The sequence below is a fragment of the Ipomoea nil genome, unplaced genomic scaffold, assembly GCF_001879475.1.
Source record: "Ipomoea nil cultivar Tokyo-kokei standard unplaced genomic scaffold, Asagao_1.1 scaffold2014, whole genome shotgun sequence".
NCBI classification, from domain to species: domain Eukaryota; kingdom Viridiplantae; phylum Streptophyta; class Magnoliopsida; order Solanales; family Convolvulaceae; genus Ipomoea; species Ipomoea nil.
In genome coordinates this window covers 53136-125224 of record NW_017618442.1, presented here as the reverse complement: position 1 = coordinate 125224, position 72089 = coordinate 53136, and the positions used below count along the sequence as shown (strand labels likewise).

The window sequence follows — 72089 nt, the reverse complement described above, 5'->3', positions numbered from 1 at the left end:
CTCATTAATATTACTGGTGAGCCGATTTTCAAATTCAGTGTATGATTTGGTAGACCCGACACACGAATGCTGTTTAGAAATTCCGGTGTGTGTACATCTCCAAGTATACCATTATCACCGTCGGCTTTGCATAATGCGTCTGAACTATAGTATGACCTGCTTTCGGCATTATGCAACTCAGTCATATATTCATTAACCCAAGAGAATGGTCAATATTTCTCATTAATATTACTGGTGAGCCGATTTTCAAATTCAGTGTATGATTTGGTAGACCCGACACACGAATGCTGTTTAGAAATTCCGGTGTGTGTACATCTCCAAGTATACCATTATCACCGTCGGCTTTGCATAATGCGTCTGAACTATAGTATGACCTGCTTTCGGCATTATGCAACTCAGTCATATATTCATTAACTGCGTTGACCACGTCGAGCGTTGGTGCTAGTATAGCACGACCTATCAGATGCTCGGGGTCAGTGTTTCCATTTGCAAACATTGGAAATCTACTTTCCACAATTGCTTTAATGTCGTCCCCCCCCCCCCCCCCCCCCCCCGGATGATACTAACATGTGATTAGGTATTTGAACCTCTGCGAATCCGTCATTCCGCCCACCAAGCTTTCCATCGCCGATATTGGCAATCCAGTTAGCAAACTCTTGTAATGCCTGCCGGTTCACACCGTTGTGTACCGAACTTAGCCTGAGGTTTTTAGTCAATCTTAAAACTTTGCAACTATCCCATAAATATGATGAATTTATGGCGGACGAAACAATGTCTTGCCGTGTACCTTTTGGAACTACTGGAAGAATTTGGCGGAAATCTCAACCTAGAACAACTGTTTTACCACCAAACGTCTTCATTTCACTATTAGGGTCCACAAAATGCAACAAATCCCACATGGTTCGATCTAACGCTTCAAAGCAATGTTTGTGCATCATGGGAGCTTCATCCCAAATTATCAAGCTCGTCTTTATCAACAATTCAGCCAAGTCGCTACCTTGTTTAATGTTACAGGTAGAGTCCTCATTTATTGCAATAGGTATTGCAAATCTCGAGTGTGCAGTTCGACCACCTGGTAACAACAAAGAAGCTATGCCACTTGATGCGACATTTAAAACGATCTGGCCTTTGCATCAGACTGCAGAGGATAACGCTCTCCATAAGAAAGTCTTTCCTGTTCCACCGTATCCATACACAAAAAATAATCCACCTTTATTGGTTGCAATATCTTGGATAACAGTATCAAAAATGAGACCCTGTTCTTCTGTTAGTTTGGCACACATCAGTTCAGAATCTGTCTTCAATTGTTCCGAATTGTAACTCAACTCTTCAAAAACCAATCGATTTTGAAACAACCTTGTATTATCAGTACTTGGTGTGGGCATCGGAGGATAGTCTTTTAAAGACTTGTTCTGTTGCCCCAACAGGTTTTCCAATTCCAATAATCCAAAGTTCTTTTTCTCTTCCTCTGTTAAGACCAAATTTGTTACAATAGCAACATCCAAATTGTTATATGTATAACCTAAGAAAATTGTTGAAAAGTTTATTGTATAATAAAAAAGTTACATTACCTTGTTGTTTTAATATTCTTCTTTGATAGTGTTGAGCATCTTCACACAGATGTTGCCAAACTTGATTCCAAACATTTTCGGGTCTAATAATTGAGGATGATGTTAGTAAAACAACAAATAGCTTCCTCAATGAATGTGCAGTTGACCAGTAGCTTGCCTCATTTATAGCATCAATGTACTCTTTATCGTCGTCTAGCAATCCATGAGCATAACACGCATCTCTAAAGGTCAAGTACTCAACACCGTTAACTGTCCTAATATCTTTGAAACTTTTTGGACCACGGACTATGTTCAATAGACATCTCAAATAATATATTTCACCTGAAGCTGGAGGTACATAGAATATTCGACCAATTGAGGTTCTATTGGTCTTTCTTGGATGCCATTCACGGATGTCCTTTTTCCACACAAATTTGGTAGGGCATCTCAATGTAAGTCAGCAAACTCGCTTCTTTGAAATTCTGGTTGGCTACAAACCATGCATTAAACGTATTTTGACCAACGGTTTCTCTATTGAGTACATTATCAATAGTATCATCGTCTTGGAAAACAACTGATTGGCAATCCGGCAAGTGGAAGCTTAATCGCTCAACCGGGGGAGTTCTATACTGGACTTCAAAACTAAACAATCTCCAAGCTGCTTCGCATGCAGATACAATCATAGTACATGTTTATCTCATCCACAATCTCATTACCAGCTTCATCCATCGTAGTCTTATAAAACTCAGCAGTTACACGGTCGTTGCCCTTGTTTACATACTTGAAGAGGTACTTGATTGACCTAGATTGGTTACACCACTCTACATTAATGTGAGATTTGTATTTCAAAAGCAAGTACCTATTATGTGGTACAATATATCTATTATTCAACTCTATTCCATTCTTTTTTTATTGTCCTCTTATCATCCCTTCTTCGATACAACGGGTAACCATCTTGGTCAAAATGTGATGCATCAATGTATCTCTTTGGAAAATGCTTTGAACACTTGCCATTTGCCATGCACGTGGATTTACTCCTTGCAGCACCACAGGGGCCGTGCAGCATGAATTCTTTGACAGCTTTGTAATACTCAATGTCTGACAGCTTGTCGGGAATCTCGGCTGAAATGATCGTGTCCATAAAAGCCGGGTTCGCAAAGTCGTTGGTCGCTTGTAGGAACAGTAATATGTGAGCATGCGGAAGACCACGTTTTTGAAACTCAATTGTGTATATAACTGTCAAAAATGCATTCATATTGTTAGATAGAAGCTTCGTATAATAATAATTAGTATATAAAAAATGACACTTATAAGGAACTGCAGTACGCACCTGCCTTTACGCGACCAAATAGTTTTCCATTTTTTATTTCTTTAATTAAACAGTCTAGCTTCAGTTTGAAAACACGGCAGACAATGTCGGGACGATCTTCAGCTTTCAAATTTCTTTTCTCCAAGAAGCGTTGTATCTCCGGCCATTTAGGATTACATGTAAAAGTAATAAACAGATTTGGATAACCTATAAATCTGCAAATTGCCATGGCGTCTTGGTAGTTTTGTATCATGTATCTTGCTCCTCCCGTGAAACTTGATGGTAATATTATTCTTTTACCTTGAGAGCTGGGTTGAACTTCACCGCGCGTCAACGCATCAGACAGACCTTTGTACGCCTCACACCTCAAAGCTTTTTGATTTGACCTAATATAGAGCAACCTCGAAGATTCAACCATAGTATACGCATCAACTAAGAATTGTTGGAGCATACATTATTGTTGAGATCTCATTTGATCTTTCGTGGATACAGAACGCGAAGTACTCTCTTTGTGAAACAGTCTTTCTTGCAAAATCTTGTTTTGTACCAAGTGTTGCAAAATGTATATCTTCTCTAAAACCATCCTCTCCGTATGGAAATAAGATTGGGTATTGCAATGGTAAATAGGCCGGATTTAATTCATTTATTCGTTTCAGGACTCCAGACCTACACTCGACAACAATATCCCGTTGCCCCATGTAAGGGTCTATATCTCCAACAATGAGTGCAGCAACCTCGGAAGTAGTTGGTAACGCATAAGTCCTGGCATCTTTAGTCATCTTTCCTATTAATCTCATTCTAATTTGACTTTTAGGATTAGACTCCATAAATGACTTGGCCATTCGGAATGACTTAACCAACACATTGTGTTCATCTAGCACCTGCTTAATGTCATGTACTACCTCACTATGCAATGCAGAACCATTGTTTTCGGCCCTAAAAGAGGAAGAATATATAATATAAGATTCTCTGTATTAACGCATGATATACCAAAAATATTTCAGTAACACAAAATAGTATACCTCAAAGAGTTGAAGCGATTTTCTATCTCATTCTCTGTATCGTGAATGTATAATTGGGCAAATTTCGGTTGAATGCCATGTGCAGGTAATAAGCTTCCAATCCGATGAAAATTTTGACCATTTATACGGAATATAGGTGGCGATGTTCCGTTGTTAATAGTTCTATCAATTTTTCCACCCATCGACGTAAAGCAAAACATGCTGTTATATGACCTTATATTCTTTAAAAAACATTTGTTTTTATCGCTTGATGTAAAGAATAGCTCATACAGCTTTTGAGGAGGCTTTGTCATGAATGACAACTTTATTTTACCATGACACAACACGCAGAGTATTTTGGACTTTCAAATGACCTTGAATTGCTTGACCGTTCATTGTACCAAAAAAATGAATTACAATGCTCACAATCATACTCTGGATCACCAAGATCAAAATAATAATCTTAATATATATATATATATATATATATATATATATATATATATATATATATATATATATATATATATATTTGGGCATGGTAAAATATATTAGTTCATATCTAACATGACAATGTATTTTAGTGTAGTCCAAAGATAATACGTTTTTGTCCTAACACATTTCATATGAACTCACCATTAATTGAGGGCATATTGTCATGTAACGGTTCAACAACTTCCTGAAAATCTGACATCAAATTTCGGTAATGCTCGATGGTTTCACTCTCCGGCTCTACCAGGACCATTTGCATATTATTGTCATTTGTAATGCAACAATTACTTTCGATCCCTAAAATAACAATATCCCATTATAAATAATTTGGTTAAATATTAATTTAAGCATTATAACTGACTATCCCCTAAAAAACTCTTCTTGAATATATATTTATACCTATCTGCGACTCTGGTGATAGATTTAAGTCGAAGAAATAATTTTGACGGTCAGATGTAGGTGGATTGCCGCGGTCCCCATTGACTTTACCGCAATTTGCTTTAATAAAAAAGATATTTTAATAAGATTTGTTAGACTAATAACTATTCAATTTGACTATATATATATATATATATATATATATATATATATATATATATATATATATATATATATATATATATATATATATATATATAATTTTTTAGTAATCTTATTACAATATATTTGTTGAACTTCATACCATTTGATATGTTGCTAAATGGCATTCTGCTACTCAATTCTTGCGTTGGTGTAGTATGTATTGTCATTCGTAACGGAGAAGAAACTGTGCATTGCAACAACAACGATTATTATTAACCAATAGAAAATATAAATGACTACAGGATTCGTAATTAGACTGTGTAGTTTAATATAAGGAATAAATACATCGATGGATTCTAGATTTATACCTAGTTGTGAATCTGGTGTTCTATTTAAGTCGAACGAATGATTATGGCGCTTGGTAATCGGTGCTTTTTCACGATCCCCGTCAACTCGAGCGCAATTTTCTTTAATTATATAAGAGCCGTACAAAACACTTGTTAGAATGTTAAGTATCACATTTTTAAAAATATGGGAAGTTAAAAATGTTTTTTTCTGTTCGTACTATTGGATATGTTACTTAATGGTATTCTGCTACCCAAATCTTGCAAAGGGGAATTCCGAATTGTCGTCCGAATTGCGGTTGAAGCTGTGAATTACAACATCAACTTATATTAACAACAATTAATTATGTAATTGCACTGTCATATAGACCACACTTACCATTTGTCACAATACTTAAAGGCGTACTTAGCGAACTTTGGAAAACACCACGTAGGGGTGTACGATTGTGTGTATTGTTGCTGCATTCAATGGACGACATGTACGATGCATCAATGACAGTACGATTTTCATTCTCTGTAAAGAAAAAACAATGATATCACTATACATGATATGTTTGGTACCTCAATTTTTTGGACTCATACCGAATCATACTTTAATTATTGCATGATAGTGTGTAAATGATGGGTTTACTTTAATTATAATAATAGAGGTAATTTTAAACTAATATTAATAATTTACTATTTCACAATAATACCATTTTATTATATCAATATAATATATCGTAATATTATATAATATAATATCGTTATCTGTATATACTAATAATTTCATAATACTTTTATTATTACTAATAACCTTTAAATGTGTAATGATACAAACATTTGATGGTAACAAATCGCAATACTAACAGTAGTATAAGAATATTAATGGTGAAGATTAATGTTAGTCTACCAATTATAAGAATTATAATAATAATAATAAACATAAAATGTTAATAATAATAATAATAATAATAATAATAATAATAATATTAATAGTAATAATAATATTTTGAAAGTTAACAATGTATGGGCTGTTTTACCTCTATTTAATAATAATAATAATAATAATAATAATAATAATAATAATAATAATAATAATAATAATAATAATAATAATAATAATATTAATAATAATAATAATAATAATAATAATAATAATAATAATAATAATAATAATATTAAGAGTAATAATATTAATAATAATAAATATAATAATAATATTAAGAGTAATAATAATAATAATAATAATAATAATAATAATAATAATAATAATAATAATAATTATTATTATTATTATTATTATTATTATTATTATTGTAATAATCAGTTTTGGCAATTACACCGTGATGTAGGCAGAAGGCGTCGCTTTCCTAATCTCCTAGAAGGCTCCATTGTGAGCTCAAGTCGCCGGTCAATCACGGTGGTTTCATTCACTAAAAATGGACATGATAAAGGGTTTAGGGTTCGATTGTGAGTCTCGATTAAGGGGTTAATCGTTTCTCTCGCCGGTCATTTCTGGTCAATTGGCTATGGATTGACGATGAAGATGAAGGTACTGTGAAGCATTCACTGACCCATAGCTTTCACAAATACTACCACTCTGAGTGTTCATAGTACTGTCAAAGCAGTAAATCGGAGTTTTCCTAGTGTCGATCTTGGCATAGAGTTGAATCCGGTGAACAATAGACTCGCTGGAGTGCATGGGTAGCTAGAGATCGAAGATTGGTGAACAGAAATGTGTGCGATGATATACGGTCAACCATTTTGGAGAATCGTATGTTCAAACACACAATCGTCCTAGTGGGTATGGATTTCTAGCCCTAACTGTTCTAAGTTTTCAGATCTAAGTCTCGTTTATATACTATATTTGTAAAACTCAACTTAATATGGTACACATGCATATGGATTTTGCTAACCTGGAAATCTATCTGATGAGTTTTCTTTTGTGCCATTAATTTTGTGTTTCGAGAACAGATACACTCCGTTAATATGGGTTGAGATCGTTTTTAATCTTTTTAGTAGAGTTAAAAAAAATCATATAATAGTTGTATAATCTAAGATAGAATAGTATAATAAAGATAGAAGTCAATAGATTTACCTTGGTTGTTGCTGGGATGCTTGCGCTTCGAACCAATGGTGGTTGAAGATGTAAGTTTCCTCATGTATTCTAGGGGAGATGAATTGCCCAGTTTAGGATTTGTTTAGGTGGTGCTTAACAGAGGTTAATAATATTTCTGTGTTGAATATATAGGTGTAAAGTAGTCAATTAATATTTGGAGACAACATTGGAAAATGGCAATTATAATTGCTTTTGGAATACTAAAAGGTTTTGATGAGCTACTTAATGCAATGTGCCATCAATATATTAGCTCATTGATATTATTGCTACTTGCTTTTTCATACTAAACTGGAATTCTCAACTTTGTTTGGATTCTAATAATGTTTCTTATTTATCTAATATATGTTGTTTTCCAGGTAACAATCAGTTGGCTAATCTAATTTAAGGGAGTTAAATTTGGATGCCCATAAGTTGCTTTGCTGTTTGTATTAACTGGATGCCCCTAGTTGAATCGAGCACAGACTTAATAGATGTTGTCATATGTTTTAAGCACATAATCGGTATTGTACTACAGAGGTTGCTTCGCTGGGGTCAAAGATAAGTTTTAAGTCAATAAAATTGGTTTAATATAATGTGCTTTACGTTGAGAAAAATATTCTTTCAGTGTTCCTACATTAGATGATGTTTATAAGCATTTAATCCAGTTAATTGAAATTCTCCAATTGCAGGGAAGCTGCCAACAATCTGTACTCCTCTAAAATTATTTGAGTAGTCTTCCTAATAAGAAAGAGGCTGTCAAGACTATTGTACTTACAGTTACTACGCACGGCTCAAAGATAAGTTTTAATAGACTTACAAATGTTCAATCTAATGTGATTACCAACAATAATATCCTTTCATTGTTCCTAATTAGATGGTGTTTATAATGAGTTACCCAGTTAATTCCAAATTCTGCAACTGCAGGTAAGCTGCTACACCAACGGTCCTCATCTAACATTAATTTAGGAGGCTTCCTAATAACAAAGTTGGTGAAATCAAATGGTAATTCACTAATCATCACTAAGTCCATAATTATCTTTGTGATCCTAATCCATGTGTTAAAATTGACTATGATGTGGCTGCCGGTACTATTTTTAATCAATCACTTGTTGGTTAAACTGCAGTTAGGATGCTATCCAGCAAATGTTGCATAAAAGGACTTGGAAGGGAGCTTTAAGATGACAGAGGCTGGTAAGTACCTAATCAGGTCTAATCATGCCTACTTGGACTAAAATTTCTACTTTCATTAACAAACTAAGTTTTAAGCCCTTAATTTTAATCATATTTTAATGACTTTAACTTTATCAAACTTCTAAGGGTTTTGAGTAGTCAGCAAGGGTTGCAACTGTATTGTTTTAATCCTACATTCAAATTTTCAAGTTAGAGTACACTATTACTTTTGATAGTTTATATACACTATTAAATTTGATATTCTGTTTACATTATTTAGGGGAGTTAAATTTGGATGTCAATGAGTTGCTTTGCTGTTAGTATTTAATGTAGGGGATTTTTTATTTATCCAACAAAATGGAGGATTAGAGTCCTTATTTGGAGCTTAGAAAAGATAGAATAATATTTAACCATTAAAAATGCCATTACATTAATCTACCATAATGTTCTGCCTCTACAAAGTACTCCTACAACTGTGTAGTACATGCTAACATATACAATTTGATGGTCTGTTTGCTAGATGTTATCTGCATCTTCAACTGATTTATGTGCCATCACTTTCCATTTTTAGGGATATCTCTGCCATCTTCTTCATTTTGTTCTGCCATGTCTGCCATCTATTGACATCTTTTACCATCACGTCTGCAATCTTTTTCCATCATTGTGGCACCACTCTCTGAAAAAAAAAACAATTCTGCAAAAGGAATATAACAAATCCAGTACCAATAACAGGTTCTAGGAACAAATTGTGAGCATTCATAAAAAAAACAATCATTTAGGAATCTAATCCTAAATGATTGAAAGGTTCAGTCTAGCTGTTTGAGGGACACATCAAAAATGTCAACATAAAAACCATTCTTAAAAAAACAGTCCAATAGAGCACATTGTCAATCATTAAAGTCATTACACATCTGCTTCTTTCTCAATCTTGACCACACATTCCTTGCTTTTTTTTGAACTTTGTGTGCTTGAAAATTCATCGATTAGTGATCTCTTGACTGTTCCATTCTCAATACTATTCTCTGCATTCAGTCTCTGTGCAACAACTTGGAGTGGACTTTCAGCCTCATTTGCTTGGTCTGCTCCCTACAAAATCAGAAGTTCAAATTATATAAGTCACCAATAATCTTAAAGTATAAACTAATTGGTACAACATGTTACTCGGTAACCCCAAGTATACCTCTAGATCCCATAGGTCCTCATCTGTAAGCTCCAACTCCAACTTTGAACTGAGATCCCTGTCTCTAACTCCTATTAGTTCTGGTGCATGCTTTTCTACAATCTTTTCATCAGTGATGATCCTCATAACAGGGAAAGCATTAGATAATTCTGGAACTGTTCTTTGCGAACGGCAATTCGAAATAGGAGATTCAGTCCAATGAGAGTCTCGAGCTCCTTAGGTAGACCCTTCCTTCCCTACATAAGAAAGTTAGTATAGATTTTAAGTCTTCCTATATACCATATGATGTTGATCTTCACTGACAATGTGGCACAGAAATTAAAACCACAACTTTTCTGCATTACTGCCTTAGTATGGTTGAAGTATTACTAAGTTAATAATCTATCTAAGAATGAAATATAGTTTTGTACCTTAGTATGGGTATCCTTCAAATCATCTGCGCTAATTCCAAGTAGATCGAGGCACTCCCTGTCCCATAGAAGGAAAGGAGCATTGCCATCCAAGTCCACAACTCTAACCTTAACTCTGTACCTGAGTGTCCCGTCACCCCAATTCCTGTCACATGTACTACACCATAGCCACTTCCCTTTCAGTTTGAGTTTTTTGTTGCAACCCTTTGTTCGAAACGAAGCATAGTACCACTCTGGATCATCAATGAATACAATCCTTGCTGCCACCCAAAAATCCCCAAACTTCATAATATATTAGACCATTAGCAGAGTTTATTACAACCCCCCCCCCCCCCCCCCCAACACTCCAACACTATATGTGTGATTATATAGTCCAAATCTTCCCATCTATTTTTAGCTAACAGTAATTAAACCATCAATATCTCTCTGGGGTTAACAGGGAGTATTTGGTAGAAAAACAATTAACACCAGAACTGAAAGAGATAAGTACACACTGGTAGACTGATTAATCTGAATAAGTTATATAGGACACCACATTTGTGTTACTATTTTTCTATCTCATGCTTATTATTAAATACAGGTTAAACAGATCACAAATTGGCTCTATTGTGTAGCTTTGAGCTGAACTCAAAGCATGGATTGCAATCAAATAATATCATAGAGGTATATTTTTAATTTACTGAATGAGATAATCACACACTGGTAGACTATAGAAGGCTGCAGAGTTGTGATCTTATTTATGTACCTCATGCTTAATATTAAATGCAGGTTAAACATGCCAGAAGTTGGTACTAACGTGGATTGCAACAAAGTAAAGACATGGATTGCAACAAAGTAAAGACATAGAGGTATATTCTTAATTGGTACCATTCCATCTATAAAATCTAATAATTTTATAGATGTTGGGTCTAATGTTTAGGTTAATATAATTTTAACATGTTTTAAAGTATGATATACCTATACTTCATGATTTAATTTGACTCTAATTGTAAATGCAGACTACATAATCCAGCAGTTAGCATTGTTGTTCAACAAATGTCAGTCAGTTCACAATTGTATACAGTATTACCATGCAAGTAAGTTCACTAATGACTTAACAGTCTTACCTCCTTGTCTCTGTAGATTTCACTGATAGTACGAACTTCCATATCACCAGATAGGGAAACTGAATAGGAGCTACATTCCTTAAAACTTGACTGGGAAATTATACTGCGCATTGGAGTCTGTTCATGGCTGATACTGTAAAATGATAACATAAAATCATATTTAATAGTAAATGTAAATTTGCAGCTGCAAAAATAAGAATGGAAGTACCTTTTCCTGAACTCCTCAAATGGGGGAGATTCTTGGTTGAAAAACAGCTGTGTTACATCATAGGAGCTACAAATCTTGACATCACCACCTGTAGGAAATCAAGTTTTAGTACACATTAGACAGGCTAATTGGTGAATAAGTTAGGCACAGTTCTAGGATTTAATCTACTTACTTTTTAAACACACCCTAGCCCTACAAAACTGTATCAACACCAATAATGGCTCTTGTGAAGTAGAATTGTAGAATGCCTCAATCTTGCTTACGTGTTCATCCCACAAAGTACACATTAGTTGTATTCCACTAAAAAAATTTAGATAATATATTAGAAGAACAGAAATCTCTAAAATGGAAAATAAACCATAGGCACTGAAATTCAAGAGTACTCAGTATCTTCAATGGTGAAGTCAATCAGCCTGGAGTTCTTGCCATTGATTAATTTCTCTTCTGGGCAGTGTATTTCAATCACTCGACCAATAACATCTACAAAATAATGCATTAGAGTATAGAATAGTAGACAAAATATCAAATAATTAGAAACCATAGATTGAATGAGAGCACTGATTACCAAATAAGATTTTCTCATCAAGGCCTTCATTAGACTTGATCTCTCTAAAGGTCTTTAGCCGATACATTTTCATAGGAAATTTCACATGCTTTAAATCCTTAACCATAGTCTGATAGTTAAATTTTATCATGTACTTCTGTGGGCTGGTTTTGTATGAGTAAAAATTGGTGATCACACAAAAATTCTTTATAGCATATACTGAACCTTCAGCAAAACAGCTAAGGTACTTTTCCACGTACTCTTTGGGTATATGAGCATGCAAGAAGGACCCCTGTGTATGTGTAAATAACAAAAATAGGGACTGTAAAATATATATAATCTCTGTTTGTCTATCGGAAAAAAATAGGAATTGTAAAAGTAAAAAGACTGTCTATCTATTTTTAAATAGTCCTTACCTCTTCATCATGAAAAACAATTTCTTTTGATCTAAACTTCGATGGATCACTTCTCTCAGGAATCTGATATGCTCGCACCACCCATAGTCTAAGAGCCTGCCTGGTATTCATTGGAGATATCTAGCTAGCAAGGACAAACATTTTGTGATAGGGAAGAAGAATCAGAGAGGCTGTTGTAGAGGGAGTTTGTGAATGTATTCAGTAGTTGTATATATAAGGTCTGATGACCTTTCGTTATTGATCATCCTCAATAAATACCTAGAGAATAGGTATGGGTTCGTGGGCTTAATGTCTCATATGGAAAACTGATTGCCTTAAATACATTCTCTAATCCCATTGGCTGGGAGAATGATCTGTCGTAGATATATTTTAAAAAGTAGGTTTTCTATATACTTTAGGTATTATACTGCGTAGACCTTTGGTTTTCCGAAGCAAAACCAATAAATTTCCCGGCTTTGTCAAAACGTCGACGTTCGGTTTGGGCGGGATTTTTTTGCTCCTATTGTTTTGCTTTAATATATATAGAGATGAAGGGTTATATGGATGTATATATATATATATATATATATATATATATATATATATATATATATATATATATATATATATATATATATATATATATATATATATATATATATATATATATATATGTTCAAGGCATAATGAAGGGATGAACTTGTGTTCTTGAATTCTACCTCTTTTGTTCTTACTTTTTCTCTACTCTTACATTTTATTTTGCAATCGTTTTCATACGTACAATTGACACGTTACCATACAACTATCACGCAGAAATTGAGCTAATTAGAATGTTAAATTACAACACGTTATCATCACGATAATCTCCAGTGAACGGTATGCTTGGCATCTTGTCTTGTGCATTTTATTATCAAATCTATGACTTTGTTTGTGCATAGTGATCATTTTATATAGATGCCTTCGAGTATGAATTAGAACCTCCAATCCTTATTTCTGCAAAATGAGTACGTATTCACCCTTTTGATTTGATTTTATTATATGTATATATATGTGTTTATGATAAATAGGGTGATACTACTTCATGTTCGTTAACTAACTGTGAGTATATGAATCTCTCATCAAGCTAGGGTTAAGAATTTGGGTAAATACATGAGTTTGTAAATACAAATTCTCTTTATTTATCCTCCCAATTTATGTATATGAGTTATGCTCTATATGTGCCAGGATGCTTTGAAATGGTAAATACAGGTTGTTATATGCCAAATCATATGCATATGTATCCATGTATGTTATGTGACTTTGGATATCGAATGCATGGTTGATTCTTATTATGTTTGCATCGGATTGTTATGTTTGAATCAGAATGCTATAAGAAACACAAATGCATATTTATGTAAAAGGTGTTTCTTCATCCATTGTTTGAACATGTATTCAAACTAGTGGTTTTTTTTTTCAATGTTGTCACACAATGCTTCTTAAAGTTGCATGAAAATGATGATCTTGTAGATCATGTCTTCCATTGCCAAAAGCGAATTTATTGAGCTCGCTTATGAAGGAAACAATTATTTAACTTGGGTTCTAGATTTTGAAATATATTTGGCATCCAAAGAATTGAGTCAAGCCTTTGTTGCTAAGTCACAGAGCACCGATGCTCAGAAGACACAAGCTCTCATTTTTATACGTCACCACCAGGGTTGGTTTTTAGATTTTGTGGTCTTGTTCTGATAAATAAAAGTGGTAAAATGTTACTGTGCGCAAAGAAAAAGCCAAAAGACATATTATGGAATATAAATTACAATAATAATAATAATAATAATAATAATAATAATAATAATAATAATAATAGTGTGCGCAAACTCGCAATGCAAAAGGATTAAAAAATAAAGAGATATCCAAAGTTAAAGCAACACACAAGTCTCAAACCTTTGACCTTCAAGTTGAAATACAATATACGCACATTCTTACCATTTCTTCATGGAACCTTTTAAGTTTAATTGAAAACTTATAATTTTTATTTCTAAACTAGCTAGGTAAAATTAAATATTGGACAAAAAATATTTTGGGGCCCCTCTAAAATTTGGGGCCCTATGCTGTAGCCCAACTTGCACAGCCCAAAATCCGGCCATGGTCACCACTTGAACAACGATCTTAAAAATGAGTATTTGATTGAAAAAGTCTCCATTACATTATGGAAGTCCCTGAAGGACGATTTCGACTCGTAGTCATCTATTGTCTTACCTCAAGCACAATTTGATTAGCTTAATCTCAAATTGTAAGATAAAAGTCAGTAACTGACTATAAATTAGCTCTGCATAAAATAGTCTTGCAATTAAAACCCTGCAAACAAGAAGTTTCAGAAAAATACTTATTTGAAAATGCATTGTCTACTTTTCATGCGAGTAACGTTGTACTCCAACAGAAGTACATGGCAACAAATTATGAGAAACCTTCTATGATGGTTTTAGCACTCCTTGTGACTAAGAAGCACAATGCATATCTGGTTTGTTTTGCACTGGCGCCTGAAGCACATAATGTTGTCCAGTTGAGCAACTTTATAAGGGGTTGCGTTCGAGGTTATAACTGAGGTGGTATGAGTTTCGAGCTCAAAATAAGAAGTAAAGTGGTCAAAACAAACAAGGACGACCAAACTCATCGAGGCAAAATTCTAACTAGAAGCATGTTTGTTATCAATGTGGGTGTGAAGGGCATTGGTTCTTACGTGCCGCACACCAAAGCATTTGGTCGTCGAAGAATGAACCTCAGCTTAATGATTCAAGCTAATTTGCCTGAAGCAAATATTGCAATAAATTATGATAATGAAATGATGAGGCATTGATGAAGAAACGGTCAATGTCATGATAGTGTTTTGAACAATGCATGAAAATAAATTCATGGCCAAAAAAAGTTAGCTCATGCCTAAAGCATGAAGCATCCGAGAAGTTAATTTATGCCTGAAGCAACCGAAAAATTTAATTCATGACCGCAATATTCAAAAAGTTATTGCATGGCCGAGAAGTATATATACTCCAAAAGTGTTTTTAAGCGCAAAGTTATTTTTGGATACAAATTATTATGAGGGCAAAGTGATTTTATTTTGCTGATTTTACTACTCAGATTAACTATTCAAAATTTACTATTCGAGAAGTTTACTTCTCAGAGTTACTTCTATTAATTTGCTATATTAGTTTGTTAATATAAATTTCTAACAGAAGTGGATTCTCATCGCACGGTAAGTCATTAGGCTCCCTCTTAAAATTGATATCTAATTTTTGTTGTGTTGCTCTAAACATAGCCGACCAAACCATATGATTGTTTTCATTTTCATTTTTATTTATGATTGTTTTCAGTGCTCTAAATATTTTATAATATTTTTTTAATTTTTCAATTACATAACACGTCGGTTTTTTACAAAAATCGACGCGTTATGTTAATTTTTTAAAAATTTAAATACATACAACGTCAGTTATTAATAAATAACCGACGTCGTATGTATTTAGAATATTTGTTAATATACATACAACGTCAGCTATTTGTTAATAGCCGACGTTGTATGTTTTAATAATTAAAAAATATATATACGAAGTCGGTTATTTATTTAGCCGATGTTGTATGTTTTCAATACAACGCCGCTTTTTAGCCGACGTTAAAAGCCCAATTTAGCCGACGTTAAAAGTGTTCTGTGTAGTAGTGCTGGAAATTGTTGGTAGGTCGTGATGTTTTTCCCCGTTGGTTGTTTCCCCGTGTCCCGTTGTACCCTGTTTGTCGTGTATGAGTCTCGTTTGGTGTTTTGAGTACCGTTCTAGGAATTTATGTGTAGTACGCGTCGTTGTGGTTATGTCTTGATTGTTATTGATTGATTATGTGTTGATTGATTGAATGATGATGAGTATCGTGTTCATTGCGCAATGGCCGGTGTGACTGATGATGATGATGAGATTGTGATTGGTGGAAATGAATTGTTGGCGGTTGGCACCACTTGTGCCCGGTCATTGTACTAAAGATACAGGCCTAGCGGTTACTGTGCTAAAGGCACAAACCCACCTTTGACCTGCTTTCCGTTGAGCATGGGCCAGGTTATAAGTGCTGCGGTGTCATGTCAGGGCTATATGCACTGACCCCTTGATATTGGCACTAGAGGTGCGGATCATGCGAATGGAACTGCGGCGCAATCTTAATATGTTGGTGGTTGAAAGGTGGTTGAAAGGTGGGGGCATGTAGTTGCCCGGAGGAATAAGGGAGGCGATATAAGGGTGGCCTGGAGGTATAGGTTGGAACTGATATAAGGACGGAGGGGAGCTACAAGGTTGGAACTTGGTATAAGGTTGGAAGATGGATTGTGTGCCTTGATGATTACTTGCTAATTGATTGTCTTGAATGCCTTTGTTGTCTCTATTTGTTATTTATATGCTTATCTGTCCGTCATGTCTTGCAACGTGTTCATAGGATGCATGTTAGTCTTTATGATTATTCTATATTGTCGGGTCTATTGTTGTGTCTTGAGTCTTGATCTTGGATTTAAATTAGTGTCTCGTAAGTATATATGTATTCCAGTTTCAAAATGATTTCTTATATCTACCTATATTGTACTTAACGCGTTGGAGTGAGTTACTAGCATTATTCGCTGACGGTTGTTACACCGAATGTTTTTCAGGACCAACTGAGTAGCTTCGGAGCGCGTTAGTCAGATTCGTAGACTTAGTTTAGATAGCTCTAGCCTTGATGAGGTGGCCTGCGTGCCTTGATTTACATTTGGATATTCGTGATGATTTATGCTTTGTAGGATAATGTAGCCTGTGCATCTGGGTTCTCTAGCTCAGATGTGGCATAGCACCCCGACTACTATGTTTCGTCTATGCTCTGTTTGGGATTTAAATATTAGATTCACCTTTATTTTATAGGCTTTAAATATCTTAAAATTTAGGGGTGTTACACATCATTAGTGTACAGAGATTTAGCTTGATTCCACACCTCGACACATGTCTTAAAGGGTCGGAATAGAGGCAACAAATGTGGAGAAAGAGACTGCCAAAGGAGACTACAAAGTTGATCGAGCATCTAACATTTGCCAAACTGTCTTGTCTTTTTCCGGTATCTTATCCACTCCCTTTTGTAAGTGGTCAACAAAACCTTGGCCCATAAACCATAACTCTACAACATCAGACCACGAGTGGTAATTTTGAGAACCACATAATTTTTCAGAAGTGATCACCGGGCTTCTAGACAAATTAGGCACATAAATAGAGCTTGAAAAAGTTGGTAGATTACTAGCAGGTAAAACAGTACCCGAATTATCAGAATTTTCGTCGGAAGACATCGCGACCAAAAATAAATCCGATTGCATGGAAGGAAAGGAGGAGAGCCGACGAGACGAACTGGAGAGCATCACCGGAAAAATCTGCCGGAGGACTCACGCGCCGGCGCGTGATGTCGGAGCGCCGACGACGTGGTGGCACATGGAGGCGCGTGGAGGAGATTCTGGCGACCGGAATTGATAGGTAAGGGTCGCCGGAGGATGGGTAAGGGAGTTGTAGTACTAATTTGATAAACGAACTTACCAATAGCAAGTAATCTGAAAAACTAGTTTCGAATGAACAGTAACTTTTACTGTTCACCCAAAAAAAAAAATCAAATTTTGGTTTTGGCTCTTGATACCATGTTGAGAAAGATGTAGAAGAAGTTGTATTACTTGCTTGTCTCAATGGGGAGACAACAGATAAATATATACAGACTAAGAGACACAATCCTACAGACACAACCCTACACAACCTCAACAGCTATATTTCTACAGACACAACTTTTGTGTTTCAACAAACACAACTCCTTAGAATCAAAGATTGAAAGAACCGAAAACCGCTTGAAAGGAGACATCACTGAAGGATTACTTGAAGTAATTCGAGCATTGAAGAAAGAAAAAGAAGCAGCTAAGAAGATTAATCATGAACTTCATATGAGGAAACTTAAGGCAATTCAAGATCAGGAACGAAGAATCAGTCAACTTGAAGTTGAGTTATCTTCCATGACTCAAAAGCTAGTGGTTTTGCAGGATACTTCTGAGAAGACTAACGATGGAGTTGAACTCATGAAAGCAAACCAAGAACGAGATACCCATGTGCTTGATTTCCTGGCTACTAATGCCAAAAGGGGGGAAGAGTTCCTGAGTCATATGGCTTAACAGTAACAGGAATTCTTTATTGCGCAACAACAGATTACACCACCACCAAGCGGCCGAGGCTGAGGCCGTGGACGCAATAGCGGTCAATCATCTCCGAGTAATTTTGCTCAATTTGCAAGTTCTGGTTTAGGTGCAGGTTCATCCAAAGGAAAACTTGGTGATTGGTTTGAGTGTTCCAAATCTTCAACCCCATATAAGATATGGACCATAGAAAATGCACTGGCCATGATTAGAAAACAACCTCTTCCAGAACAAGCTCATTGGGTAACGGAAAAGAATAAGGAAGAAGAAAGGAAGAGAAAGAAAACTGAAATGTGGTTCTAGTTGAAGGATTTTACAGGGAGTACAGGAGATTCCTTAGGTCATGGTAGTTCATGCCTAAAGTATGAAGCATCCGAGAAGTTAATTTATACCTGAAGCAACCGAAAAATTTAATTCATGACCGCAATATTCAAAAAGTTATTTCATGGCCGAGAAGTATATATACTCCAAAAGTGTTTTTAAGCGCAAAGTTATTTTTGGACACAAATTATTATGAGGGCAAAGTGATTTTATTTTGCTGATTTTACTACTCAGATTAACTATTCAAAATTTACTATTCGAGAAGTTTACTTCTCAGAGTTACTTCTATTAATTTGCATGCTTATTTATTCAAATTTGTTATCATGCATGCAATCATGGCACTCGTATACAATTGACTGTGTGCTAATTTAAAGTTGAATTATTATTTGTTCCATAAATCTTATATCAATCCCGGAAGGATTGCTATTATCAACAAATTATGATAATCTTCTTTTGATTAAATTTAAGATGCCAAAATGTCGAATCTATCTCCGAATATGGCTTAGTGAAATTCTGTGTTATTTAAGGAGCCGTATATTATGCCCCTTTATAAGAATGATCCTTGACTTATGTCATACATGATATGATTGATTTAGATGTTATTAGTTTGAAAAATAGAAGCAAATGATATCATATTAGTTTGCTTGAAGCAAACGAGGGAATGAATTATTTCATATCAGTTTGCCCGAAGCAAATGGTGGAGTGAATTATATCATGTGAATTTGTACGAAGCAATTCTCAAACCTATGAGTGAAACTAATGGAAAGTTGAGGATAAGGATTTTTGGGAGATCATGAAGATCTATCTATTTTATTTGACAAACTTCTCAGCTTCCCTACGATTGTTGTGTACTCTTATAATATCATTTGATATGTATGCTTTCATGTCTGATTATATATGTTACACTTAGATGATTGCATATATGTTTTTGGGTACTTCATATGTTGCGATACATTTTAAAGGCTTTAAAGACCCAAATGAAATTATAGTATCGGATGTTCTAGTGGGTCGCCTTGGGAAATTTTTATTTTTATTTTAGTGAGTCAGATTTCATCAAATGCATATTATATAAAGCATATTTTGTTGAAGAAAATTCTTAAATTATATATTTTCTTTTTGGGGACATTAGTTTTATATGTTATTGTTGTTATCACAATCTGACCTACTGCATATCATAATTATTCCCCCTAACACCTAGTATGCGGTATAAAATCAAACATTTTCTATCTGCGTTTTATTCACAATGTGCAATCTTTTTCTATATCACCACCATAGCGTACCTTTGTGGGCATGTATATCTTAATTATAAACTTCCATCTGTTATTTAAATCCTTAGAGCCCATGATAAGGGATCAATATATAATTAGGTACGCTAACTACACACTTTACGAAGATCATTTCACGGCATTAGGAGGAGATAAGAGCTCAAATTTAATAGAATACCGAGAAATTCTATGGATGATTGATGAAAAAGATCTTCAATATTTAAGTTCACGTACTAGGTAAACTGAAGTAGAAGTTCAGAAGATGTAAACTGAACTAGAAGTTCAGAAGATAGCTAATATATATGTCAATATATATACTGATAAAAAGAGTGACTAGGTCCCATATATCTTCCCCAACTAAGACCGTATGTATCTACCAATGCACCTTGACGCCAGAAGCATGGAGACATGCATGTTGATATAAAAGACAAGAATCCGTGGAAAGCTAAATCTAGTAGAATTTTTTTTGTCACTCTTGAAATCGCTTAAAGAAGTATGTCCTGAAGACATTCGTCTAGAAAACGAAAAATCCTAGTAAAATTATAGGTGCACCCAAAATCATAATACTGGGATGCGGAACGACCAAATAAAAATATCTTTGGGAAATGGCTAGAGTCTGGTTGAATTAGAAATCGTCATTATTTTATGGGAGAAATTTATGAAAAATGTTATAGTTGTCGGCAGCATAATTGCCTTATAAATTGCTCTCAATATATGAGAATCTGGATCCAGTGCTAGGCACCAGTAGTGCCCTGATTTTTTTAATGTACAAAAGAGCAATTAAGGCATGTATAGCTTAGCTCGTTAAAACTGTAATCTCTTTATAACACGTACACCATTTAATGTTAACCTTGTAGCTTACATATGAGTGTTTGTACGAAAGATAAAAACAAACAATATGGTGGTATGATATAAAGCGAGACTAGCAGTTTAAGGGTTTAGGCAGAGACCCTGAATTGATCTTAATCAAATGTACTCTCCCACAACATATGACATTACGTTTCGCTAATTAACATCATTGGTAGTGTATTGTAAATCTAAATATGCAGTTGATGAACGTCATGACCGCAACTTACTGGTCATTAGACGCTAATATTTATTTGTAAATCCCTGATGGATTCAACACTTTTTTGAAATGAGGAAAGTGAAAATCACAACGTGTATCATTAAATTACAAATAGTCTTTGTATGACTTGAATATTATTGACTGAGTGTTTTTCCTCCTGAAGAAGGAATGCATATTGAATGATTGAGTTGACTGCATTTTTCCTCCTGAAGAAGGAATATGCAAATATGTACCATTATGTGTTCGTTAAAGAATTGCTGATGGAGTTATTTATTTAGTATCTCAGTCGGTATTGATGGTTTAAATGTTATTGAAACACAGAGAGTTTGGTGATATTAGCTCATGCAGAAAGTTGGAGTTTTGAAATAAAAGACTTGAGAAACCCAAGTATTGTCTCGACCTGAAGATCGAGCTTCTCCTTGAAGAAGTTTTATACACCAGTTAACCTACTTGAAAAATGTCTTGAAGATGTTTTATATGGATAAGTATTATTTACTTATCACACTAACGGTTGTCCAATAATCTCTTGGAGTAGATAAAGGACCATTTAGACTCAAATGATAATGAGGATATTTTGGGACTGGAACTCCATTACTTCATTGTTATTGGAGCACTATTATTGAACTAGAAGTTCCATATTCGCATCAGGCCTAATATTGAATTTGTGATGAAATTGCTAGCAACATTTAGTACTTCCCCCTATAATGAAAATTGAAATGGTATCTAAAATATCCTCTAGCACCTTCGAGGTACAAAGATTTTGACGTTTATGTGAGAAACCAATATGTGATTTTGATAGGCTACTTGGGCACTAGCTCTTTTATTTAATCCCTATGATGTCAAGTCCCAAACTGGTTATGTTATATTTTTACCCCTAATGTCCCATATGAGGACAAATAAGATTGTGTTGCACAAGCAAGTAATAAGTTTCTTAAGAGGATCCTTACAAAACATATTGCACCTATGTCCTTCTACACCCATGAACTCCAGAAGAGTGGTAAAATTCTTGTTGAGAAAGTTTGCCCCAGTAAACAATCTTGCAGATATGTTTACTAAGTCTCTGCCTACTTCCACTTATGACTAATATGTTCATAAAATTGGGATGCGTAGGCTTAGAAGATTACTATCTTCAAGGGGAGCGACAATCCCTAGTTGCACTAGAATGGACAAAATTCATTATGATCCACAAGCAATGATTGTACTCTTTTTCCCTTAGCTAAGCTTTTTTCACAAGATTTTCTTAGGCTAAGATTTTTAATGAGGCAATCGATATAGGTGCACTTGAATGGGTGATCCTGAAGACTCTTGAAATCCTGAAGATTATGCCCGGAATGCTTATGGTTGTACTCTTTTTCTTTAGCTAAGTTTTTTCCCATTGAGTTTTCTTAGGCTAAGGTTTTTAATGAGGCAACCGTTGCAACACACTACTGGAAATTATGAAATTTCCGACCACCTGAAAATGATCTTAAATCAAGTCGAAAATCTTGTTCCGACCACTTTTGGTATCCGGAAAAGTCTTTGTTGCTATTTCCGACCACTTTGTACTTTCGACTTGATATAAGATCACTTTCGATCAGGTGGGTCGGAAATTCCATAATTTCCAGCAGTGACATGATTTGACATACTTCATGTATTCTTTTCATCGTCTATATTTTTCCCACTGAATTTTTCTAGGAAGGTTTTAACAAGGCATGAATATAGTTTGATATTGGCAAATAGGGAGTGTTGTAAATATTATTATATTATTATTATGGCCATCATCACAAGACCTTTCATTTGCCTTATATTTATTCCATTATTTATGCATGTTATAGAAAATGAAGGGTTATATGGATGTATATACTTGTGTTCTTGAATTTTACATCTTGTGTTCTTACTTTTCTCCCTACTCTTCTATTTTGTAATTTTATTCATACGTACAATTGACACGTTACCATACAACTATCACGCAAAAACTGAACTAATTAATTAGAAAGTCAAATTAGAACAATATCAAATTTGATCTTTGACTATTAATATTTTTAAATTAAAAACACGATTATATATATAATTTGTATCACATTTGGTCCTAGAGCCAAACTCGAGGTTCAATAATATTTTGAAACAAGCCAAGCTTTACTCGAGCTTTGACTACTCGGGCTCATACCCTACTAGTGAAACACAATCCATTTACTTCAAGTTACACAATAATCTTCATTCAATATTGATGGGATCATCATTAGTGTTAGTTGCCATAAGATCTTGATTTAAAGAAGCTACAATCCTATAGTATAGTTTCATAACAATAACATAAAAAGGAGCTGTCTTTTTCCAGTTTCTGCTAGTTTGTGTTGTCTTATTTGTGTCAACTATACAGACAGGCCTTCATCACTGACCCAGCATTTCCTTTGCAGAAAATCCAAAGTACTTATCGAAGAAGTTTGGTGGCTCGAAGATGAAGCAGGAGATGACATCTCTTAGCGTAATTACACCAACAACTTCATTGTCTGTGCCTTTTACCACATAAATCCTGTGAACTTGCTTACAAGCCAGCACGTCAATCACACTAGCAAGAGTTGAATCTGGGGTGCACGTAATTGGCGTGTTAATCTTCCCAACTTCATTCGTTGCCGAAGCAGCAGTGTTCATGAAGTCGTTCACGGTTAGCTGCCTGCATTAGGGAGGAGGGATCATGACTTTTACTAAATATAGCTCGAAATAGTTGCATAGTTTTCATACACCTATAGTATAATTGTTGGGCAGAGACCGGGGGATGAAAGCCAAGTTCAGCACCATGTGGCTAGGAGGATTGTGCTAGTAAAGGGCCAAGTCCAGCACCTTGGCTCTCGAAAATGTGTGGTGGTATAAGAAAATAAAATTGCTCATTCACTACGAGTTATAGTTTTTGGCATACTGGTAAGCGCTTGATCCTAACAAGTGGTATCGGAACCCGGTTACGGATCTAGCTGGTGCTGGGAGGGGGGTAAATTTGTCTGATGTTGGGAGAGGTTTTGTTGGTTGGAGGCCGGTAAATGGCCAAGTCCAACACCCTGGCTCTCAAAAATGTGTGGCGGTATAAGGAAATAAAGTTGCGCCTTCGCTACAAACTATAGCGTTTGGCCTAGTGGTAAGCGTTTGATCTAACACAATAACCAACCAAAGAAATACGTGGTTGGGGGGGGGGGGGGGGGGGAGGGGGGGTTTGCAATCTTGTACGAAGTAAGGTAAAACCGGACGATGGTACATACTCAATTTGGTGTTACCTGAAATTGGCAAAAAGGTCTGGCTTGAGTAACAAAAATCTGATGTCTCTTATGCTTACGTTGCCAAGGATCTTTTTCTTTGTCACGCAGCCTTCAACAACAGGGAGACCTCCAATTTGGTTTTCTTTCATTTTCTTGAACGCTTCCAAAATCAATTCATTGCTTTGCACACTAATAATCTAATCGATAACAACAACAGGGAGATATGAGAGCAATAAACTCGATCTATATCATTCAGAAGAACATACAGAAAAAATGCTTCTGACCTCGTTGGACTCCATGAATGGTAGGCCAAGCTCAGATATTGTATTTCCCGCAATGCTGTCAAACCAATCTCTCCCTTTACATCCCTTCAGACCTTGTATGATAGCAGACTGAGTTATGTAGTTCTTCAGACATGGGTTTCCTGCTTCAATTACTGGTACATTTCGCAGCCTATATTTTGATAGCAGAAGTAAGACAGTCAACATAGAATTGTCTTCTCCAACTGGAACAAATGGCGCCCAGCGGTACGATTTTACAATGGATCCAACCTGTAAAGATATATAGTGTTAGGATCAAAAGTTTACCACTTACGCCAAAAGTTATAACTAGTAGTGAAAACGCAACTTTATTTCCTTATAGACCGCCATCACATTTTCGAGATGATGGGTGCTGGACTTGGCCCTTTATCAGCCTCCACCCAACAATCCCCCACCACCGGGTGCTAGACTATTGGTCTTTACTGGCTTCCGCCCAACAATCCCTCAGCCACCGGGTGCTAGACTTGGCCTTTACTGGCCACCGCCCAACAGATAGTGATATATATTTTCACTTTCCTAAGTCACAACTAACCGTCAATGTGATTCTCAAGGGTGGGAAATCACAAATCAGGAACATAACATATTAAAATTAATGAATTGGACGAACCGGAGTTACCTTGGTTGACCTAAAGGGCTCCTCTTGGAGGAGAACCTTGTAGAAGTCCTGACCCAAGTTACCGGCTGCAGTGGCAGCATCTTTTCCAATTCCTTTTTCGGCTGCCACACCACCAGCAACAGCCGCTCCAACCGCTGCAACCGTTAAGCCAGCGATGGCTGCTGGGCCCGTGGCTCCCAATGCTAGTGCCCCGAGGACACCAGCGGCCCCCGCACCTACTCCAGCGGCCGCTGCTGAAGTTGCTGAGAGCGCAGCTGCTGCAACATCCGCACTCTCTAGCACCCAAAGAACAATAGCCGAGTAATCTATTATTCCCAAGTACCTTTCTCTCCAATCCCCGCTATCTTCACCATCAGGGTTCCTTACAGGAGCTGACATAATGTGCGACTCCGATAGGATTTTGACCGCATCACCAACAGATATGTCTGCTTCTATTTCAATGACTACACAAGATTTTGCCAACATATATAAATGCATTTAAAACATGATAAGAGTTCGAATAGTTCCTATTATATATAATACAGTTCCTCCTAAAATTAAATACCAAGTAGTAAATATTACCCCCTTGTCCTCCAGGGACTTCTGGAAATGACGAAACAGGAATTTTAGCAAATGCATTTGTGAGAGACTCTTGCAATGATTGTGGCAGTTTCTTTCTGCTTTGGACCATCTCAAAATAAGCATCATAGCCTTTAAGTTTTGTGCTCTCCTCTTCTACTTCTTCCAGTGCCATCTTATATTAATTAATATACCTACTCGACCAAAACTCTATAAAACCCAATTATTCAGATTCTGAACAAAAACATTCTAGTACGTGCTGTAAAAAACATCATATCAATCATTTGTGTTATTCATTAATCTTAACAACTACTTTTACATATTAGGCAAACATTAAAACTTGTGAATTCAACATAACCCTTTTTTTGTTTAGTACTATTGACTCTGTTACAATGTGTATCTGTTCATACATACTTTCTCAACATAACTCATTTTAATTTAACTTATCTAACTCATTAATCCATAATCATAAATTTTGCCAAGAATATCAGTATGCATGTACTATTAACATACATGAAATTTTACTATACAATTAATAACAACAAATAAAATCTGAAATTTAAAAAAAAAAAACTAAAAAAAAAAAAAAACTTGGAATCTAAGAAACCTACCTGTATCTCTAAATAGTAAATATATAAGAAATCTCAGATGTAATTTGACTGTTCCTCAACCCAAAAAATAAATATTAATTTATATATATTACATTATATTCATGGTGTAGGTGCAGTTGAATTGAAGATCTTTTCATTAATTAAAACACATAATTTCAGAATTTGTTTCTGTTCTTGATTGTCCCATCCATGCACACAAACGGACATGCATATATATCCCAGATCTCAATATGCTAATTTTGATAATGTATTAACACGATTATACATACAATATGCATACATCGAGATATATATATATAGAGAGAGAGAAGAAATGAAACATAAGTATGTAGTTGTTTGAAGAGGAAAACTTCACCTTGTTTGTCTGAAAAATCTGATGTTGAGAAGATGTAATCTGAAATTCTGAATATTGTTTGGGTTGATGAGAAAAACCAGTTATTGTTTATTGTGCATGGTGGTGACAGGTGGTGCAATTCTCCCTCCACGTGGCTAAGGACTAATATATGTGAGATGCAATTTTTTTAATTAAAAAGGAAATAGCAATTTGTTAATTAATTTCAACAAAATATTTTAAAATTAAATGTATATGGAGAGACACATGCAGAGGGAAATCTTAGCCATTGGAATCCGCTAATTCTGCTGGATTAGGTCTTAAGTTCTTTAACCTCCTTTCCAGGCAGGCATTTACAATAATCTTATTCCTCTTTCTTTTTTTTCTTTTTTCTTTTTTTTTTTTAAAAAAAAAAACAATACATATCGAAACATGTGCGACATGACATGCTCAATTGTAGAAAGTATTTGTAAAAATTAAATATTAAATAATTTTAGCACCTACTTCATCACACTTTCTAAGTGAGTTAAATCTACTTTTGATCCTACATTTATTGTGCATTGGACACAATTTGTCCAATTTTATTAATTTAGTCACATTTTGTCCAACCTTTTTAAAAGGTAGACACTTTTTGGTCAACCGTTACATTTGCTTTCAAATTTCTACGAAGTAGAAGAGCAATTATGTCTTTTCATGTGAAATTATTCATTAGTTGTAAGTACACCAACTTTTTCACCGTTTGCAGACCCAAGCTTTCACCATTAGTGAGCGTGTGCTCCCCATGTCCTTGCGGGAAATAGTAGACCTTCGAGTTCACCAGAGGCATTTGCACCATCCCTCCGGGCTCCGGCAGAGGCATGCCACACCTATGGGTCCAAACACTTGACACCCAACTCCTTCGTATTTTACAATTGTTCTGCTAATACCACAACTGCGGAAGACAAGTCTCTGTTCCGCTCCACTTCATAATACTGCCAATCACAAAAACAAATTTTTCAACAACTTCAAGGCAAAAATAAAGCCAAAAGCGTTAAAAATAAAATAAAAAACTAAGTTAAAATAAGGATCCACATAAAATACCAAAATTCTAGTAAGAAACAATCCCAAAACACACACAGCAAACATTTACATTACAATTCTCTACACACCACGCATATGCATTTGCGAATGTCAGTATCTCCGCGCACAATAAACACGAGAATCCAATTCTCTCTGTGTTGGCACTAAAACAAAGCGAAAACAGAGTCCTTGGATCAGTCCACTCCATCAGAACAACAACAACACAACAACACCACATTCAATCTAACTATATTGTCTTAATTTAAACAATGATGTTTAAATCAATGAATGAAGCGACTTCACGGAGACAGAGCTTATTAGACATGGGCATTTGCTCGATTGTGAACTGAGTGTAGGCGAAGAGTGAATCGAGGACAGGTTTGAGAGTGCTCTTCTTGGGGACAAAGATGAACTCGTCCACATCAAAGAAGAACATCCATTTCGCCTGGAATTTGTACCTATGCAAGCAATCGTTGACAATGAGGAATTGATTATGATAGTAGCCGTCGAACTTTTCTTGATCCCTAATGCCCTGTAGTGTAACGAAGCCTTTCTCCATCCACAGCCGCAGAACCTCCATCACGGCCGGGTGGACGCCGTCGGCATTCGAATCATGAAATGCGACTTCTCGCCCAAATTTCCGTATAGAGATGACTCACAGTACAGGTAATCGTACTTGGCCTGAGATTGGAATGATTTAGTGAAGTTGGAGAATCTCGTGGCGTTTCCACGACGGCCTCGAAGGTGTCGGTTGTGTTGAAGTTAGTGTCGCCACCGCCACGGGTGGTGGCGTGGATCAGGAGCTTGGCGTCGCTGTCGGCGACGCCGACTGAAAAACGTGACCTTGCAGTTCTTCACCACCACCGTAGTATACGTTCAGTCGTACCCGCAGTTCGGGGAGGATCTTTTAGGCGCCTTCTACTTTGACAAGGGATACCAAGAATATTCTAGAATAAGAAATGAAGAAACTAGATCAAATATTAATCTTGCCCATATTTCCGTACAAGGGAGACCACGAAATGAAGAATAACACGTGAAAGGATACAATTGCCCTCTCACTTCACGGCTCATTAATAGTAAATGGAGAAAATTTCAATTTTGGTCCACTGACTATTGGAGTTGTGTTAATTACAACACTTGACTTTCAAAAATGTTAATTGTACTTTGACTATGCAATTTCTATCAATTTTGGTCACGCCGGCCAAATCTCACCGGAGAAATTTAATAGGTCAAATAATGAGGATAATTTAGTCATTTCACTCATTTTCTCTTTCTTCTCAGGTTCTCCATTACCGGCGACGATGAGTAAATTAAAGATGAGCTTTGGAGAAAGAAAATATGAGTAAATTAAATTGGTTTAGTAACAACATATCCTGTCATTGCTCGTCTAGCAGAAATCTTGACGAAAATGAAGAGAACTCTCGCTTTTTCCTTATTCTTCCTTTTATTGATTTTCACCTCCGAATCGCAGCGATCTCCGCCGGCAATATGCATACTAGGCAGTGGGATCGGCTACTCCTCCGTCGCGCATTTCCTTCGCTCCTATTCCAATCCATCCCAACCCAAAAATCGACTCCATAAGAATCTTTGAGCGCCATGTTGTCGGCGGCGGCCGCATGGCCACGGTCACCATCGCCGGGATACCTTCGAGACCGACGGCTCAATTCATCACCCGAAGAACTACCACGCTAGCAACTTCACTAACTTCCTGAATCTCAACGTCAAAACCTCATCATCCGAATCCGATTCCTCGTTTGGCATCTGGGACGGCAATAAATTCATCTTCAAAATCCTGTCTTCGAACTCCAAGCTTCCAATTCGAGAAAATGCTTAAGTGGTGGGGGCTCTATAATTTGACTAGACGGACTCAATATACTTTAATTTTCTAATGACAGTGCTGTGGGTATGAAAAGATGAGTAAATGAAGAGAAGCTCATTGGAGAATTGAAGAAATCGTCGCCTGGAGAGTAGCTCATCGGAGAAGAAAGGGGTGGTGAGTAAAATGACTAAAATACCCTTATTATTTAACCTCTTAAATTTTTTCGGTGAGATTTGACCGGCAATTTGACCGGTGTGACCAAAATTGATAAAAATTGCATACTCAAGGTACTAAATTAACATTTTTGAAAGTCAAGTGTTGAAATTAACACAACTCCAATAGTCCATGGACCAAAATTGAAATTTTCTCATAGTAAATGTAACGGTGGATCAAAAGTGTCCACCTTTTAAAAAGGCTGGGTAAAATGTGGCTAAATTAATAAAATCGGTCAAAATGTGTTCACCGCGCAATAAATGTAGGACCAAATGTGGATTTAACTCCTTTCTAAGTTATTACAATTAAGTTACTGTGATGGATATATTATGATTGGAGCAAACCAACCTAGGAAAGCGGAGCAATGAAGTATGGAGTGGACCTGTGGCTCCGAGAGTGAGCCCCGTGCTCGGCACAAGGTACCTCGGCCATACGAGCTCGACCATGGTGGACTTGGCCATGTGAGGTCGCCCGTAGTGAGCTCGGCCATGTGAGCTCGGAACGGCCGACCCCCGAACCCGGTCCTAAGCAGAGACGCGGTCAACGCGGAGATGCAACCGCCCCCCAGTTTAGGTGGGGCGGTTGGGGGTTTATTTCATATAAATGTCCCATATTTTGTCCCATGGGACACACTACACATTTTCCTACAAACTCTATCTATTTTGTCCTAATCTACAGCTGTAATAGCGTTACATTCACCTTGTAATAGCTCGTTTATGGTTATCTAATACAATATACGGTCCCTATGACCTTACGACATCATTTTATCCATTTTACATATCTATTTCCTATATACATTCTTTATCGGGTTTAGTGATTCGGGCTACCCCTGTTAATTAAATCCATCAACCTGTTATTTGCTCCTCGATTTTCACCCGCTTATGATTAACTAATATAATATTAAAAGTTACATCCATTTTTGGTCCTAGATTTATAGGTGGCAATCCTTTTAGTCCTTTTTAATTAGAACTTCCCTTTTTGGTCCTAGTATTATTGTGAAATGACCAATTTTAATCCTTCATCAAAAAAATCATTGAAATTGCATTAAATACAAGAGCATTTCGCTCTTCACTTATAATTTTTTTTCAAAAAAATAAACATAAAATATATAACGGGTCAACGCACTTTGTATTAAAAAGATCAAAATGTCCTTCTATTTAACGAAATTTCAACGATTTTGTTGATAAAAGACCAAAATTGGTCATGTCACAATAATACTATGACCAAAAGCAGATATTTTAATAAAAAAAGACTAAAAGTGAACTGTCATTTATAAATCTAGGACTGGAATTAACTCTAATATTAAATTCAACCATCATCGTAGATATATTTGCAAATATTCTTTCTTAATGTGCATTAATATTAATTATTTCATAATAATTAAAGTATTACACTAATAAATAAAAGTAGTGCAGCAAATCACTAATAAATAATTAAATAGAAAATTCTAATTTCCACAAAATCAATTTAAAGTAAAAATGCAATGTCTCACCTCCAAAATATTTGTACACTCAAACAATTAAACATTCTAATCATTTATGTTTTCATTAACATCTTCATTAAAAAAATTACAAACTTTGGATTATGCTCATTTAAAAGTAAGTTCATAAACTAAATTCATATTCACACTAGTACAAAAAATATCAATAAGATCGTATAAATCGCGTCCAAAGTTACAACTTTGGACGCCGAATGTGTAGTGCGGTGGCAATTTTGTAATTAAATTGCCAATATATATATATATATATATATATATATATATATATATATATATATATATATATATATATATATATATATATTTAAATAAATCGCGTCCAAAGTTTCGAACTTTGGACGCGAATAATTTAATGAGACTAAAGTTCGCGTCCAAAGTTGCCAACTTTGGACGTGAATGACTTAATGCGGATATAATTCGCGTCCAAAATTGGCAACTTTGGACGCGAATTAATTTTCTAATCTACCCCCAAATCCAATTCAGCCCGCTCTCCGCCCTAACCCCCCAAATCAGACCTCTCCGCCGTCTCCTTCCTCCGTCCTTCAATTCGCTCGCCGTTCATCGTCCGCCGTTCAGACCTCACACCTGCCGTTCATCGTCCGCCGGTCGTCGCTGCTGCTCGCACGCCAAGCACCGCCGGTCTCCGCTGCTGCTACCACGCCAACCACCACCGGTCACCGCTGCTACATCGCACGCCACCACCGCCGCTGCTACGAACGCCGGACGCCGGTCGCCGCTGCTACATCCCCCGCCACCACCGTCGCTGCTACGAACGCCGGCAGAGGTACGGTGAGTTTGTTTAATTTTTTTTTTTCAAAAATCATTAATTATTTTAATTTTTTTTTTGTTATTTGTTATTGTTGTTTATTGTGTATTATTGTATATTTGTTATTGTTGTTTATTGTGTATTATTTGTTATTGTGTATTATTTGTTATTGTTGTATATACAAATTTGTTGTGTTATTTGTATTATTTGTTTATAGAGATTGCACCTTTACCGTATAATTTTATAAATGTTTTAATTTGGATAATGTTGTTACTTGGTTAAAATATTAAAAGTTATTTTAGTAGTTGTGGATCAATGGTTATTGTAGCATTGGTGGAAGAAAATTACCTACATTGCATTTGATGTATTCGTAAATCATTAATTATTGTATTATTTGTTTATTGTATATACAAATTTGTTGTGTATTATTGTATAAGTTAGACATTGTTGACAAATTCGTTGTGTATTATTGTATATGTTAGGTATTGTTGATAAATTTATTTAAAGCTTTAATTTGAACCTTTAAGTTATAACTTAAGAAACTAACTCATTTATCATTTCTTAAATGTTGTGTGACAATATATAGGAGATATGGATCGGAGTTGGATGTATAAAAAACGCAATACACTTGAATATGTTCATGGGGTTCAAGAGTTTGTTAAAATTGCCGAGGAATATGCAAGTAAAATTGGTGAAAATTATATAGTGTGTCCTTGTTATGATTGTAGAAATCTAAAAAAGTTTATATAGTATTTTTATAATGTTTTTATATTTAAAAACTTGTCTTTAGTCGTTCATTTTTATTAATTATCTATATATATGTTGTAGATGTCTTAGTCGGTTGTGCTCCAAAATTGGAGTTCATACAATTGGATTCCTCTGCCCAAGGACTATTTGTACTGACTCTGTACGTGCGGATATTGATAAGGTCTCAAAATATCTTGTGAATGCCATGGTTGAACAGACGAATCGACACTTCATTTTAGCTCCATACCATGAAAAGTAAGAAAACTATATTTATATTTTTAATTATTTGTTTAACTTAATTGCATTATTTGTGAATAACACTTAACATATTCATTTAAATGCCTTAGAAATCATTGGATGCTTCTAGTTATTTCTGTTCCATTAAGAAAAGTCTATGTATTAGACTCCATTGCAACAAGTGATCGCGAGTTTGAGATTAAGGCCATATTGAATGTGTAAGTACACACACACACACACACACACACACACATATATATATATATATATATATATATATATATATATATTTATATATATTATATTTTGAGAATTATTATTAACCATTATTGTTTATAAATTATTTATGATTGTATATTATAGGGCATTTCGATCGGTTGAAACTTTAGGAGGGAGAAGATCTAAAAACAACGTTGATTGGGTTCACATTGAGGTATATATATCTTTCATATTTCATATTAATATTTTTATTGTTTAAAATATTAATATATAAACATATTTTCTAGTGTCCTCAACAACCGGGTGGTGTGGAGTGCGGGTATTATGTGATGAGATTCATGTATGAAATATGCACTCAATGTTGGGATTCTGATGATTTGGATATGGTATGTAAAATTTATTAAAAGTAAATAGTTTTAAATTACACTTTAGTAATGTTAAAACTAACAGGGCGTTTGGTTGGAGGGGGGGAATTATGTGGGAATGGAATTGTAATTCCATGGGAGTTGAATTACTGGGAATAAAGTGGTAATTTAAATTCCAGTGTTTGGTTGACAGGAATAGAATTACTGGGAATTTCAATTCCAATGTTTGGTATACATGAGAATTGAAAGGGAATAAGTAGTATAAAATCAAAAATGTCCACTATTGTTGTTAGACATTAATTTTAGGTTAAAAAAGGAAGGGGTAATTTTGACTCATCACTATCTTTTTTTCCCAGGAATTAAAATACCAGGGGGGACATGAGATTTTAATTCCATGAAAATAGGGGAATTGCAATTCCATGGAATTGCAATTCCCTCCAACCAAACTACGAAATTTAATGGCCTTTGGAATTAGGTGGGAATTAAGTGGGAAGGGAATTTAAAATCCCTCCAACCAAACGCCCTGTAATTATTTGATTATTTTAAATTTTTGTAGGAATTATTCTTTAATAGAAAGCCTTATTCAGAAGCGCAAATTGATGAGGTTCGTGAGATTTGGTCTAAATATTTTACTCAAGAATGTATATAAATTTTTGAAGTGTGATTTAATTATATTAGTTAGTTGAATTGTAATGATGTATTGTTGGTACTTATCTAGCTTATTACATATGTGTTGAAGTAGTGTACTTATCTAGCTTATTATTTAGTGTTAAAGTGTTGGCGTATTGATGATGTACTGAACTTAGTTGAAGTAGTGTACTTATCTAGCTTATTACACATGTGTTGAAGTAGTGTAGTTTAATTATTTAGTGTTAAAGTGTTGGCAAATTGATGATGTATTGAACTTTAGTTGAAAGCTTTGAAGTGGTAGTGGTTGTGACTGCATGTACAGGATGAAAAATATAATTTTTTGTACAGGAAAAAAACTGGATTTATTAATAAGTTAAAATAAAATAAAATAAAAAACAATAATTCGCGTCCAAAGTTCTTCAACTTTGGACGCGAATTATCATTTTATTAAAACAAAATGATAAATCACGTCCAAAGTCGAAGAACTTTGGACGCGATTTACTGACATTTCGCGTCCAAAGTTGACCAACTTTGGACGCGAAAAGTCAGTAGTCAACAGTCAGATCGGATAAATCGCGTCCAAAGTTCTTCAACTTTGGACGCGATTAATCATTTTTCGCGTCCAAAGTAGCTTTGGACGCGAATTGTATATACAATTCGCGTCCCCGACATCTGCGTCCCAGCTACTTTGGACGCGAATGAGGCTTTACTTTGGACGCGAATGAGGCTTTACTTTGGACGCAAATGACTGTTTCTGTACTAGTGTTACCAATAAGTCAAATTAGGACTCAATTGTATTTTTTTTAATTAGGGACTCAATTACACTATTTTGTGGATTTAAGGGTTTATTCGATACTTTTTCAAATAAAAGTAAGTTTATGAACATATTATAATAAAATACTTTTTCAAAATTATTCAATAATACATTAATTTTCTTAATTATTAATGGAAGAGTTTATTACCGAAATAGTCCTCCGACTATTGTGAAATTACCAATTTGGTCCTCGACAATTTTTCTTACCTAATTAAGTCCTCGACTTTAAAAATGTTAACCATTTTGGTCCTCCGTTAAAATTCCATCCATGAACTGTTAGATTTAAGGACAAAAAAGTAATTTCACCTATTTTATTTATTAACGCTGTCTTCTTCCTTGTCTTCCCGTAAAGCTCTGGGAACCACTGCACGCTCTCCAGCCGGGAATTTGGAGCCACTGGGTGCAGTCGGACTCCGACCAGAGGCTCGTCGCCACTACGCTCTGGGCGAACACCGGCGGGAAGATGGGGCCCACCGTGAAAAACGGCTTCTTTTCTAGCCGCCACGGTTTCGTGCTCGAGCTCTTGGACGGTGTTGCACAACACGAAATCTGCGTTTCTTGCGCCTTGGAACGAGTTGTAAATTATCTGGTGGCATATCGTCTCCGTTTCCGTTTCTTGAATGTACGACATCAAATCCTTCACCTCAATTGATCGCACTCCAGGCACGTACTTGATCAGGTCCTCACGCACGTCAATGCAGCCAAAGTGGCCGTTGAGGCGCAAGAGATGGAGGTGATAATAAAGGGTAAAAACCAAAGCTGGTTCCGTCCAGAAAGAAATATACAGAAGCTTATATTTCTTGGCCAGTTTTCCGGGAAAGACAAGAAAGTATCGGCGATCAAGCAGTTAACGGGAGGACCGCCAGAATTCGCAGACGACGTCAAGATGGATTTTCTTGAGAGCCTCCTCGACTTGGGCGGAATAGACATGCAGGAGCGAGGCCATGAACTGGTCGTGGTTCACTGCCTAATCCCACTCCGGCGGGAGGCCGTCTGAGATGGTGACGTAGCGGATGTTGAGGCCGGGCTTGCGAATGCCGGAGAAGATGTCGTCGTCCTGGCGGTTGAGCTTGGTGAGGTGGTAATGCACGGAATGGGTGTTGATGAAGGTGACGACGAAGCTTTTCTCCAGGTTGACGAGGAAGAAGAATTTGTTTTTTTTTTTTTTTTTTTTTTTTGAGATAAGAAAGAAGAAAAATTTTAATAAATAAAATATATGAAATTACTTTTTTATCCTTAAATTTAACAGCTTTATGGATGGAATTTTAACCGAGGACCAAAATGGTTAACATTTTCAAAGTCGAGGACTTAATTGGGTAAGAAAAATTGTCGAGAACCAAATTGGTAATTTCACAATAGTCGAGGGACCATTTTGGTAATAAACTCTTAATGGAATAACGACACAACTTTATTACACTGGTAATTTCTTAAAAAAAAAAAATTGAACTTTGATAGGTCATAGTAGTACACAAATTTAACAATATGTGTTTCTAAGCATATATGACTAGCAATTAAGCTAGTTGAGGCTAGTTGTGGGTGGTGGAGATCCATTGATAAATGATTTGAAAAGTATAAGAGATTGAGAAGGAGATGTAAATGGCACCATATGAGCTCCCCCCTTCACTGTTGCAAACGTCAAGTATGTCACGTTTTTCCCTTTCCTCAATTTACCAAAAGCTTGACTCCATCCTCCCACCTACAAAATAACAGCCAACAAGCAATGAAGAATTTAAACTCTTTGACCTATGCTAGCTTAAAGTGAAAAACCTGAACAAGTACTAAATTATTTTAAAATGAAAAAATGGTCAAATAGATCCTAAAAAACTAGTTAATGACTTCTATCACAGGTTATTAGGATTCTAATAACCCTTCAGCCAAGTAACAAAGTGAACAGTCGCCCGGTCATGGAGAAGGAGACACTGGGTCGCCTTCTCCGGCGAGAAGACTACCCAAATCTGGGTCGCCTTCTCTGGTTGAGGAGGCGACCAACTACGTTGCCTTCTCTCCTAGTGGTCGGCTTCTCTTTCTTTGTGACTCCAGTTGCCGGTCACTTTGTTGCCTGAAATTCTGTCGGAATTTCACCGGAGGGTTGTCGGAATTCCTTCCAAAATTAATTTTTGCAGAAGGGAATTTGAATTTAATGTGGTTTCTTCAATTCATTTTAGCAAAGTGATGTACCTGATAGCCATTATACCATGGACCATTCTCCTGCAAAGTGGTGAGCTTCACATGTCTAGCAAGCATATTTGCAATTTTCCTTGTTTGTGTGACCGGAACTTTTACATCTTGATCTCCACTATTTGAAAATAAAAAATAAAAATACTTAAAATTAAAAAAAAGTAGAATTGGGATATGCTCCTTCTTCAGAAATGGGATATAAAAAAGGATTAGAAATTACTGATTATCAAAACTTAATCAACTAACCTGTAAAGCAGAATTGGGATATGGTCCTTCTTCAGAAATGCTGACAATGTAGGCATGATGTTAATAGCTAAATTGTCCATCTGATACTTAATAGGCCTGCACGCATTTTTTAGTTATACACGTTAGTTTATATTAGCAGACACTTTTTTGGTGCTTTGAAACATGATGAGAGAATCATAGATTAATTGAAGTAGATATATATATATAATATACCCTGAACAGAGATCCCACAGGTATGGCAGGCCAGTTGTATTGGCATGTAAAGCTTTCTGAACTTCTGGCTTGTTTATGTATTCAATTATCCTGTCAGCAAGGCATGGATCCCCAATGCCTGTTGTTTCACTACCAAGCTAAAACAATAAAGTGTTAGGATAAAGTGCTATAGTTAGTTAGAGCATCCACACTTGTGCATATTATGGAGAGATTTCAGAATGAATTCTTCCCTACAAGAGATAATAGCTAATGTGGAGGGGAGATTATTGAAAAAGATTTGTCCTGCAAATGAAGGGATATTGTCAGAAAATTTTAAAAAAAAAAAAAAAAAAAGAAGAAGAAGAAGTAAGGCTGTGCGCGTTTCGCGCACAGCCTGGTCAAAAGTCGGGCGCGTCAGGCGCGCCAGTGACGCGTCTGATTACTTTATTTTTTTTATTTTAAAATTTTGTTTTGTTTTGTTTTGTTTTTTTTTTTTTTTTTCTCTCCCCTCCCACATTCTCTTTCCTAATCACTCTTACATTATCTCCCCATTCTCCCCAACCAATGTGGATGCTCTTAGTAGCTGGCCTCCACCTAACACTCTTTTAATAACGGAGTGTTAGACTTGGCCTTTACCGACCTTTATCCAATAATTCTACCTCCCAACATTACTGCATATGAACTTGGCTCAGCCTTCGCCAACATGTTATTGTTAGGATTTGAATCCATAGGTGACCTAGCGAATGCGTAACTTTATTTCTTTATACCGCAACACATTTTCGAGATCCTGAATGCCGGACTTGGCTCGGCATCCGCCCATAAATCCCTAGCCACAAGGTGCTAGACTCAGGGCTGGTTCTATCATTTTATAGGCTCAGGGCATAGCAACAAAAATGAGCCCTATATTAAATTAATATATATTCTTATAACTAAAATTCAAATTAAATAAGAGAAAAAATATTAATGTCAAATAATTTGAAATAAGATTCACAACTTTTTAACAATTATACATACACATAAAAACAATTCTAGATGCATTCCTAAATCCAAAATAATCAATAACCGCATCAATGCTTTCATAAATAAAGAATTATAGTTTATAAAAACAAATAAATAATTTAAAACCAAATGAGCTTATAGAGTATCACATTATTATTATAAAAAGAGAAAAGGGTTAAATAGGCCCGTAAACTTTATCCAAAGGTCAATTAGCTCCCTAAACTTTACAAAAGTGCAATTAAACCCTCAAACATGTCAAATTGGGTTAATGAAGCCCAAAAACCGGTAAATGACCTGTTATTACAGGTCATTTCAATTCCGTCGATCGGCAAAAAAATCCGGTCACCAGCGACAAAATATGGCCGTCCAGTCGTCTTCCACTGGAGAAGACAACCGGACGGCCGCCTTCTCCATTGGAGAAGAACGACCAGATCTGGTCGTGGAGAAGAACGGCGAGATCTGGCTGTCTTCTCCATTAACAAACATGGCTTATTTTGAAAAACAGTTAGGAAACTACTAGCTTATTTTGAAACGCTACCTAAAGTAGCGTTCCAAAATAAGCTCTTATTTTAAGCTACGAGCTTATTTTGGGATCATTAACGAAATGGTTTATAGCTTATTAGTAGCTTAAAATAAGCTATAAGCTCCTAAATAAGATTTGCCAAACAGACTCACTGAGTGTTGAATTTGACCCGGCCTCTGTTCAACAATCCCCAACCAACTAATGCTAGAGTTAATCTTTACCGCCTCCGCCCAACATAAAAGAAACAAGCTAAGAGTTATATATTGGGTGCATGGTGGAAAATGAATAACATCAAGGTCGGGGAGAGCGACTCTTGTATATGTATGCACCATATATATGTTTTACTTACGTCTTGTTGTCCAGATACACATCTGGGCAAGAGCATATCTCCGGTATCGAAATCGACGCCCAACTCCTCGTCCATTTTAGCCATCATTTTCTTACAATCTTCAGATGGTTTATCTTGTGAGTACTCAAGGAAGAATCTTGTTCCGTTACATAGTTTCTTCTTCATAGTGCGCAGTTCTGCAGAAATGGCTCCATGGTACCACAGATAATCAGCTGAATCAACACTGATCACAATATCTAGAAGTGGGTTCCCAAGCTGGCCGGTGATCCAAAAGATTAACCCAAAAACAAATTAAATGAATTCTGAAATAATGTAAATAACTTTAAAAAAAAAAAAAAAAAAAAAAAAAATATATATATATATATATATATATATATATATATATATATATATATATATATATATATATATATATATATATATATATATATATATATATATATATAATGTGTAGAATTGAATTGAAGGAACTCACAGCAATGCCTTTGAGCTTGATTGGGTTGACATTTGGTTTCCTGTTGTATTCAAGTACTACTGCAGCAAGTTGAGGTACAAAGTGACCTGATACCATTCCATGCACACCACTCATACATTTTCAAAGATGATGATGCTTCTATTATATGGCACTAATTAAAGTTTGGACAAAATTAATTAAGAGTATAGATTCAGATAACACTTCCTTAGGTAAGAACGTGCGAATTGTAGAAATGTACCGCAAATACTACATGAATACACTGTAAAGCTTTGTCAAAGTTCTCCGCTCATCCTCCATGCATGTTTGGAGTAGGTACATTTATTGAGTATGTAGTTGCAGTGCATTCATTCAGTAGTTCACACGTTTTCACCTAAGACATGATTATCTGTGATGTCTGGACCCTATATATATAATCATTAATTAATGTTTACCTGCATAACTATCCCCGGCTAAATACAAATCTAGATTTCTGTATTCGGGGAATTTCTCGAACCACTTGAGGAGGAACTTCAAATTTTCATCAGCTGTCAGAGAGTAAAGTAAACAAAACAGCCAAATTAAATCTATCAACTTAGAGTAACCACACCAAAGATTTTTTTTTATTATTTTTGTCAGATTAAAAACTTAAAAAATAATTTTTTGTTGATATCGGTAATGGTTTTTTGACTGATTTTTACTCTTCCAATTTTAAGTACTTTGTGGGTCCCAAATGAGAGAAGACAGAAAGTACTCAATTTGTACGCGTTGGGTGCACATATAGCGCCTAGGGCGCGTCTTCAGCATATATATATATATATATATATATATATATATATATATATATATATATAATTGCGTCAGAATAGTCAGATCTTTTTTTTTTTTTTTTTCCTTCTTCTCTTTGTTGGCACATAAAAATTTGTGAAAAATTTGAAGTTGATGTGATTGCTCTTAGTTAAAATTGGTCATTCAAGGTAAAAAATTAGTACCTACCTGTCATGGTATCGTTCCAATTGTTGTAGTCTGAGGTGGTATTAGAGTATGAAAATCCAACTCCAACAGGGGAGTCAACATATAACATGTTCGACACTGATCATTTCATTACATTTTCGATCAACTTAGTCAATATATATATCCAACATTCAAATAAGAAAAAAAAAAAAAAAGATTAATTAGATTCTTGAAAAAACAAACGAAGTCAACATTACCTAAATTCCAAGAAAATTCATTCTTTATGAGGTTCCCATCTTTCCCTGGCCTAAATGGACCATTTTCCATGAACAAACCAAGGCCAACAGAAGAACATCCCGGGCCTGCCTAATATTAACAAAATTGTTAGCATCAAGCATTTACCATCCGTCCCACAATTATTATACGATGGACCAAGATTTATATTACATTGTGAATCTTAATACAAAAATTTTGTACTTTCAGTTAACATATATTGTACTTACAGTTAACAGTTTATGTATTTATAATTGCTGACACATAATATGATAGCTACAGATACATTATCAAATGCAGGTACATAATATGTCCACTATAAATACAAAATCTGAAGGTTACCTAATATGATAGCACTATCAATACAATGCCAATCGTTATGCCATAGAACCGTGTTCACCATCCATGGTGAACACGGTCCCAACGGTGTTAGTGCACCGTTATCTTTTTTTTTTTTTTTTTCTTAATTAATCGCGTGACTTTTCTTCTTCATTTTCACATTTCGCGGTTTCACTTTAATTTGAGGTGAGCAATGATTCCGGACATTCATAAATTATGAATCCATGCCTGCACATTCACTTTGGACCCGTGCCTACACATTCCCGTCTGAAACCATGATTGCTCCTCTGTAGCGCAAGCTTCTTCAACATTCATAAATTATGAATTTTCTGTTATGAGATTATGAATTTTCTGTTATGAGATTATGAATTTACAGTAAATTCATAATCTCATAACAGAAAATTCATAATTTAATAAATGTTTTTCTTTTATGCGATTATGAATTTTCTGTTATGAGATTATGAATTTACAGTACATTCATAATCTCATAACAGAAAATTCATAATCTGACCAAACGCGCGCCGTTAACACCACATCCGCGAATTTTTATTTTTATTTTTTTAACGTAAAAACGGCGCCGTTTGGACCCGTGTTCACCATTCATGGTGAACACGTTTCTAGGGCATAATTTGCGATACAATGCAAGGTAGACCATGGTCCATGATATAATTTGCTTCCCTCCCACACTATTCAGACTTAATTGTTCCAACTAGTTATTGACTATAATACAACGCTTACCACTATGTCAATGCCTAACTTTATTTTTTTATACCGCCACACATTTTCTAGAGGCGAACTTGACCCTTTACAGACTTCTGTTCAACAATCTCACTAGCCACACGGTGTTGGACTTGGCCTTACCGGCCTCCGCCCAACAAAAATACATCAAGAAAGATGATGATATTACCTCCATTAAGCCACAATGTAAGAGGGAGTGACAGTGCGTCTTTTGAGTGTGCTTCCACAAAATAGTAGAACAGAGCTCTGCCATGGCGATCATCTGTGACAATATAGTCAGAATACTGCTTGAAGGTGACATTCTGAGGCTGCCCGGGCAGAGAACTTATAAGCTCTGCATTTGTACAGAAGAAGGAAGCAAGGAAGATGAATAGCCATAAGAAAGCCATTTTTGGAAGAAGAAAAGTGAGCTTCAAAGTGTTTAGATCCATGCTTTTATACTATCCAGCGTCAAATGTATGATAAAATTTGAAGTTTATCCAAATTGCGATGCGATGGCTATCCAAGCAATAACCATTGGCTCTTCTGAATATTATATATATTCCTGATGGCTTAATTTAGCTCACTGAATCGGACCAAATTTACTAGATTTTATAATATACAAACAAACAAGGTGTTCTGTTACAAAACTGTGGGATGTATCACAAAAGAAACTAAGAAACACTTTAGTTGTTTACGGCTAGCAACTCTTTCAAAGTTGAAAGAGCTGAGCTAATTGAGTTGTTTATATTTAGCCATTTTAAGGTTTTGTTAGAGAGAGTGGTAAATGTCTAATTATTTTTATGCCACTTCTTTTTAATCATGGGGTGATCCACACATACAGAGGGTATCTCTAAGGCAGTTGTATATACATGCCGGCCCAGAGGAGTGGGCAACATGAGCACTCGCCCAGGGCCCAATATTGAAAGGGGCCCCTAGCTTGGATTTTTATTTTCTGATAAAGTTAAGAGAAAAAAATTTTCTTGAATGAGCAGAGATTTGAACCCACAACTTCAAAATTATTATTTAACATTAAATCTACTTAACAATAACAATCATTTAATATAATAATTCAATTAATAGAGACTTTGTATTTATTAGAGAATAATAAATTAATTTATAACTAAACTTCATATAGAGGCCCAAAGTTTAAATGAATACTATTTCGGGATTAGTCCAACTGATTTTTTTTTTTTTTAAATCAAGTGTTAAAAAATTATATGTCAATAAAAATTCAAAGTTATCTTTGAATTATTTTCAATTAACACAATCTTTTGATATATATATATATATATATATATATATATATATATATATATATATATATATATATATATATATATATATATATATGTTTATTTATTTATTTATATAGGGTTGAGTTCAGAGGAGGACCACAATATATAGAGGACTGTGCGGACTGATTACGGGCAGACGACATACAAATTATGGCATTCGGTCATGCACACGGCATACATACTAATGGCACACGACTTGTTGAGATATTTGATGATATTAATCATCTATATTAATAGTCATGTGTCTCTTGGATTTTCCATATGTCTCTTGGGTTTCCCATGTGTCTCTTGGGTTTTCCATGTGTCTCTTTGTTTTCTCATTTGTATTTATTTTTCATCATCTTGTTAGCACTATATATACAAGTGCTTGTATTAAAGTTGACATAAGACACAATATATTAGTTTTTCCTCTTCTTCTTGTTTATTTGTATTCTACATGGTATCAGTCGCCCAGGTTTATACCTGCGCATAAACTCATCAATGGCTGACGACGAGCAGTCGCATGCATTAACAGGGCTGATTAGTGGTACAGAGATTTTTGATGATCAATTGAATGGTAAATTTGATCCACGGTTGTGGATAATTGACACAGGGGCTTCTCGTCACGTTACTGGTGATTCCACTCGAATGACTGATGCAAAAGATATATTTCATTGCCCTGTTGGTTTACCCAACGGAAAAACAGTAGTTGCAACTCGAGAGGGCTCGGTTCGATTAACAGACAAAATTGTTCTTAATCATGTCCTTTATGTTCCGTCTTTAAGTTGCAAACTTATTTCTGTTTCTCAGTTAAATGATGCTATGCATAGCAATGTCCACTTTAACTCTTATATGTGTGCTATACAGGACCAATCGGGGGAACTGATTGGAACGGGTGTTAGGCGGGATAGACTTTACTACTTCAAGGGAATCGATTCAGTGCAACATCCTACAGTAAATGGTGTGACAAGTTCAGTCAATCTTTGGCATCAACGAATGGGTCATCCATCTGAAAAAGTGGTAAAACTACTTCCGTCTTTTGGCACTGCTGTGGGAAGTTTTAATAAAGCTTGTGAGGTTTGTTTTCGTGCTAAGCAACCTAGAGATAAGTTTCCTTTGAGTAATAACAGAGCATCTCGAATATTTGAGAAAACACATTGTGATTTGTGGGGTCCTTACAAACATCAATCCTCTTGTGGTGCACGTTATTTCTTGACTATAATAGATGATTATTCGCGAGCAGTTTGGATTTATTTGATGATGGATAAAACTGAGGTTTTTAAAATGTTCTTGTGTTTTGTGGCTATGATTGATAGACAATTCTCTCAATCAATCAAAGTCGTTCAGAGTGACAACGGTATTGAATTCAATTGCTTGCGTGATTTTTTTTCTGATACTGGAATTCTATTTCAAACTTCCTGTGTGGGAACTCCTCAACAAAATGGTAGGGTTGAGCGGAAACATAAACATATTCTCAATGTAGCGAGAGCTTTGAGATTCCAAGCCAATTTGCCAATTTATTTTTGGGGAGAATGTGTTCTTGCGGCCACACATCTTATAAATTGGACACCAACACCGTTGCTTGGTAACAAAACTCCTTATGAAATTCTTTTTGGTAGTCCTCCATCTTACAACACAATTCGTGTTTTTGGGTGTCTTTGCTTTGCCCACAATCAAAAAGCAAAAGGAGATAAATTTGATAGCAAGAGTCGAAAGTGCATCTTTGTGGGATATCCTTTTGGGAAAAAGGGTTGGAAGCTGTTTGATCTTGACACCAAAGAATTTTTTGTTTCCCGCGATGTGAAATTTTTTGAGGATGTTTTTCCATTTCCCCTCACAGATACGACTACCAATCCTCATGAAGAATTTGTTCACGAAGATTTTTCTGTAATTGTTGAAGAAGCCGAGCCCAGCTCCACAAACGAGCCAAACCCTCAACTTGAGCCAGGCTCCACACTCGAGCCAACCTCTCAACCAGAGTCAAACTCCATACCCGAATTCAGCTCACAACCTGAACAACACACTATTACTCTTGCTCCAAATAACCAGGATCAGAATGTTGAGATGGGTCGGGGTATGAGAAATAAAGTTCCTCCAATGTGGTTGCGCGACTATGTTATTAATTCTATTGTTGCTAAAAGTCCATCCCCCGTCACACCGTCTCCACAGTCACCCTCAGGTACTCCCTATCCTTTAGCACATTATATAAATTGTGATAATTTTTCTCTACCATACAGAACTTTTCTCGCAGCAATTATTTCTGAAAAAGAACCAAAATCTTTTAAGGAGGCAATGACACATACCGGTTGGAAAGAATCTATGACAAATGAAATCCGGGCCCTCGAAGACAATCAAACTTGGACTCTTGAACATCTCCCACCTGGGAAAAAGGCTCTTGGAAGTCATTGGGTGTATCGAATCAAATATAACTCAAATGGGTCGATTGAAAGACTCAAATCAAGATTAGTGGCTCTTGGTAATCATCAGGAAGAAGGCATCGATTACACAGAAACTTTTGCTCCTGTTGCCAAAATGACTACTGTTCGTGCACTTCTTGCCATTGCAGCATCTAAAAATTGGGAACTACATCAGATGGATGTGCACAATGCTTTTCTGCACGGTAATCTCGATGAAGAGGTGTATATGAAGCTTCCCCCTGGCTTTGAGGCATCCGATCCTAAATTAGTGTGTCGATTGCGCAAGTCCTTGTATGGATTAAAGCAGGCACCGAGGTGCTGGTTTGCAAAACTTGTTACGGCCTTGAAAGGGTATGGTTTCTTACAATCCTATTCCGACTACTCCTTATTCACCTTTACTCGGGGTGGAATTCAGATAAATGTACTTGTTTATGTCGATGATCTCATCATTTCTGGAAATGATTCTGCTGCTCTTAAGACATTTAAGGCTTATCTCAGCGATTGTTTTCATATGAAAGATCTTGGCACTCTAAAGTACTTTCTGGGTATTGAGGTTGCTCGTAGCGCTTCTGGACTATTTTTGTGTCAACGGAAATATACTCTTGATATTATTTCTGAAGCAGGATTGTTAGGGGCCAAACCGGTTAGTGTTCCTATTGAGCAAAACCACAAACTCGGCCTAGCTAGTGGCCCAATTTTCTCTAATCCTGCAGCTTATCGGCGTCTAGTTGGAAGACTTATCTACTTAGCCGTAACACGACCGGATCTCGTATACTCTGTTCATGTGTTGTCTCAATTCATGCAAGAACCACATGATGAGCACTGGGAGGCAGCTTTGAGAGTTGTCCGTTATTTGAAAGGTACACCAGGTCAAGGGATTCTCCTACGAGGAGACACTGATCTAACGCTACAGGGATGGTGTGATTCGGATTGGGCCGCATGTCCTATTACTCGGCGATCGCTTACGGGTTGGTTGGTTTTTCTTGGCCATTCTCTAATCTCGTGGAAAACAAAGAAACAAACTACTGTTTCTCATTCTTCTGCAGAAGCAGAATACAGATCCATGGCAGCCGTTACTTGTGAACTCAAATGGTTAAAGGGCTTGTTGTTAAGTCCGGTGGTTCATCATCCCAAAACCATAAAGTTATTTTGTGACAGTCAGTCAGCCCTTCATATTGCAAAGAATCCAGTCTTTCATGAACGCACAAAACACATTGAAGTGGATTGTCATTTTGTTTGCGATGCAATTAAAGATGGTTTGATCTTCCCTTCCTACATTCCTACCAATTCGCAATTAGCTGATATCTTCACAAAAGCTCTTGGGCAAAGGCAATTTGAATTTCTTCTTCGCAAGTTGGGCATTTCAGATCCGCATGCTCCAACTTGAGGGGAGGTGTTGAGATATTTGATGATATTAATCATCTATATTAATAGTCATGTGTCTCTTGGATTTTCCATATGTCTCTTGGGTTTCCCATGTGTCTCTTGGATTTTCCATGTGTCTCTTTGTTTTCTCATTTGTATTTATTTTTCATCATCTTGTTAGCACTATATATACAAGTGCTTGTATTAAAGTTGACATAAGACACAATATATTAGTTTTTCCTCTTCTTCTTATTTATTTGTATTCTACATGACTACATAAGTCTTCACGGTTCTCATTTGAACTCAACTATATATATATATATATATATATATATATATATATATATATATATATATATATATATATATATATATATATATATATTTTAACTTTATATATATTCAGGGCCCTTATTTTTACTTTGCCCTGGGCCTATAAGATCTTATAGGCCCAAGGCAAAGTAAAAATAAGGGCCCTGAATATATATAAAGTTAATATATATATATATATATATATATATATATATATATATATATATATGAATTTAATAAATTGATAATTATTAATTTAAGGATAATGAAAAAAACAATTGAATAAAAGAGATAAACAATTATATTAAAACAAGAAAACAATTAAGAACAATGTTTCATCTTAAGGTTTATTATAAATTTAAGTATTACGAATGTAACCTCTAAACATTGCGGCAGAAAAAAAAAAAAAAGAAAAAAAATCAAATAACCATTGTTTAACACTGTCTTTGGTACCCGGGTTGGATTTCCATTTGGAAGGTTGTGAGTTCGAGCTTCAGTAGAGGCGTTATTGGTTCTTTATGTTTCAATAGGTTGAAAAAGTATATGAACAGATACTACATTGTAATAGAGCCAGTAACATTCAAAAAAAAAAAAATCATATAACCATTAAAAGAATTCAAGAACCTTAAAAACCTCATTTAATCCACACAAAAAAAAAAAAATAATAAATTGCGTCCAAACTTATTATGATAACGGCACTGTTGTAAAAATCGGCCTAGGCGCTCCTAGACTGTCAATTTTTTCTGATTTTGACCGATTTCGTCCGATGTCGTCTGGTCCAACCGTCCGTAGACTAGTTTGATACTTTGAATATTTAGATGATTGAAGTATTTGAGTATTTCATATTTGAGTATTTTTATTTTTATTTTTTAATATTATTTTGATGTTATGACTTATTAATTATATCATTATTTCATTTATTTGGATGTGTTATTTGATTGAAGGTTAAAAACTGCCTCATTAAATTTATCAAACTGCAAGTCTCCCACTATTTTTTTTGGCCCCCGCCTAGAGTCCGCCTAAGCGTCGCCTAGTCCGCCTATACGATAAGCGCTGCTTAGACGCCCGACTAGCGCCTAGCGCCTACTGCAACCATGGATAACGGTTATATGCATATAAAAGAAAAACATACATGCAACTTGTTAAAACACCACTTATGATGCTGATTTCGTTCCAACAAAGCAGTTATCATCATTAGAATCTTTTTTTCAATTCATGCTTGGAGTATTAAAATATCTACAAATTTAATAAGAGCCAATAATATTAGGCTGGAACAAAAAAATATTGGCAATAGTTGTTTCTTAAAATGAATGGTTCATATTATTTTGATTTTAGTATTTTTTTTTATTGATTTTACTTATTTACCCCCTATTATATTATTTTCTTCCCTTAAATAACCCTAAATTTCGTTAGTATAAACTTTAGTAACGGAATATTCCGTTAACTATTTATTATTCTTAACATACTCATTAATTTATATAAGAAAGGTCTTAGGTTCGAACCCCATTCCAATTAGAGTTGGCATAATTATTAAACATATATTATGAATATGTTAAAATGTATTAAAAAATATATAATATAAAATTTAATATAAACTTTGATCAAATAATTAGCCCGACTAAATCATAGTTGAACATCAAAGATTACAAATCAGGAACTTTGAAAATCATTTGATTTTCTTTTTTTTTTTTTAAACAAATTTAATTAGCTTAAGTTTTTTTTTTATTTACGTTTAACTAATCTTTTTTTGATTATTTAGAACAAAACTTAATATTTCAATTATATTTTTGCATTATTGAAATGATTTAGGTCATTATAGTATTAATATTTTTTGTAGCAATTGTCATTGACAAACTCTCAAAATTATTTGTCTTAACAAGTAATGGAAATTAAAAAAAATCATTGATTTCATTATTGTTAATGAAAAGTATGTGCGACACTTTATTACTTTTATTAAATTAAATAAATTAGTAGCTACAACAAAAAATAATACATATGCATTTAATTAATTTAGAATTAGATGTCTATAATGTTTTTTTTTAAAAGAATTATTCATTATAAAAAAAATTAAAAGAAATATAATTTCATTAGTTATATTATCTTTATTTTCTACAATTCAAAGATTCTTTACCTTCAAATTTATTATATTTATTATATTCACTACATTGTCTTCTTTTTACATTATCTTGTAATTAAATATCAATGCTATAATACAAAACATGTTATATATATATATATATATATATATATATATATATATATATATATATATATATATATATATATATATATATATATATATATGTTGGTTTCTGGATTTTTGGGTCCAAGGAGGTCCAACACAACCTTGGTTGGTGGATTCACCTTTCAACAAAGCTTTAACAAAATGGAAACGATTGAATAAAAGTGGAAAAGTGTTTCTCTATTCTCTGGGCATGAACTCGCCTTCCCTCTACACTCTCGGAGGGACCTTTATATAGGGAGCCCTCCTTTATTTCGACTTTAAGTACATTAAGGGGTCTTAAGTGCTAATTACGCTACAGGGCCGTTGGGATGCCGTTACGAGGCCTTCCAACGGCTCTTTACTGATCCGGCCGAGTCCTCGTCCCATTCTTAGGCTCGGGCAGACTCCTGGGCTCGGCCTTAGTCTCTTCCGGGCCTTGTTACTTATTCGGGTTCCCACTCCTTGGGCCGTATTTTATTCTTCTTGGGCTTCTTCATCCTTCTTGGACTTCTCCCTTCCTCTTGGGCTTCTCTTTTTGTACATATTCTTCTTGGGCCGGTGTCCACACCCCATCAATATATATATATATATATATATATATATATATATATATATATATATATATATATATATATATATATATATATATATATATATATATATTTATTTATTTATTTTATACAAATATAATAAATATTAATATTTTGTTCAATACTTTTAAATAATAACCTACGATACACATCTCACAACACATGAAAAATGTAGGGGAAAAACTACCACGCACTACTAAATATCAATAGGTGTTTGTAAGATAAAGAATTCATATTACAACTAAAATCTCAGTCATATACACAGTAAGGCAAATCTAAAGCATCCTACACCATAATCTCATTGCATGATGAATATCTCTATGCAGTTACCAGTAACCTAATTGCACATGACAGACTACAAATAAAATAAAAAAAGGAGGATATGTACTAAAGATGAAAACAATGACAATGCTACCCAAAACAGAATTAGAAGAACTAGAGAAATTTAAATCAAAAGTAGTATTTATTTAGACTACCGCTTTAAGACTAAGTATTTAGACTATCATTATTACAACGTTGCAAACATTTATTTTAGTGACAATTATAATAAATCTCTTATATATTATCTTGAATTTATATACTTTAAATTACCGATTTAAATAAACAAATTTAACATTTATTTACCTATGTATAAACATCTCCTATATAATATTGCATTGATATACTTTGAAATACTTATTTAAAAATAATCATTGGGCATTATCCCACTCGCGCAAAGCGCGTAAAAAAGCTAGTATATCCCATAAAGTTGAATTGAAATTCGATCTCTCCCAAATGTCCTTTACTTAGTATTTGACCATACTTCAATGTAGAAAAATCTAATTAGAGTGGTTGAAGTGGCATTCCAACTCAAAGAACTACCACTATTATTAAGATTAGTCTAATTTTGAAGTTAGGGCTCAAAATTAGTTTGGAAAGCTAAGTTACAACATAGAGTTCCTAGCTATGGTAATAAAAATCTCACCACAAGATCCAAATAACATGTTTTTTTTTTTTTTTTTTTTTTTTTTTTTTTTTTTTTTTTTTGGTGCAGAAGTGTCAAATAGGCTCATCTACTACTGTGAAATTTTTAATTTCTCCCACGATCTAAAATATATTGTAAGCAAGCACACTTACCTTCTAAATTTGTTCGATTAGCCTTTTTCGCAGGTTACCACCCGGTTGCTTATCCAGCTGGTTGACGTGGAAAATATAGTTAATGACATGGAATATATTAGCAAACCCTAGAACACTTCCCTCTCCTCAGTTCACAACACGAAATTATCTCTCCATTCTTCAATCTTCAATCTTCAATCGCGATTCTCCTGGGCATCGTCAAGCTTCTACTGTATAATGTCCGTCATCTTCGGCTTCATCTAGCGTGCGAACTAACTTGGAGTATGAGCCTCCTATGTACTATAGGTGTGGATTGAAGGCTCCAATCTGCACAACCCGATATTCTAGGAGGAAATTTGATGGATGTCAGAGATGGAAGGTGCGTTTATATCATTAATTTTGACAGGTCCCTCTGACCCCGCCGAATCCACCCCCTGGTACAGGGTTGTTTGGCTTCTTCAATTGTTTTGTTGCCTCCCGCATACTTTTGAGTATTTGTTGATGTTACGTAAGTCTAGAGCGGTGATAAACATCAAAAGATGCTAGTTTTTAAGAGCACTTTGAAGGTATTTCTTGCATGTTTTAGCCTGAAAGTCTTGTGCTTTAGAGTAATTTATCCTAAAAACACAGTTTAGCACGAAGATATCTTTCCAATATTACTTTTCATGATTTTAGATGTTTTTGGGCAAGAAAAGTGGCAAAAGAGGACAAAAATGACAAAGCTACGGAAAAGGGCACATGCGAGGTACCATTCACAATACAACCACGTACGTAACGAAGAAAATGGGAATTATTTCCCATTTACGCTGGCCTTACGGCGTGACGGGCTGCGTAACGAGCCGGAGGAAATTAAAGACGTGCACGGAAGGAAGGATTATTTCCCATTTACCTCGGGTTCACGACGTAAGGAGCATCGTAAGGCAACAGCTGGAGGACGCGCGCGTGGAAAGGAATTAAATCCCATTTACATCGGTGTCACAGTGTAACGCCAGCGTAAATGGGGTGCCGAATGGGAAGCCCTGACGGATTTAAGGCTTGTCTTCTTTATTTTTAGGAGAGAGGTTACACACAAAGTTACAGAGAATTTTTAGAGAGAGATTTCTATTTTTAGAGGGAGGTTTTAGATCTAGATTAGTTCTTCATTTTCCCTCACTAGATTTAACCAAAAACACTATCAATCTTTTATAGAAGTGAAGATCCAAGCATCTCCGTGCAAGATCTTCATCTCTAATCGGTTGGATTGACAATCTAGCTTGCAATTTGTGTAAATTTCTAATCCAATCTTTTATTGCTTTATCTTGATGGAATCTACCTTGCATATGCTTAGATTGTTGATTTTGAGCACGAGTGGCTAAATTCTAGGGATTAGGATTGTAGTGGAGATTGCTATTGTGATGATTGACTTGAATTGATTGTTATATTGTGATGATTGCTTGATTGGAGTTATGAATGTCTTGTTGTGGAGGATGATCTTTTGTAGCTTCCTTGGAGTTGGGCCCAACTCCTTGGATGATTCGGATTCCGATGTTTAGGCAAGAGATTGCTAAACCGAGGCGAGCCCCTTGATCCTTCCACGTTCTCCGCCCTAGATCCAAGAGGAAAAAGGTCCGGGAAGGAATGTAGGTAAGGTGTTCGTTTAAAGGCCCCGTAGAGATTATGAACACTCGGGAGTTATATTTGTCTATGGGAGGCGTATAGACCGAAATGGCTACGCATTTCCCTTGACTTGTAACCCAACATTCAATCAACACAACCTCCTAAAGGATAAACCAATCACACAATGCAGTCGACACGAAAATCCTAATCCGCCTTCACTTTCTAGTTTCTAAACCTTTTCAAATCAATCTTTTCTTTTCTTCCTTCCAACCATTGAATCCTTCTTTTTCAACCAATCCTTGAATCAAGCATCTCAAAGCAAGACATACCTTGTCGTGACCCATTCTCAAACTTCCAAGTTACCATTCCTTGAGTACGATACTCGGGGTGGTTCTCACTCCCAGTTTTACACCTTTCCATTCATCATCACTACCTCCGAACACATACACTTTTTGACAATGCTATATAAAAGAGAACCGTAAGCGAAGCGAATCTGTCAATCGGTGTATTATGAGCCTATTGACTAGGATTTGAGTCTTGATTCGTGGTAAAGATCCAATCATTATGTTCGTTGAATTATTATTGAATTCTATGTTATTCGTATGAACCCTTGCGAATATCCTTTTGGCTCGTATACTAGTAATGTTGCTCCTTGATGATAGCATGATTTCTTGTGATATCCTTTGTTTGATTCGTGATTGAGTGGTTGATTTGAGCATATCTACTCGTTGTGACATTTCATTGGAATTATTTGATATCGAACTATTGACTTTGGAATATCTTTCTTGTATCTTCCTCTTGAAATCCGTTGATATTGAATTATCGTTGTGAGCTTGTAACCATGTTGTATCTTGTCCTTGAGAATTCCTTGATTATGAGCTATTAATTGAGATTATTCACTGTGAATATCTTTTTTTTTTTGTGAAATCTATTCCGTTGTCTTTGTCTCTTGAGATTCCTTTGTTGAATTGAAACCTTGTTGAGAATGGTTATGCTGGCACAGTGGACAGTGTGGGGATCTTACTTGATGGATTTGAGATGTTGTATTATGGACAACTTGGTCGAAACGTATCCTGGGTTGTCGGACCTATTTCTACTTATTGGGGCTTGGAGATCCCAATAGGGGTGTATACACTTAAGGATTTAGAGCTGTTCCCACTATTCGAATCTTTGACTCTGCGGACATCTCTAATCGGGTCTATGACCCGCGTATTTGATTGCTGATTGGGAGCCCTCCACACTGATCCACTTGGAATCGAGTCACTGAGGTTGACTCCGCGGTATTTAATTGTTGATTGCCCCTGTGAGGACTTGGAACTTGGTATTGATATTGACTGTGTGACTACATTGAGAACTAGAATAAACTTGATTGATGTGACTGATCTATCCTTGTTATTGTTCATAACATTTTGTTGATATCTCTTGATTCGGTCTCATTGTTGATAACCTTGTTGTATATTGTCGTGTCATTGAGTGTATCTCGCGTGTTGGTTTTGATTTGATTTCATCCTCTATCATTTATGGAATTAGAGTGACTAGTGATATATATATATATATATATATATATATATATATATATATATATATATATATATATATATATATATATATATATATATATATATATATATATATATATATATATATATAATCGCACTCACATGCGAATGCTTCGCCCAGGCGCGAAATAGGAATGGATTCTGTCCGTCCACGTGTCCAGATCTAATGGATGAGAAACACTGATTTAAAAAAAAATGCGGTGGCGTTTTCGTAAATAATTGAACATCGAAGTGCAAGTAAAATGTATTACAAGTGCATGTAAAATGTATTATAGGTGCAAGTAAAAATTTACACTGAACATCAATACTAAGTGCACCTATAGTTATAAGTAGTTGCACCAATAGTTCTAAGTAGTTGCACAAATAGTTATAAGTAGTTGCACCTAGGTGTATGAATGTTTGCGGGTGGTTTTCAGGGGTATTACTACCCGCTGAACTCAGATCAATGAATGTTAACAAGGCAAAATTACATGCACTTATAGGTGAAAGTAGGTGCACCTATAGTTATAAGTGGTTGCACCTATAGTTATAAATAGTTGCACCTATAGTTATAAGTAGGTGCACCCAGGTGCATGAATGTTTGCGGGGAGTGAATGTTAACAAGGCAAAATTACATGCACTTATAGGTGAAAGTAGGTGCACTTGTAAGTGATTTTACTTGCACTTCGATGTTCAATTATTTACGAAAATGCCACCGCATTTTTTTAATCTATTAGATCTGGACACGTGTCGCGCGCGAATTCGTTCACATATTCCCTCCTGGGCATTTATTCGCACATGAGTGGATCCCATATATATGACTTGTGAGCCTTATGATACACTTATGATGTTTTGACAAATTATGACTTGTTTTCATGTTTTATTATGACTATTATGTTTGAGGATTAGACTAGCATGTTGTTATGTTATCGGGTGAAAGCACGCGTCAAAGGGCGATTAGGGTTATTGGGAATGTCTATGTTGAGAGATAAATTTAAGGAACAAAGATAATAGGAACGTTTTGAGAGTTTTCCCACCTCTTGATTTTAACTTAACTTCTTTCTTGCTTGTTATTTTATTGGAATGAAAATCCCCTTTATATAAGAGGATTACAAAGACTAGTAAAACATAAAATGAAAAGGAGAATCATTAAAGCTCCTTACCATAATTATTTCCTATCTCTATAGGAAATAAATCAATTCTAATAGTAAGGATAATAAATCAATTCTAATAATAAAGATATTTCTTTAATCACATCACATGTGCATTTGGGTTGAGTTGACCTAAATGTGGCATAGCATCTCCGTAAAAATTGATTTAGCTTCCGCACTTTATTTATATCAGTTAAGACTTTATTTACCTATCTTTGCCCAACAAATGCTTTAAGTTGTGTTTAAAAATTGGGGGTGTTACAATACCATCCTGACTTACATGTTTCTTTCCTTTTTACTTATCTTCCTTCCCTTGGTTTATTCTGTTATTACCATTCTTAGCATTCCCCTTGTTTTGGTAAGTCTGGCTTTTCCTCTCCGCAATCATCCATGTGTCATACTTGTCACCCAACGGCTCTTTGCTACCCGAGATGCTCGCTTGATTTCCGGCTTTCTATGTAGGATTTGGCTCCGATCCGGTCGCTGGCGTACCGCCGTTAGCCTGGTTAACTCCACCGTCCATCGGCGTATCCTGCTCTGTATTCTGCTTTTCTGATTTGCAGCCTTCTCTCCGGTGTCCAACCATGCCGCAATTGAAGCAAACAAGGTGGAGACCTTCGTACTCCACCGTTCTGGTCTTATTTTTCAACTCAAACCTAGCCACAAGCGGTTTTGTTATATCAACTTCTACACAAATTCTGGCAAAGAGACCACGTGAGGCTATGCTTGTAGCTTGATCAATCTTCTTTGGTGCTCCAAACTTCGTTCCCACCCTCATAAAAAACTCATAATCATAGTGTTGTGTTTGTCTCATATAAGGATTAGGAATATGAGTTTGTCTCATATAAGGAATAGGAGTGAAAGGGAAATTATATGCCTATAAATATATTGAATGTATTTCATCACCTGGATCACCATCACAAATAATAAGAGAATACTTTCACTCCCGTGGATGTATGCACATTGCCGAACCACGTAAATCTTGTCTTATTTACTTTCAGCCATTATTATTTTTCTTGTTCTTATTAATCTCAACAAATTGGTATCAAAGCACTGTTGAGATGACAAGTTCAAGTACAAAATTCGAGGTATCAAAATTTGATGGTACATGGAATTTTGGGTTATGGCAGTCTAGGGTAAAGGATTTGTTGGCACAACAGGGTCTTCTGAAAACTTTGGAGGCGGAAAAGCCAGCTAATCTGGAAGAGAATGGTTGGGAGGATTTGAAGGAGCGTGCAGCAGGAACCATTCGGTTATGCCTAGACGATGGAATTGTGTATCACGTTATGGCCCTGGAAGCCCCAAAAGAAATTTGGGATAAATTGAAAACTCAGTTCGTGGAAAAATCTCTAATGAACAAACTGTATCTAAAGCAAAGGCTTTATGGGCTTAAGATGCAGGAGGGTTCAGACTTGGTGCATCATATTAATGTCTTCAACCAGATAATCTCAGATCTGGCTAGGCTTGATGTTAAGATTGAAGATGAAGACAAGGTGATGATCTTGCTATGTTCATTACCTTTTTCCTTTGAACATCTGGTGACTACTCTAACATACGGGAAAAACACGATTAAATACAGCGAGATCTCTGCGGCCCTGCAGGCTCATAATAAGCGCATGCAGAGTGTAGGAGATGGATCGTCTGTTGGTGAAAGTTTGTATGCTAAAGAGGGTTAGGATCGTGGAAGGAAGCAAGAAAAGGGTAATTCTGGGAGGAGAAACTCTAGGTCTAAGTTCAGAAATAGCAGGAAAATCCGGTGCTACAAGTGTAATGAGATTGGGCACATAAAGAGAGACTGTCCAAAGTTGAAAAAACAACAAGAGGCGGCGAACGTGGTGCATGCTGATGACTCAGATTATAGTGAAGGTGATGTTCTAGCAGTTTCATCGAGTAAGTTGTCAGATGCATGGATTCTAGACTCAGGATGCTCTTATCATATTACACCTAACAGGGAGTGGTTCACAACCTATAAGTCAGGTACTTTCGGTTCTGTTTTTCTGGGTGATGATAGATGTCATAATATCATAGGTATTAGTGATGTTAACATCCAGATGTATGATGGTATTGTCAGAACTTTGCATGATGTCGGACATATACCGGGATTAACTAAGAACCTGATTTCTCTTGGCAGTTTGCATGCTAATGGTTTTATTCATAAGTCTGAGAGTGATAAGGAAACCATTAAAATTAGTAAGGGTGCTTTAACTATGATGAAAGGGAAAAGGACCACAGGGAACATTTATAGGTTGTTGGGTAGTACTGTTGTAGGTGGAGCACATTCTGTTGAGTCTAGTGATGATACTACTAGGTTTTGTCATTTACGTTTGGGTCACCTTGGTGAACGTGGTTTGTCTGATTTGCACAAAAGAAATCTGTTAAAAGGAGTTAAATGTTGTAAGCTAGATTGCCGTCGTCGCCGCCTCCAACCTCCGCCGTCGTTGCTGCATCATCCCTCCAGGTTAGTCCTCAATTTTTTAACCCTAATCCCTAATTTCTTTGTTGTATTGTTGAATTGTCCATATGTGAAAGCTATGAATGTTCTTGGCTATGATTTTGTCTACCCTATATTTTAGTATTTTACTAGGCATATAGCTTTAGTTTGATTTTGGCTATGATTTTGGATGAGTTGATTTTCTGTATATGAATTATGAAACCTGGGCTGTACGAGTAGTAACTTTTAGTTTTGCTAAAATCCCTGGTTATTTTCTTTATTATACTTTTAGAATTAAACATTTAAACCTTACTTTTAACCTTAATATAATAAGCACTGAAGTTTAACAAGATCACTTTTCAAGCAGAACTACTAGTGCTGTCTATTTAGCATTTGTTCATGTCAATTAAAAAGAAACATTTGCTTTAATCATTTATATGATTAAAAATTTAATCAGTCAAAAAAGATTTATACAGGTTCATAAATAAAGTAAGAAGCAAAATGTACTTTGAGATGCAAACACTATATTTTCTAAACCACTCTGGATTTTGATGTTTATAGAAAAAACCACAGCTTGCTACTTGCATCTAATAACATTCTAATTATGTTAATTCTGTGTGTCCAACAGGAAATATTATTGAAATAATTTGGAGAACTTGTATGATGTGAACAAAACTAGCATGCCCAACAATTAGATAAAGGAAACAAAAAGGGTTATTTTGGAAATTTTACAAAGTTGATCCAATATTCTGATCTGGTTTTTGATTCTTAAAAGCTAATGTCCAGAGATATCTCTTATCCCATCATAGCAATAATTCTTTACTATCCTTATAGCGAATCATCTCTTTTTCTCTTCTTGTTTGCTTTTATAAATGCTCTCAAACTGGCACATCAGGCAGAGATGTATGTTCATCTCCGCATTGGGCCTTATATTTGTGGAGAATGGAATTATGGGTAAGATTATTTTATATGCATATATATTTAGTTATATATGATCATGTAAAGTGGGATCCTAACTTAATTGTATGAATTGTGGTGCAGGGGATTCCTTGTTTGGCTAAAATTTGTGCCTGGGATTGAGTTTAGAACAGACAATCAGCCTCTTAAGGTTGTCTACTTATTTAATTTGTTCATATATATTTTGCTATATATTCTGGTTTGCTAAACTATGGTGATTACAACAAGGTGGGTATGCATCGGTTTGTTGAAAAAATTGTGAACATGATGAAAGTGGAGAAAATGTTTGAACCTGACGGTGGACCTATTATTATGAATCAGGTTAGAACTGAAGCTAAGGAAGAAGATGGATTATATTGTATATTGGCTTAATTGTATAACTATTATTGTCTTTGTGTTTACTGCAGATTGAAAACGAGTATGGACCAGTGGAGTGTGTTATTGGTGCCAAAGGTAAAGCTTATAGAAAATGGTTTTCACAAATGGTTGTAGGTCTCAACACTAGTGTCCCTTGGATTGTCTATAAACAAGACGACGCCCCCAATCCAATGGTAAGTAGATTGTATAAATAGGTGCTAGAACTCTGGACTGCATGGTAAGCCTGGATCGGAACAGAATTATTCTAACTCTCTCTCTTTTGATTCACTCTTAATTAGCTTGCTTGCTTCCATGAATTCAGGTTTCCATCATATGGAAGTCCGATTGCTAAAAGATCTGTAGAAGACACAGGTTTTTCAGTGGCAAGGTTCGTCTAGAATAATGGTTCATACTTGTAGAAAACTAAATAGAGAAGCCATTCTACTATGAAAACTGGAGTGGAAGTCCTTTTCTCTTATTCTCACTTTCTGTATCTAACACTAGCACAACACTTACATATATATACAGGATGGAAGCATCTGTTATGTACTTATGCCTCTTCACATTCATTCACATTTATGTCTATTATAACTCATGGCTATTCACATACCTGCCTGTTCATATCTAACACTCCCCCTCAAGCTGGAGCATAGATATTAATCATGCCCAGCTTGTTACAAATATATTTAACCCTGTCCCTGCTGAGCCCTTTAGTGAACAAGTCAGCTAGTTGATTGCCACTACACACATGAGCCATAGAAATCAGTCCTTGTTGAGCCTTTTCACACACGAAATGACAATCTACCTCAATATGCTTTGTCCGCTCATGGAACACTGGATTATTCGAAATGTGTATAGTCGCTTAATTATCACACCATAGACGTATGGGCTTCATTACATCCACACCAACCTCTCTCAAAATATTGTGTACCCAAGTGATCTCACATGTCACATGAGCCATTGCCCTATATTCAGATTCTGCACTTGATCGAGCCACAACAGTTTGTTTCTTGCTTTTCCAAGAAACCAAATTACCTCCTACAAACACACAATACCCTGTTGTAGACCTCCTGTCACTCAATGAGCCTGCCCAATCAGCATCAGAAAATGCCTCAACTCTCATATGTCTATGATCAGCATATAGAATACCTTTCCCATGTGCATTCTTGAGATATTTTAAAATTCGAACTGCTGCTTCCCAATGAGTTTGCGTAGGTGTTTGCATGAACTGACTTACCACACTTACTGGAAAAGCAATATCTGGACGTGTAATGGTGAGATAGTTCAATTTCTCCACCAACTTCCTATATCTCTCAGGAGAGTCAAGGGCCTCCCCCTCACCAGCTACGAGTCTAACACCATGCTCCATAGGTGTCTCGCATGGTTTTGATCCCAACAACCCAGTATCATTAAGCAAATCTAGCACGTATTTCCTTGAGAAAGAAATATTCCTTTCCGAGAACGAGCAACTTCGATTCCTAGAAAATACTTCAAAACTCCCAAATATTTCGTATGAAACTTTTCCTTGAGGAAAGATTTAAGAGCTTCAGTCCCTCCTGCATCACTTCCTGTGATTACTATATCATCAACATAAACAATCAAGAGAATGCAACCAATGTTAATATGCTAGAAAAAGACAGTATGATCATACATACTCCTCTGCATACCAAACTTAATGATCACACTACTAAACCTCCCAAACCAAGCTCGTGGGGATTGCTTCAGGCCATATAGAGACTTTTTCAATTTACATACTTTCCCAGACTCCCCCTGAGCAACAAACCCAGGGGGTTGCTCCATGTAAACCTCCTCAACCAATTCACCATGCAAGAATGCATTTTTGACATCTAACTGATATAAAGGCCAATGATTAGAAGCAGCTAAAGAAATAAAGATACGAACCAAAGCTAGCTTGGCTACATGAGAGAAGGTTTCTGTGTAATCAACACCATAAGTCTGTGTATACCCCTTTGCTACTAGACGAGCTTTAAGTCTAGCCACAGACCCATCAGGATTCACTTTCACAACATAAACCCACTTGCAACCAACTGCAGTCTTACCGGTCGGGAGGGGTACCAAATCCCAAGTATGATTGTCCTTTAGGGCAGCCATCTCCTCCTCCATTGCACGTCTCCACCCATCATGAGCTAGAGCCTGACTCAAAGTATTCGGAACTGACACAGAATCTAAACGTGATACAAAGGTGCGAGATGATATTGGCAAATGATCATAAGACACAAAAGAAGAAATAGGGTGTTGACAACGACGTTTACCTTTACGAAGGTCAATGGGAAGATCTAGATCATTTGACGAAGATTCTGGTAAGGAAGAAGTATTCACTTGTGGTTGGAGCGGTGCTACTTCATCTCTCGGCCGTCGAGTATAAACCTGTGTAATGGGGGGCCTAGAAACAGACTCGATTGGTATAGAATAGTATACGTAAGGAAGTCATTATTTGGAAGAGACCCATACCCAGACAATTCAACACCCCTAGAGAACACCATATTTTCAAAGAAAGTAACATCAGCTGATACTAAATACCGCCCCAAGTCAGGTGAATAACATCGATAACCCTTTTGAGTGTGCGAGTACCCCAAGAATATACACTTAAGTGATTTTGGATCAAGTTTCCCGCGTTGAGGGCGAACATCCTGAACAAAACAAGTACACCCAAATATTTTTTGGCGGGAGATGAAAAAAGGGTTCCGTCGGATACACCAAAGAATAAGGAATTTGACCTTGAATGACAGATGAAGGCATCCGATTGATAAGAAAATAGGCAGTATGAACAGCATCAGACCAAAAAACCTTAGGTACTTTCATTTGAAACAACATCGCCCGAGCTACTTCTAACAAATGCCGGTTTTTCCTTTCTGCCACGCCATTTTGTTGAGGGGTATACGCACATGTGGACTGATGGATTATTCCATTTTGGCTCATATAGGTGGAAAAAGGTTTGGAGAAGTACTCTTGTGCATTGTCACTCCGCACATACTTAATAGTTTTATTAAACTGGGTTTTGACCTCAGCACATAAATTACAAAAAATAGTAAACAATTCATCTCTAGATTTCATAAGATATAACCGTGTACATCTAGAGAAATCATCCACAAAGGTTACGAAGTATCTAAACCCATTTTTCCCTGTGACACGACACGGACCCCATATATCAGAGTGAACAAGTTCAAATATAGATTGTGCTCTATTATTGACACGAGGAGGGTAGGAAACCCGACAATGCTTAGCAAACTCACATGACTCACACTGCAGAGTAGTCAATGATTCTAAACCAGGAAAGAGCTTCTTTAGGACTGAAAGTGATGGGTGACCATACCGATAGTGTAGATGGAAAGGAGAGGTATTACTCAACATGGCCTTGGATGGATATGTAGATTGCTCCAATACGTACAGTCCTCCAACTTCCTTCCCCTTACCAATAATCTTCTTCGTCAAAAGATTCTGGAATAAACAATAACCGGGAAAAGATGAGACAGAACAATTCAAAGTCCGTGTGATTTGGCTAATAGAAAGAAAATTAAAGGGAAAATTTGGAAGATACAATATGGATGACGGGGGTAATGATGAGGTTGCAACAGCACTACCCCTACCCAAAACTGAAACAGAAGACCCATCTGCTAGAGTAACCGTAGCCCCAGGGTTAAAGGGAACATATGTGGAGAGAACATTAGAATCACCTGTCATATGGTCACTAGCCCCGGAGTCAATAACCCACTGTGTAGATGAAGAAGACACACATGCAACAGGATTACCTGTTTGGACAAAGGTTGCAGAAGAAGACGGTTGATTGGGTAGAAACTGGGATGGAGACTGCATAGAAGAAGAGACCTTCAGTTGATTGAACGCTACTAACTCCTCATCAGTCATAACCACCAAATGTCCTTCAGACCCAGAGGTTGTTTTAGCAAACCTTTGCTGTTTTGGAGGTTTAGGACATTGGTTTCTGAAATGACCTGGTTCCCCACAATTAAAACATACCCTTGGTCCTACACGACCTCATCCGCGACCTCTTCCATAACCACCACGTCCTCGATAGCGACCACATCCACATTTACTATTGTACCCTTCGTTTGTATACTTCCCTTGCGACACAAACACACTTCCTTCATCATTGATTCCTTGTGATATAAAAACACTCTTCTCGGGAGGTTCACCAGTACTTACTGTTGCATTATGTATCTGGAGAATACTTGGTCCAACGATCCTAACTCCTTGCTTCCCAACAATTGTGACCTAAGAATCTCATATTCTTTGTCAAGTCCAGAAATCCAGCTAAAGGCAATTAATTGATCACGTTGTTCTTTCATTGTCTTCACATCAGTTGTAATAGGCATTGCAGTACACAAAGCTTCACTTAAACTTTTAAAATCATAATAGTAGTCTCTTAAATCTCGACCATTTTGATTAGGACGATAGACATCTTGAGACAACTGATATAGTTTCCTCAAATTACTTGACCCACTAAACCATTTAGATACTAACTCCCACACTTCTTTAACCGTGGTACAGTGTTGCATTGATAAGATAACTTTCCTATCAATACAATTGATTATCCGTGATAATAAAGCTTTATCATCTGATTCCCAATCCTTATTATCTTGAGGGCAATCATTATCTAAATGGTCACCTTTACCCATTCCATCCAAATTAATTTTAACCACAAATTTCCATTCAGCAAAATTAGACCCATCAGCAGCCAATATCACATCAATTAATTTGGACGGGGTTGACACCACAGTAATGGACTTACTTTCTGCCATAATATATAAGCTCTAATGCAAATATATATTATGTATTTTCCAATAGAAAAACCAAACCTCTTTCTCTCAGACCTGGATGCTTTCGCTGCCAAAATTGGGTTCTGGTGGTTCGGGTTCAACACAGAAGAAGAAGAACAATCTTGTCGGATGACTATCCTTCACTTAGCCGGATGACTACACCACCACTCCAGATCTACTGTGCTTCCAAAAATGATCCTGTCGGTACAAATCGCGACCGAAAAAGTCGCCGGATTAGGGCACACGCGCCGGCGCGTGATGTCGGAGCTCCTGGACTACGGCGGCGCGTGAGACCTCCGATGGCAGCTCCGCTTCCTTCGACGGCGTCGCTTCTCTGCTCCGACGAAAGCCCACTACCCTCTTCCACAACTTGGCTCTGATACCATGTAGAAAACTAAATAGAGAAGCTATTCTACTATGAAAACTGGAGTGGAAGTCCTTTTCTCTTATTCTCACTTTCTGTATCTAACACTAGCACAACACTTACATATATATACAGGATGGAAGCATCTATTATGCCTCTTCACATTCATTCACATTTATGTCTATTAACTCATGGCTATTCACATACCCGCCTGTTCATATCTAACAATACTTCAACTATTACATGGTTAGTTCTTACCCTGCAGGTATGGCCGACGACCAGATTTTTTAATTTAATTTCTTGGTCTTCTGATCTTACCCTAATCCCTAATTTCTTATTTGTATTGTTGAATTTTCCATATATGAAAGCTATGAATGTTAATGTGTGCTGAAGATCAGAATGTTCTTAATTTATTGAATTGATTGGTGAATTCTTGATTTGGGAATATGAAATTGTTAGGTTTGAGGTTTCAAAGGTGATAGGGTTGTGATAATGAAGCCTTCGACACTGCTAGAACAAGCTAGCAATTCTGGTGCAGAAATTGGACCTAAAACTGAGGGCTCAACAACTAAAAATGATAAGAAGGGGGCTGAGCTAGTGGATTCTGATCAGGCTGCTCAAAGAAAGGGAAAGGATAAAGTCATTGGTGCAGTAAGGAACTAGGAAAGCCTCTGATTTGTGCTGAAGTAAATGATACTCTGTGTCTTGTGAAATTTACCGATTAGGAACTGAGGGTACAAATATTGGTATGAAGATCTGAGTTAGTATCTGGGAGGCACAAGGGAGGACCACTTGACTTAGTTTTGTGATTGTTTGCAGCTTTACTACACACTTCCTCCTATGGTCTAATGTTGGTGGCAGTATGCAGATAAAAGTTTGGAGAGATGCAAAGGTATCATGCTGTAGAGTTTATTATCTCTCTTAGCTCTAGACTTCACATTCAAAAATACTAAGAAATGAATTTATGCTAGATTGATGTTTGGTTTTACTTGTTTGGTTGGGACATTAGATGATGTAAGGTAATTAAATGTTAAATATTAAATAAGTTAGTTCAAGGGGAATCTGTAACTAAAGCAATAGTAAACTGCACTTATTGATAGAAACTAGAAAAAAGGTTTACTTAGCTTGTTCAGTTCAGTATATATACCTCTATATAAGAAACTACCTCTAGATTTGTACTGTTTAGTAGGAAACAATCAGAGGAGGTTCTGTTGTAAATTAGGTAGCTATATATAAATGCCTTTCTGTTCAAGTGTTCCTATATGTTTACTGTACTTTGAAACTTAAATGCCTTTCCGAATTACTCCTAACTTATTTCGCATTTCATTGCAAATTTATTATATTTATACTAATTTATTTACTCACTTTTTACATGTAGTTTCAACAAGTTGATTATGACAAAGCGTTATTGATCTGGTGTGTTCTGAATGGGCCAATATTCTATCAAGTTATATAGAGTAGGTATGATTTGATCATTAGAACGTTGTGATCATTTAGACTTGGTTCGTGAAATTGTTTTTGTAGTATTATGACTTAGATGATATATGATTCGATTAGAATTGGTCATGAAAGTATTTAGACTTGTTATTTTGAACTTTTGCTTCTGCAAAATTATGTAACTACACTTGGCCATGGTGAATGGCGGATAAATTGATTTTTTATATGATTAAAATTTAAGCAGATTAAAAACGGTTAAAAACTGTTGTCTATTTTACAATAGACAAAAGTTTATGGGCGTGACTTTTAACAACATCGATTTCAACAATACACAATAGACAACAATTTATAATTGTTGTCTTTTAAAGAAAAGACAACAATTAAAAACCGTTGTCTATGTGCATCACTTTTAACAACAACAGTCTCAACAACATTGAATAGACAACGGGTCAAAAACCGTTGTCTTTGAAAGAAACGACAACGGTTTAAAACCGTTGTCTTTGTATGAGACTTTTAACAACACCGGTTTCAACAACACTTAATAGACAACGGTTAAAAAACCGTTGTCGTTTATAGAAAAGAAAACGGTTAAAAACCGTTGTCTATGTGCGTGACTTTTAACAACACCGGTTTCAACAACACTTAATAGACAACAGTTGAAAAACCATTGTTGTTTCTAGAAAAGATAACGGTTAAAAACCGTTGTCTATGCGTGGGACTTACAACAACACCGGCTTCAACAACACTTAATAGACAACAGTTAAAAAACCGTTGTCGTTTCTAGAAAAGACAACGGTTTAAAACCGTTGCCTATGTGCGTGACTTACAACAACACCACATTGAACAACACTTAATAGACAACGGTTGAAAAACCGTTGTTGTTTCTAGAAAAGACAACGGTTAAAAACCATTGTCTATGCGCGGGACTTACAACAACACCGGTTTCAACAACAGAAATTTTACCCCTACGACAACGATTATTAACCGTTGTCTATGTGCATTTTTCTTGTAGTGATTTCTGTGAGTTCTGTGTCCCTGGGAAACAGACTAGAGTCAGTTTTTCTACTGGGTAGCATAAAACTAAAGGGATTCTAGATTATGTGCATTCTAATGTTTGGGGACCTACCAGGGAACCTTCAATGGGTGGCTCTCGATATTATGTTACATTTACTGACGATTTTTCTAGGAAAGTCTGGGTATATTTCTTGAAACATAAATCTGAAGTGTTTGAGAAATTTAAGTTGTGGAAAGCTGAGGTTGAGAACCAGACTGGAAGAAAAATCAAGTACCTGAGGTCTGACAACGGGACAGAATATACTGAGAAAGAATTTCAGAAATTCTGTGCAAAACATGCAATTCAAGGGCAGTATACAGTGCGTAAGACACCACAATAGAATGTTGTTGCCGAGCGGCTGAATAAAACCATTGCTGAGAGAACAATGTGTCTCAGATTGAATGATGGGCTCTCTAAGTGTTTTTGGGCAGAAGTAGTGAACATGGCATGTTACTTGATCAATAGATCACCACGGATATCACTTGGTGGCAAGGTTCCTGAGGAGGTTTGGTTAGGTAATCCTGTAAGTTTTGATCACTTACGAGTTTTTGGTTGTCCTAGCTATGTTCTTATTCTAGGTGATGAGAGATCAAAGTTAGATCCCAAGTCGAAGAAGTGCATCTTTTTGGGTTACAAGAAAGGTGTAAAAGGATATAAGTTTCGGGATCCTGCAACCAAAAAGGTGGTGATTAGCAGAGATGCAGTGTTTAATGAGAATTTCATGTTCCAGCCAAAGAAAGAAGATACACTAGTTGATGGTTCTAGCACACTAAAAGTGGATATGGATCGTGTACCTTTGAGTGAGAAAGTAGTTAATCCACCTATGATTGAGACTCAAGAAGTTGCAGATTCTACATCTGCTGAAGGTTCGAGTTCAGAAAATTTACAATGTTACAGTTTGGCTAGAGATAGACCGAGACGCACCAATGTCAAACCACCTAGTAGGTATGGGTTTGAGGATATGGTTTTTTTTGCACTTCTTGTTTCTAATAATGATCCAGTTACCTTTCAAGAGGCTATTTCTAGCCAGGAGAAAGATAAATGGATGGCAGGTATGATTGAGGAGATGGAGTCTTTACATCAGAATCATACTTGGGAGTTAGCTCAACTTCCTCAAGGAAAGAAGGCTATAGGGTGCAAGTGGGTCTATAGGAAGAAGCCACCAGTATCAGAAAAAGAAGGGGAAAGGTTTAAGGCTAGGTTAGTTGCGAAGGGGTTTTCTCAACAGAAGGGGATAGATTATGATGAGGTTTTCTCTCCTGTTGTTAGACATACTTCTATCAGATTAGTACTTGCTTTGGTAGCCATTTGGGATTTGCATTTGGAACAAATGGATGTGAAAACTGCTTTTTTACATGGTGATCTAGATGAGCAAATTTACATGAAGCAACCTGAAGGGTTTGTTAAACCCGGAGGTGAGCATCTGGTTTGTCGACTCAAGAGGTCTTTGTATGGGCTGAAACAGGCTCCACGGCAGTGGTACAAGCGATTTGATGCTTACATGATTCAAATTGGCTATACACGTTGTGAGTATGATTGTTGTGTCTATGTTAAAAGCCTTGGTGATGGTTCTTTTATTTTTCTGTTACTGTATGTGGATGATATGTTGATTGTTGCTAAGAGTATGAATGATATTACTGCATTGAAAGTTTTTTTGGGTCATGAATTTGATATGAAAGACTTAGGAGTTGCACAGAAAATTCTTGGCATGGAAATTCACAGGGATAGAGGTGCAAGAAAGTTGTGGCTAACTCAATAGAGTTATATAGAGAAAATTCTTGACAGGTTTGAGAAGAGTAAGTCTAAACCGGTTAGTACCCCTTTGGCTAATCATTTTAAACTCTCATCCAATCAGTGTCCTCAAACAGTTAGTGAGATTGAAAATATGGCAAAGGTTTCTTATGCTAGTGCAGTTGGCTGTTTAATGTATGCAATGGTTTGTACTCGACCTGATTTGGCTCATGATGTTAGCCAAGTTAGTAAGTACATGTCTAAACCTGGGAAGCAGCATTGGGAAGCAGTTAAATGGATTCTCCGGTACTTAAGGGGCACTATGGGGCATGGTATTGTATTGGGAGTCAACAGAATGAGCATGTACTCATGGGATATGTGGATTCTAATTATGCTGGTGACATTGATAATAGACGTTCTACAACAGGGTATGTTTTTACTCTTGGGGGTGGTCCTGTTTGCTGGAGATCATCAGTTCAGTTTATTGTAGCTTTGTTTACAACTGAAGCAGGATACATGGCTGTGACTGAGGCAGCTAAAGAGGCTTTGTGGTTTTCAGGTTTGATTAAGGAGTTGGGTATTGAGCAAGATGGAGGTCAATTACACTGTGACAATCAAAGTGCCATCTTCTTAGCTAAAAATCAAGTGTATCATGCCAGAACCAAACATATTGATGTAAGGTTTCATAAGGTTAGAGAGTTGGTTGTTTCTGGTGAAATTTTGTTGCAGAAAATTCATACAAGTGAGAATGCAGCAGACATGTTGACAAAGGCAGTTACTAGTGATATGTTCAAACATTGTTTGGACTTGTTAGGTGTTTCCAGATGTTAAATGAACATGGTGGTCCTAATCCAGGGAGACTATGAGATGAGTTTTTTCTCCTAAAGGGCTTATTTGCGAAGGTGGAGATGATTAGATAAGTATTTTCTCCTAAAGGGCATATTTGCCAAGATGGAGATTTGTTAAGTTATCTTTTCTCCTAGAGAGCATATTCGCCAAGGTGGAGATTTGTTGTGTTTGTCTCATATAAGGATTAGGAATATGAGTTTGTCTCATATAAGGAATAGGAGTGAAAGAGAGATTATATGCCTATAAATATATTGAATGTATCTCATCACCTGGATCACCATTACAAATAATAAGAGAATACTTTCACTCTCGTGGATGTAGGCACATTGCCGAACAACGTAAATGTTGTCTTCTTTACTTTCAACCATTATTATTTTTCTTGTTCTTATTAATCTCAACACATAGTATTCTATCGGCAAGCATGGAAATCTAACCCAGACTAGAAGGCGTTGAGTTTCATCACGCATCGGATCAAAGTCTGGTTCCCATTTTTTGACTGCCAAACAGTGATCTAGGACCGTCCTAGGACCCCCTAGTTTAGCATGCTCATAGTCAATCACAGAGACAAATCTTACCAAATGGTATCCGTTCTGAATCGCGATGAGGTCCATTCCCGACTTTGGATTCCAGATGGTTCTTAGACGTCGCAATAAGTAGTTGTATCCAACCACCTTACCCAAAACTTTTATGATCAATGTGTTTTGCCATTTGCTTCTTAATCTTATCTTCTCCTCTTTAGTCAATCTGATGACTGGGCAATCAGGGTTGTCGTCATCAGCTTCCTCTCGTTCATATATCATCGGAGACGTCATCCGTCACTCCTTTCCGTTTAACCAGTCAGCACCGCCCTGAATGACGAACGGGCATTCTGGTTCTCACTTGGTTGAACATTTTCCTTCTCCTTGACTTGTCTGGTTCATTATTAGGACTTTTAGTGATAAACTCGCTTTCAGTTTCCATAGATTCCCCTTCTCTGTCCGAGAAGATTCGCTTTGTTTTGTTTTTACTTCGCTGAAGGAGGTCGACCTCCTCCGTGGAGTTGGCTACCGGTGGGAAGTTTTCCGGCGATTCCGAGAGCATCAACATATTCTTGGATTTTTGTCATTCTGTAGGTATTTAATTTACCAACGGATTTTGGTAGGTAAACCACGAAAATCTATAAATATTTAAGTTGTAGTTATTTAATTCATTGCTAGCTCTATATATATATATATATATATATATATATATATATATATATATATATATATATATATATAAATATATTTATATTTATATTTATATTTATATTTATTTATTTAATTTTTTTTTTGTTTTTTTGTTTTCTTGTTGTGATAATCTTTCAACATCTTTTATTGTTGTGTTTGTGTGATTTAATTATTAATTGCCTAACCTTGATCAAGGTGTATGTTATTCTTGTTGGTTAATTGACCATGGAATGGCTTTTATGTTAGGCATCACAAACAAGCAAGAAGGCGCCACCACAAAATTGAGTGTTTTTTTCTTTTTTGGTGAACTTTATATTGTTAGTGCTTAAAGGTTTAAAATTTGCAGGTCAGTATGGGTGTATGATTTGCATATTTTAATTAATATATTTGGCCATGAGATTGGTGGTGACATGATGTTATCACATCTGTGCTTGTTTTTATGGTTATTTTGAATCATCCAGTAACTAAGTTCTTTAATTTTGCTTATTTAATACATATTTTCCTTGCTATTATCATTTAATCATGGTTCACACTTGTTTTGAATGTTTTACGGTGTTTGTTAGTGTTTTTGAACCATTCTAGGTCAAAGATATGAGCAAGGGAAGTTCAAGGATGAGTTTTGAGCAATTGTGGACAAGTTCGGGACCCAGAGGACTCGACGCGTCGAAAATTTCCAGTAGCATCAGAAGTCGAGACCATCAGGTCTCGACGCGTCGAGCCATAGCTCGACGCGTCGAGCGAGGCGTGAAGAGAAGCCTTAATCACGACAAAAGGGGCGTTGGCAGCAACTCAACTTCAATTCCATTCAATTCCAAATTTCCAATTCCAACTTTGATTTTATAATTAAATTCTTCCATTTTATTTATTTAAATATAGGAATTATAATTCGAGTCCAATTTTGTACAAGATTCCTATTTCATCTCAACTTTGTACCCA

At 36.0% G+C, this 72089-nt stretch overlaps 4 protein-coding genes across 5 annotated transcripts in view; all 4 read right to left on the bottom strand.

Annotated features, from left to right (window-relative positions):
- Positions 1-625, bottom strand: part of LOC109147537 (ATP-dependent DNA helicase PIF1-like) — a 1037-nt gene extending 412 nt beyond the window's left edge. The window contains exons 1-3 of the mRNA XM_019295137.1: positions 568-625; positions 314-374; positions 1-156 (exon numbers count right to left, since the gene is read on the bottom strand). The exon at positions 1-156 is cut by the window's left edge and continues 412 nt beyond it. Of these exons, the coding sequence (XP_019150682.1) occupies positions 1-156; positions 314-374; positions 568-625 (275 nt within the window). The remainder of the gene's footprint in view (positions 157-313; positions 375-567) is intronic.
- Positions 626-23324: 22699 nt separating this feature from the next.
- On the bottom strand, positions 23325-26884 carry LOC109147588 (SNF1-related protein kinase regulatory subunit gamma-1-like). The gene is made up of 6 exons (XM_019295205.1): positions 26841-26884; positions 25878-26084; positions 25317-25759; positions 24665-24931; positions 24399-24577; positions 23325-23806 (listed from the first exon to the last, which is right to left on the bottom strand). The coding sequence occupies exons 2-6, from the start codon at positions 26047-26049 to the stop codon at positions 23524-23526; spliced, it is 1344 nt and encodes a 447-aa protein (XP_019150750.1). The 5' UTR covers positions 26050-26084; positions 26841-26884; the 3' UTR covers positions 23325-23523.
- A 9728-nt stretch (positions 26885-36612) lies between these two features.
- LOC109147587 (serine carboxypeptidase-like 46) lies at positions 36613-42857 on the bottom strand. 2 transcript variants are annotated; one of them, XM_019295203.1, is made up of 10 exons: positions 42595-42857; positions 41333-41437; positions 41118-41213; positions 40577-40669; positions 40146-40231; positions 39671-39925; positions 37821-37957; positions 37608-37703; positions 37362-37479; positions 36613-36879 (listed from the first exon to the last, which is right to left on the bottom strand). In XM_019295203.1, exons 1-10 carry the CDS (start codon positions 42854-42856, stop codon positions 36700-36702), a joined length of 1428 nt encoding a protein of 475 aa, XP_019150748.1. In that variant the 5' UTR covers position 42857; the 3' UTR covers positions 36613-36699. The 2 variants fall into 2 exon arrangements, with proteins under 2 accessions (XP_019150748.1, XP_019150749.1); XM_019295204.1 differs by lacking the exon at positions 41333-41437 and having other exon boundaries at positions 42595-42832.
- A 17719-nt stretch (positions 42858-60576) lies between these two features.
- Positions 60577-61083, bottom strand: LOC109147536 (uncharacterized mitochondrial protein AtMg00810-like). Its single transcript, XM_019295136.1, has one exon. It carries the CDS (start codon positions 61081-61083, stop codon positions 60577-60579), a length of 507 nt encoding a protein of 168 aa, XP_019150681.1.
- Between the last annotated feature and the right edge of the window lie 11006 nt (positions 61084-72089).

Excerpts from the sequence above, each read along its gene's own strand:
- LOC109147536 (XM_019295136.1), bottom strand. The coding sequence starts at position 61,083 with ATGGAGCATGGTGTTAGACTCGTAGCTGGTGAGGGGGAGGCCCTTGAC.
- LOC109147588 (XM_019295205.1), bottom strand. The coding sequence starts at position 26,049 with ATGGCACTGGAAGAAGTAGAAGAGGAGAGCACAAAACTTAAAGGCTAT. Across the intron at positions 24,932-25,316 it reads AGCCCTTTAGGTCAACCAAG|GTTGGATCCATTGTAAAATC; the intron begins GTAACTCCGGTT and ends ATATCTTTACAG. Across the intron at positions 23,807-24,398 it reads GACCTTTTTGCCAATTTCAG|GCAGCTAACCGTGAACGACT; the intron begins GTAACACCAAAT and ends TCCCTAATGCAG.
- LOC109147587 (XM_019295203.1), bottom strand. The coding sequence starts at position 42,856 with ATGGATCTAAACACTTTGAAGCTCACTTTTCTTCTTCCAAAAATGGCT. Across the intron at positions 40,670-41,117 it reads TTGGAACGATACCATGACAG|CTGATGAAAATTTGAAGTTC; the intron begins GTAGGTACTAAT and ends ACTCTCTGACAG. Across the intron at positions 37,480-37,607 it reads ATCCCAATTCTGCTTTACAG|TGGAGATCAAGATGTAAAAG; the intron begins GTTAGTTGATTA and ends ATTTTCAAATAG.